General features: G+C 44.0%; 4 protein-coding genes across 4 annotated transcripts in view; 2 read left to right on the forward strand and 2 right to left on the reverse strand.

Annotated features, from left to right (window-relative positions):
- Positions 1-1,096: 1,096 nt before the first annotated feature.
- Positions 1,097-6,499, reverse strand: LOC129709874 (zinc finger CCHC domain-containing protein 17-like). The gene is made up of 6 exons (XM_055656509.1): positions 6,375-6,499; positions 3,279-3,439; positions 3,136-3,193; positions 2,735-2,835; positions 1,925-2,016; positions 1,097-1,322 (listed from the first exon to the last, which is right to left on the reverse strand). The coding sequence occupies exons 2-6, from the start codon at positions 3,318-3,320 to the stop codon at positions 1,112-1,114; spliced, it is 504 nt and encodes a 167-aa protein (XP_055512484.1). The 5' UTR covers positions 3,321-3,439; positions 6,375-6,499; the 3' UTR covers positions 1,097-1,111.
- Positions 6,500-6,700: 201 nt separating this feature from the next.
- LOC129709872 (U5 small nuclear ribonucleoprotein 40 kDa protein) lies at positions 6,701-23,519 on the forward strand. Its single transcript, XM_055656506.1, has 10 exons — positions 6,701-6,863; positions 12,732-12,861; positions 15,207-15,300; positions 15,897-16,062; positions 16,807-16,929; positions 19,745-19,865; positions 20,783-20,865; positions 21,694-21,755; positions 22,095-22,198; positions 23,153-23,519. The coding sequence occupies exons 1-10, from the start codon at positions 6,750-6,752 to the stop codon at positions 23,200-23,202; spliced, it is 1,047 nt and encodes a 348-aa protein (XP_055512481.1). The 5' UTR covers positions 6,701-6,749; the 3' UTR covers positions 23,203-23,519.
- A 2,173-nt stretch (positions 23,520-25,692) lies between these two features.
- Positions 25,693-55,116, reverse strand: LOC129709871 (high mobility group nucleosome-binding domain-containing protein 5-like). The gene is made up of 5 exons (XM_055656505.1): positions 54,746-55,116; positions 49,361-49,525; positions 41,214-41,564; positions 31,467-31,539; positions 25,693-26,575 (listed from the first exon to the last, which is right to left on the reverse strand). Exons 1-5 carry the CDS (start codon positions 55,001-55,003, stop codon positions 26,307-26,309), a joined length of 1,116 nt encoding a protein of 371 aa, XP_055512480.1. The 5' UTR covers positions 55,004-55,116; the 3' UTR covers positions 25,693-26,306.
- Positions 55,117-59,473: 4,357 nt separating this feature from the next.
- The window catches only part of LOC129709873 (sodium/potassium-transporting ATPase subunit beta-1-interacting protein 1), a 320,616-nt gene continuing 308,607 nt past the window's right edge, over positions 59,474-71,482 (forward strand). Inside the window, exon 1 of the mRNA XM_055656507.1 lies at positions 59,474-59,879. Within this exon, the coding sequence (XP_055512482.1) occupies positions 59,826-59,879 (54 nt within the window). The 5' untranslated portion in view covers positions 59,474-59,825. The remainder of the gene's footprint in view (positions 59,880-71,482) is intronic.

A 71,482-nucleotide genomic window follows, 5' to 3' on the forward strand; every position in this document is an offset into this window, starting at 1 on the left:
TGCCGCTGTTTCAAGGATTCTCAGACAACCTGCATGCAATCCATTTTGAAATTTAATTCAAAGGAAGTTATTATAAACGTTACTACTTTACTGCTCTTCCTTAAATTTATAGCCTCTTCCGTCTTGTGGCCTATAAAGAGATTGGTGGTGCTTCGAGAATTAATTTATGTTCCCCTAATTTTTATGTTCAAAGAAAGTGCTCCCTGGTTTTCTACTTGCATTAATACTTAAGCCAAATGATTCACTATCCTGGTGTTATCCTCTCCAGTGGGAGAGATAGATTAAACTGGAATTTTCGTTCAATAAGAGCCTGACCAATTCTCTGCAAGGTGTATTCACTGAAAAAAAAGTACTCAAATCCATTAACAGCATCATATACATATTTCACACACCCAGGCATTGTAGATCAAACTTAGAATGTGCTGCTGGCTGCATTTACACATCAATCAATGAAAATTTAGTTTAGTGATCCAGCGCGGAAACAGGCCCTTCGGCCCAGAGTCCACGCCGACCAGTGATCCCCGCACACGAACACTATCCTACCCACACTCGGGACAATTTACATCTATATGAAGCCAACTAACCTGTATGTCCTTGTGGAGTATGGGAGGAAACCAAATATCTCGGGGAAAACTTACAAACTCCATACAGACAAGCACCCGTAGTCAAGATTGAACCGGGTCTCTGGCGCTGTCAGGCAGAAACTCATAAGGTCATAAGTGATAGGAGCAGAATTAGGCCATTCGGCCCATCGTCTGTTCCGCCATTCAATTCTGGCTGATCTATCTCACCCTCCTAACCCCATTTTCCCGCCTTCTCCCCATAACCCCTGACACCCGTACTAATCAAGAAACTCTACCACTGAAATAATTTTGTAAATTACAAAGGAAAATTCAAACCAATTCCCAAACACACCCAAGCAAACTCAACTCCAGCTGCGTGTTCCTCTCACCTTCAGTCAGTGGAATCAAGCTGGATTTTGTTTGATGTGATCATTACAAAAATCAACTGTGCATCTACAAAATGCTTGCTCTCATAGATAGTTAGTTAATAGTCTCAAAAGGATAAATAAACTCATTTGTAACTCCGGAGTTTAAACATTCAAAGCAATTTACTGGTCTCTATTTAATTCTGCTAAAACTAACATCAGCTCCATTTTATCTGTATTTTTTTCAAAGAAACATTTGATTGAATATGAACAATAATGCATGTAATAAGTACCTTTACATCCACACTTTTTGCAAAGTGTGTTCAGTACAGCTTCAAGTGTTATCCTTTGCGTTGTGAAGTCCTTGAACGTGCGTTTTCTCCTCTCATCCTGACTGTAAACAGTCACAATTATTAATTTAATATCTATCATCTACAAATATTATGTTCCATTTTTGTGTGCGTTAAAGCATGACATTTCTTTCCCCATAAGGCAAATTACTTTTTTTGATAGACACAAAAAGCTGGAATAACTCAGCGGGACAGCATCTCTGGAGAGAAGGAATGGGAGACGTTTCGGATCCAGACCCTTCTTCAGACTGGTTAATGATAAGGGGAACGAGAGATATAGACGATGATGTGGAGAGATAAAGAACAATGAACAAAAAAAATGCAAAAATAGCAATGATGATAAAGGAAACAAGCTGTTGTAGGGTGAAAACGAGAAGCTAGTGCGACTTGGGTGGGGGAGGGATAGAGAGAGAGAGAGAGAGAGAGAGAGAGAGAGGGAGTGCTGGGGCTACCTGAAGTGAGAGAAATCAATATTCATACCACTGGGATAACACGAAAACACAAAGCATTGTGGAGAGAAGGATGACAGTGACGAGATAATGCTCAAATAGCCCTGAATGAAACAGAAGTACGTTTTGGAATAATTCAAATTCCCAGTGCGTGCTTTTTGAACAAATAAGTTAAATTCATTAACAGAAACACATACTCAAGAGCCACATTATTTGGATCGATGTCCATCCCAGATCCTTGATTAACACACTTCATTGAAAGAGAGATCTTGACTTTGCCATCCTTTACCTAAAATATAAGGTTGGTTTAAGTTGTTGTTTTACATTCACTGAAGCATAGAAATCTATCCTTGATCACGAGGTAAATGCATAATTTAGTAACAGATTGGCATTGGACACTTGCAAAAAAAAATAATTCTCTTGACTTCAATAGTGAACATTTAGCACAAACAATCAAAGACAAATTTCCATCCTTAGGTTTATTTGAAAAAATGCTCACTCTCACTGCCTCAGATGAACGCATTCTAGACTTTAAAACTTATCAACCACAGTAAATAAACCTATGAACAGGAAAGCAGCACCACGTAAAAAGTTATATGTATAGAATCACAGGCATGCAGTACAGTAACAGGCCGTTCGCTGAACCACATGCATACCGACCAGTTGCACATTTATGTCCTGTAGTTTTATTCAACCTCTGTTATAGAGAAGTATTTCCTGCAATCTACTCTAACTATACCCCTAATAATTTGTATATCTGAAACATGTCATATTAGAATGGGGTTAGGAGGGAGAGATAGATCAGCCATGATTGAATGGCGGAGTAGACTTGATGGGCCGAATGGCCTAATTCTACTCTTATCACTTATGGTCTATCACAATCTCCTTCGTTCCATGGAAATCATTTCAGATTACCAGATCTGCTTTAGTTTCCTTTTGAATATTTATCCTGCAGATTATCAGAGGAAAAGAGTTGAGATAAAATGCGTAGCAGAAGGATCTTGTACCTCTTTCCCAATTACTTTAACCCAGACCCTTTCTCCAACATCCACAATCTCAGATGGATTATCCACCCGTCCTGCTGACATTTGTGACTTGTGGACAAGACCTGTAAAAGAAAATAAGGATTAAGTACATTGACTGTAATTGTAATCCCCACAACCCCTGACCCATGTCCTGCCCTGTTTCGACATAGCACACCGCTCCCTTTCTAGTTCTGAGTTATGTAGTTGGGTTAGCCATCTTAAATTTGGTAAAAATATATAACTGGTAACATTTCACATTGCTGCTATTACTTAATTTGAAAATTAATGTTGCATTAAAGATTATATTCATTCAGAGAGAGGCAAAGATTTGTGTATCATTACAAGCATGCTGCCAATATACAAAACAGTAATAGATACTACACCTTGCCGTTTGCAACCAGGAATCTTAATAAATGCTCCATATTCCGTTACGGTTGCAACCTAAAGAAAAAGTTGACATTTTAATTTTAAACAGTTAATAGCAATTGAATTAAATGTGTGTATGTTTGAAGCAATTACAATGTACCTCGCCCTCGGAGATAGTGTATATTTCAGGTATGTCTTCCATCTTTATGCAACAGGTTGTCTGCTAAAAAAGGGATCTTGCAGAATTCTTCAGAAGGTAGTTATGGTATACATATATGCCAGAAATACTTTTTCTTTTCATTTTTCTCTCCACAAGAGGATCTAGATGAAGAAAAACATATGCAAGTAATACAAATATTTGCTCTCAGTATGTGATAATATGTTAATAAAGTCACATTCATCCACTTATGAGGAGGGAATGATTTTTTCATTCCAGCCTTGTCATTTCTCTCACTAGAAAATCAAATGATCCCTAAATTAAGCAAGTAAATTTATTGGCCAAGTATTCACATACAAGGAATTTGCCTTGGTGCTCCGCCTGCAAGTAACAACATGACTTACAGTGACAGTTACGAATGACTCAGAAAACACTAAGCATTAATAATAATAAGACATCAATGATAAAACACCATTGAACACCAACGTTTTTCCTTCCATTATTTATTATGTAAAAGAATATGTGTGTTATGATTGTGTTTATAATTGTGTTTGGTTGTTTTGTTGTTTGTCTTTTGCACAAAAGTCCGCGAGCATTGCCACTTTCATTTCACTGCACATCTCGTATGTGTATGTGACAAATAAACTTGACTTGACTTGATCAAGCATGTGAACCAACAAAATACCAGATCAAAGGGAGGCTACAGATTTTTGGCTGTTGAGTAGAGCAACTACTCGTGAATAAAAACTGATGCAGTAAGAACTGAGGCAGCTCTTATGCCGTAATTACTGTTACATTCCAGTGATTATTTGCTTTGCCAACATTTCACAAAACAAAACCTATTTTCTGGAATGACCATTCTATTTCTCTCTTCACGCCCTTGTCTAATATTAAACCTCCTCATGAAATATTCTTCATGAATTTGCCAGGCAACCTTAAATGTAAATAACATTTGTGGGATTCAAAACTTTATATGCATTCTTAATCAAAGCCTCTGACTGAAAACTAAATCTAGACTTTCCTTTTTAGTATATCATTATTGTCATTTTCCCGAGTACTCACATACCCAGAGGAAACAAAAAAACGTTGCTCAACCAGTGTCTTCAGTGTGCAGTAAAAAACAAAAATAGAAATAAAAATACATATATCATGAACATATTAAACACTCTACTCTTTACTAAACATCAACAGGCGTTCCGATCGGCAGCGGCACGACAGTGGCTCTGCTGCAGTGTGTCCAGGTTGGTGGTTGGTGCGCGATACTTTGGCAGGGAGCAAAGTCCGTTTATCAGTCTTATAGCCTGCGGGAAGAAGCTGAAGAGCATCCTGCTGGTTTTGCAGCTAATGCTCCTGTACCTCTTCCCAGATGGCAGGATGGAGAATATGTGATGCGATGGGTGGTAGGGGTCTTTGATGATGGAGATGGCTCTGCTGATACATCTCTTCCTGTATATGTCCAGCAGGAAAGGGAGTGAATAATCCTGCTGGCGGTCTTCACAATCCTGTCTAGTTGGTGCCGTTCGTACGACATGCAGCTCCGAACCAGGAAGTGATGCCGTAGGTTAATGTGCTCTCGATTGTCCCCCTATAAAAAGTTTGTAGGTGTGTAGGGGAGACCTGCTTTCCGTAGTGGGGAGACCTGCTTTGGGCATAGAATTGGTTGAGGTTCCCAAAACTCACACCAATTAAATATTTATTAGACAAATAAACATGGCCTACAATCATAATATGTCAATTTTACTTTTATGTTTCCATATTTCTCATAACATTAGAGGTCATTCAGCCATTCAAATCCATGCCAGACCTTACTGTAAACCCATTTTTGTGAGGAGAATTTGGCATCTTCCGATTCAGATATGATGAGAGTGCTCACCACAATAACACCTAAATTATTACACAGTTCTCGTGCAGTCCAATGTCCCTTTGTTCTTATTTTTCATATTCATGTTTGTTCATCCAACTGAACATCAGATTTGTGTATATTTAAGGCTGCAGTTACATTACTGGTCATGTTGCTAACACAACATTGTTACAGATATATCTCATCCTAATTGCTCAGTATCTCCTTCAGGAAGCCATCTCAATGCCCAACAATAGCTATTTAATCCACAAAATCTACTTCATTCATAAAATGTGCAAATATATGTATTGTATTCATTGTACCTACATATCACAATGCTGGGTACAATGTGTTAGGTTATATCAATGTTTTTCTCCAAATGTTCCCAACACTAAGTATTTTAACACAAGATTAGCCCCAAATTGTGCCTTTTCCGCACGGAGCCTTTGCATCAGCTGTACCCTGTATCTATGGGTATCAATGAGCTTAGCTCATAGTCCTGCACGTTGGATGTGTCAGTTAACAACATTTGACAGGGCGGAGCTCCTGGTACTGAGAGCAAACCAGTTATATGCAACCAAAATGAGCTCATCACCAAGGTGATATTCCTGACCCGACTCATTGTCTATCCATCCAGTGTCTTTTTCTTTGTAAGCCAGCATCTGCATTCCTTTTTCCTGCAGATATATTGCCGCCCACTGACCGCATTACTAGGGGAACTCAACAGAGTATCTGTGGATGGAAATAGATTGGTTGACGTTTCAGGACAAGACCGTGCTTCATCTCTTTACCCTCCACAGATTCTGCTCGATCTGCTGGGTCCCTCCAGCAGATTGTTGCTCCAGGCTCCAGCCTCTGCAGTTTCCTGTGTCACCAAAGTACAACAATAACTCCTCGCAGACGTCAATCACTAAAATACAAGCTGCATCTTATAGAGGCTGGGATCTAGAGCAACAATCTGCCGGAGACTCGGGGAGTTGGAAGCATTTGTGGAGGTTAAAAGGATGAAGTAGGATCTCGACCTGAAATGGCAACCAAATCTTATTTCCATCCACAGATACCCTATTGAGTAATGTGAGGCCACACGCAAACTGGAGGAACAACACCTCATATTTCGCTTGGGCAGCTTACAACCCAGCAGCATGAATATTGATGTATCTAACTTTAAGTAACCCTTGTATTCCCTCTCCATCCACATTCCAGCCTCTGCAGTCTCTTGTGACACCAAAGCACAACAATAGCTCCTCACGGATACTAACCACTAAACTATAAACTGCAGCATAACATCCAGCTACAATTACAAGGCAGCAACTTCACAAAACAAAACTAATTGAGAACAGACAGACAGAATTCACCCAGCGACCACCATCTTACCTCCGCTCCAAACACAACCAATGGGGAAGGGTCTTACTCAACGATACCGCTGCAAATGACGTCACGGCTGGCCAATCAGCGCGCAGATTTGAGAGCCCGCCCTCACAAGGGCTGTGAGTGACGGAGGATCGGACCAATCAGGCCGAGAGGTGAGGAGTGTTGACCCCCTCACCCCGGCGGCGGGCAATGAGGCGGCGCGTTGTTGGGAGGTGGGGGACAGGCCCTTGACGACGGGCTGTCGGAGCGGCGAAGACAAGGAGATGATCGACCAGAAGCGCAAGGCGCAGGAGATGGCGCTGGTGCAGGCCAAGCGCCCCCGCAACGACCTGCTGCCCCCGGTACAGGGGGGCCCGCAACAGGCCGTGCTGCAGGCGGTGAGTGAGTGAGAGAGCGAATGTGGGCGGCTCAGCTCAGCTCGGGCCCGGCGGCGGCGGCGGCCACGTTACTGCCGCTCTCCGAAGACAGACAGACACGAAATGCTGGAGTAACTTAACGAGACAGACAGCATCCGTCTTCACTCGAGCGCCTTCTTCAGGCTGCGCTCCTGAATTAGTTCGGAGACAGTTTCGTTTAGTTTAGTTTATTGTCACGGAGACGAGGAAACACTTTTTCTCACAGAGTTGTGAGTCCGTGGAATTCTCTGCCTCAGAGGTGGGCGCAGGTTCCCTGGATGCTTTCAAGAGAGAGCTAGATAGAGCTCTTAAAAACAGGGAGTCGGGGGTTATGGGGAGGAGGCAGGAACGGGGTACTGATTGGGGATGATCAGCCATGATCACATTGAATGGCTGGCTCGAAGGGCCGAATGGCCTACTCGTGCACCCATTGTCTATTGTCTACAGTGAAAAGCTTTAGTTGCGTGCTAACCAGACAGTGGAAATACAATACACGATTACAGTCAGTATACAGGTACACGAACGATTACAGTCAGTATACAGGTACACGATAAGAGAATGTGTAGAAAGGATCTGCAGATGCTGATTTACACCAAAGAAAGACACAAAAAGCTGGAGTAACTCAGCGGGACAGGCAGCATCTCTTAAGGGCATGAATAGGTGATGTTTCGGGTCGAGATCCTTCTTCATAGAATAACGTCCAGTGCAAGATAAAGCCAGTAATGTGCAATCAAAGATAGTCCCATGGTCTCCAATCAGGTGGACAGTAGTTCAGGACTGCACTCTAGTTCTGGTAGGATGGTTCAGTTGCCTGATCAGGGATCTCCCCCCTCTTGTCCGTCTCTCAGGTTAAGCAATACCGAGTTAACATCTTGTGTCGGAAGTAACTGCAGATGCTAATTTACACTGAAGATAGACACAAAATGCTGGAGTAACTCAGTGGGTCAGGCAGCATCTCTGGAGAAAAGGAATAGGTGATGTTTTGATTTAGGACCCTTCTTCAGACTGCAACATCTGTGACATCCTGTAACTGCATCTTATAACGTCTACCTTTACCTTTGGAGTCAAGAGTGTTTAATTCCAAGTCTGAAGAAGGATCTTGACCCGAAATGATCATATTGAAGGGTGGGGCTGTCTCAAAGGGCCAATGACCTACTCTTGCACCTATTTTTCTATGTTTCTAGAGATGCTGCCAGCCGCCGAGTTACTCCAGCACTTTGCGTCTTTGTATTTAATTGTCTTATGCACTACTATAGAGCTACTTGAAACAACATAATAGGCCTGTAACACCATAAACGTAGATAATATAAAATAATCAAGAATAGAATAAATGAATAGCCGCCAGTGTAACAAACAATTTCCTGGAGGAACTTGTGCTACCCAATTGTCAATCAAGCACTCCCTCACCTGTCTCCACGTATCACTTGCTGGGCTATGTCCTGTCCCCATCTCTCTTTTGCACCTTTCTTCCCTGTAGAGCAATCTGTCTGAAGAAGGGACCAACCTGAAAGTGGTCTGTCCATTCCCTCCACAGATGCTGCCTGACCTGCTGAGTTTCTCCATCACTTTGTGTTTTGCTCAAGATTCCAGTATCTGCAGTTGCCTAGTCATCACTTTGCTGCTGGAGGATCTGGGCGAGTTAACGCGGCTCGCATTGTAGCCGCTGGGGTCAGCACTTTTTTCAGGCTGCTGGCACTGACCGGATGTGCTTGGTCACTGTGGGGCTCCCTTCCTTCTCACCTGCTGCTGCTTCATCCTGTTGGCCCGCACTTTGTTTCTCCTCCATCTTCCCCGCAGTCGCCGACATCTTCCAAGGTGCAGTATTTAGGCGACTCCAGGGGAGAAGGAAGAGGAAGAGACAGTGAGGAGGAGGGGGCGAAAAGGCCGAGTGGACAGAGCAATGGGAGGAGGTGGTGGTGGAGACAAAGCGATGTCCAACAGGAAGTAGCCGCAGCTGGTGAGGTGGGAGGAAGCCCCACAGTGGCCAAGCACGCCCTGTCAGTGGCAGCAGTCTGAAGAAAGCACAGGTCTCAGGCGCTACAATGTCAGTCGCAATAATAGCGGCGTCAACCAATGTGTGGTGAGTGAAGAAGGGCTCGCTGGTGTAGGCCAGCGGTATCGGCTCCTAGTTTTAAGGTGAAATGACACAAAGTGCTGGAGTTACTCAGCAGACTGAATCAGTCTGAAGAAGTTCCGATGGCACCTATCCATGTTCTCCAGAGATGTGTCTGGCCTGCTGAGTTACTCCAGCACTTTGTGTCCTTTTGTATATTAATCATCATCTACAGTTCTTTGTTACAACTACATACAATGATTATATTGCACTTGGTTATAACAAATTAGGGGATAACGGATATCCTCTAAGGTTCTTTATAATGAGGGTTTACTGTATATTAAAACAAAACTCCCTCCAAATGACAAAAATTCAAATCGGTTTATCCAGGCAGTATTTCTAAATGCTAAGAAGTTCAACTACTCATGGCTCATGTAGCAAATTGTACAGTAACTGTGCCTAAAAAATGTTCCCTGTAATGCTGAGATCAGCAGAAATTGCTAGAATTGCATGCAATGTGAATCATGAACCAAAAATCATATTTTAAACAGATCTTGTATAAATATAGCCAGTGTTATTAAAAAATAAACTTTTTCCCTGCTTGTCTCAGTTATTGGCATTCTCATTCCAGTGAAACTAATGTTGTGAAGTTTGAGTTGAGGGAGGTAGTTGAGGCAGGTATTATCGCAACGTTTACAAAACATTTTGACAGGACAGATTTAAAGGGATATGGATCAAATGCAGGCAGGTGTTTAGTATAGATCGGACATGTTGGCTGGTGTTGGCAAGTTGGGCCGAAGGCCTATTTCAATGCTATAAGACTCTATGCTATGACCTGGGTTTGATCCTGACCTTGGGAGCTGGCGGTGTGGTGTTTGTACGGTCTCCCTCTGACCATTGAAGTTTTTTTGCGAGTGTTCCGGTTTCCTCCCACATTCAAATGTGCTGTGGATTTGTTGGTTAATTGGCCTCTGTAAGCTTACCCCTAGCATGTGGAGATTGGATGTGAAAGTGGAATAATAAAGAACTAATTTGAACAGGTGATCTGTGGTAAGTTTGGACTTGGTGGGCTGAAGGGCCTGTTTACATTCTCTACCTTTCAATCAAATAATGGCAGGATAATTTTTATTTGCTTTGCCTCGACAAATTTAACTTTTAGTTTATGCAAGGAATTATGGTCTCAATTAATGGTGATTGAAAAAGTGGATTTTATTGATTTGTATATTTTTCTGAAATTAAATGGATCAATAGAATGTGATTATAGGAGTAATTTTAATTGAAATGTGCCAATTGCAAAGGTTGCAATACTTGTTTTGCTGTGCAGAGCCTCCAGGGAGATTTGTCTCCTGCGGCTATTCTCCACAGGTATTTTCCCATGACCACGCTGTTTGTTAACCAGAGCAATTCTCTACAATATATAACCCTCCAACACGTTTGCCACCCCCAACAGGATCTCACTACTGGCCACATCTTCCCATCTCCTCCCCATTCTGCTTTCCGCAGAGACCTTTCCCTCCACAACTCCCTGGTCAACTCGTCTCTTCCCACCCAAACCCTCCCCAGATACTTTCCCCTGCAACCGCCTGTCCCTTTACCTCCCCCCTCGACTCCATCCAAGGACCCTGATCGTCTTTTCACCTGCACCTCCTCCAACCTCATCTGCTGTTCTAGGTGCCAACGTCTGTACATCTGTGAGACTAAAGGCTTGGCGATCGTTTTGCTGAACCTTACCCTACCTGATCTCCCGATTGCTCAGCACTTTAACTCCCTCCCCCATTCCCAATCTGACCTTTCTGTCCTGGGCATCCTCCATTGTCAGAGTGAGGCCCAGCACAAATTGGAGGAACAGCACCTCATATTTCACTTGGGTAGCTTACATAGAAACATAGAAAATAGGTGCAGGAGTAGGCCATTCGGTCCTTCGAGCCAGCAGCGCCATTCAATATGATCATGGCTGATCATTCAACTCGGTATCCTGTACCTGCCTTCTTTCCATACTCCCTGATACCTTTAGCCACAAGGGCTACATCTAACTCCCTCTTAAATATAGCCAATGAACTGGCCTCAACTATCTTCTGTGGCAGATAATTCCAGAGATTCACCACTCTCTGTGTGAAAAATGTTTTTCTCATCTCGGTCCTAAAAGATTTCCTCCTTATCCTTAAACTGTGATCCCTTGTTCTGGACTTCCCCAACAACCTTCCTGCATCTAGCCTGTCCAACCCCTTAAGAATTTTGTAAGTTTCTATAAGATTCCCCCTCAATCTTCTACACCCCAGCAGTATGAGCATTGACTTTTCGAACTTCAAATAGCCCTTGCTTTCCCTCTTTCTCCATCCCCTTCCCAGTTCTCCCACTGGTCATTCTATCTGACTACATTCTATCTCTGTCCCGCCCACTCCCCTGACATCAGTCTGAAGAAGTGTCTAGACCTGAAATGTCACCCTTTCCTTCTCTCCAGAGATGCTGCCTGTCCTGCTGAGTTACTCCAGCATTTTGTGTCTACCTAGAGCAAGGGTCCCCAACCTGGGTTAAATTTACCCCCAGGGTGTAAATTTGCTGATTCTGGATTTGTGCATATTTTTTCTCATTGACTGACTGTGTTTGGTTTTGGTATCATTAGTTGTTTATAAATAAGTGAAATAACATTGTGATGTGCTATTATCGTTGCCTGTGGTAAACGGGACGAAAAAGGTTGGGAACCCCTGACCTAGTGCAATTCACTAGTTCCAGTCATTAGCCCATGTCAAAAACAGAAACTGAATGAGGTTGTTTCTGTGCAGGACCCATTTTAGAATAGATTAAGTTGCAGCAAGGGGAAGTGGAGGGAACAGAGGGGACACCTGTGATAGACTCCATTCAAAATTGTCAAGGTAACAGCTGCTTCTAAAATTCAGCAGTTGGAGCAAAATGATAGAGCTAATTTGGTACAGCCACATCTGTTGGACAGTGGGGAAAAAATAGAAAAAACATTTACCTGAAATTGTTGAAATGAATAAGTTCCAAGCATTGTAACATGCCCATAGATAGATGAGATGTTGTTACTTGAGCTTTTTTTGGGCTTTGTTGGGCTCGGCCCGCATTAACCAACCTGATCTCCCGGTGGCTCAGCACTTCAATTCCCCCTCCCATTCCGAATCCGGCCTATCTGTCCTGGGCCTCCTCCATGGCCAGAGTGAGCACCACCGGAAATTGGAGGAGCAGCACCTTGTATTCCGCTTGGGCAGTTTGTACCCTAGTGGCATGAACATTGACTTCTCCAATTTCCGGTAGCCCTTGCTGTCTCCTCCCCTTCCCAGCTCTCCCTCAGCCCTCGGGCTCCTCCTCTTCCTTTCTCCTTTCTTCTCCATGCCTCCCCCCCCCCCCCCACCCTACATCAGTCTGAAGAAGGGTTTCGGCCCGAAACGTTGCCTATTTCCTTCGCTCCATAGATGCTCCTCACTCGCTGAGTTTCTCCAGCACATTTGTCTACCTTCGATTTTTCAGCATCTGCAGTTCCTTCTTAAAGCTTTTGTTGGGCTCTGTTGGGGCAATGTGGGAGGTTGAAGACCGAGGTTGTGGGAGTAGGGTGGAGAATTAAAGTCACAGTGACTGGGAGTTCGGGATATCCTTCACAGACTGAATGAAGGTATTCTGCCCATCATTAACCCTTTGAAACAGTTTAATTTGGAAATTTGTTGAGAAGTTTCCATTTTCCCATGGCCTATGAATAATGGGGGTCATGGTGATAGTAGTTACCCAGAAGCAGATAGAATTACTGATCATTTTGTCTTTTGATTTTCTTGCCAATCGTATAGGGACCCCCAAGAACCTCGAGTCTTCAAGCTCCCATAATGCTTTTAACGGGTCATGAGGGAGAAGTCTATTGTTGTAAATTTCACCCGAATGGATCAACACTGGCATCTGCAGGATTCGATCGACTCATATGTAAGTGAGAGCAATTATTTACTTGTATTTCTGTTTTTAACTGTTTTCTGTATTTGGTAGGTGTAACTGAGATTTACTTACGTTTGAAACTACAGGATTTATTGTTTCATTAATGGTGATGCATTTTTTTGTTCCACTGCATCAATTGTAACCAAAGTTTAAATACTGTACTTTGGTGTCATTAAATGGTGCAAGTACGAGGTCTTTGAATCCAAGGAACATTATCGTACCTTCATAATGGGTGAAATAATGCAAATGATGGTGGAACAAAGTGATGGGAGCTTTAGTGTGTGCATTGCTGAAAATTAGGCCCAAAAACTAACTGTTAATGGAATGTTGGCCACTCCCAATAAAATTGGAATTCAACTATAAGAAAAGGAGCCTAAAGGTTTCGAGCATCTTCATCTTAATCCACAGAGAATTGATCCACCAATTGCCACTATGATAACAGTATCCAATGTTATACATCTAGCAAATGGTTTTAAGAAATTCATAATTTTCTACTCGCATGTGGTTTAAATATACTCTAATCAAGATGCTTAAAATGATAATCGATTTGATAAGTGGTTACATAAAGATCTATACTCTCAAAGTAAATCAGAATTGCAAGATTTTAAAGTTAATGGGAAAGCATTTTTTCTGCAGAGAATGAGCAGAAATCTATGATATCCTCTCAAATAGTCATAAAGTCATGTAATAAGAGCAGAATTAGGCCATTTTGCCCATCATCTACTCCACCATTCAATCATGGCTGATCTATCTCTCCCTCCTAACCACATTCTCCTGCTTTCTCCTCAACCCCTGTTGATGGTATGTTTATTGATAGATGGGTAAATGGATTGAGGCATGAATTAGCCATGAACTAATATGTTGGCATGATATTTGTGAGGGGAAAATGTTCATCGTCTCGTGTGAATGTTAAAAGCACCCATCAGAGCAAATGTAGGGCTTTGCTTGTGGTTTTATGTATCTGGTGACATTGAGCTGTGTAACAAAATAATTTATTATTGGTTGTATGGTGACTAGTTTTAGCTGATAAATTGTGACTCGTATTAATGCTGGTTTGCGAACACCCTGAGCCTATTTGAAAACAAAACAGCAAATGGTCCGCATGGCAACATTTTAATCATTCCTTTTGAAACGCAAGGCAAATTTGAAGCATTTAAAATGATCTTCTGTCAGAAGTGTCAGATATATAATACATCCCTACACCCTGCGACGGTGGCTACCATCAGAGTAGGTAGCCGTAGCTAGCCGTTGATCAATTTGTTTGCAAAATCAAGAAACAGCTCACAACAAAGGCTAGGACCTCAACAATATCCTGGCTATGCTGTTGCAGATTCAGAACCAGCTTTGCCACTTGCCAAAACACTGCCATCTACTCCACAAATGTGGAGATGTTTTTAATTGGTGGTGCACGATAGTGGTACTTGGGGGGGGGGAGGGTATTTCTGGGGGTCATCCGGTGAGGTGGGTAGAATTGAGGAATAAGGAGTGGGCGATCACAGATGGAATTTTACAATTGACCCTTTTATCAGTGGAAGTTACAGGAGGAAATATGCAGGGAAATTGCACACAGCTGCAAGAATAGTGAGGTGATTGAGAACTGTGGGATATTTTGGCTGCAGATCTATGAAGGAATACGGTAAAGCATAATGTTTAGGAAAGAATTGCAGATACTGGGAAAATCGAACGTAGACAAAAATGCTGGAAAAAGTCAGCGGGTGAGGCAGCATCTATGGAGAGAATGAATAGGTGACGCTTCGGGTCGAAACTGAAGTCTGAGTCTGAAGATGTGTCTTGACCAGAAACGTCACCTAATCCTTCGCTCCATAGATGCTGCCTCACCCGCTGACTTTCTCCAGCATTTCTGTCTACAGTAAAGCAAAAGGCCATTTGGTCTAATGGCATCATGCAGATGTTTTGACCCTGTGAACTTCCAAGCATTTTTTTTCCCTCTGAGAATGCTGCTCGACTGAATTATTTTTCTGCTAGTTTCTATTGAAGTTTGTAGTATGTTTGATGAATTATCTTGCTTTAGATTTATGCTGTCTGCTGGTGGCTGAAACCTTCTGTAAAAGGCAGTGTGCTGGAGGAACTAATTGGGTCAGGTAGCATCTGTGGAGGGAATGGACTGAATTCCAATCAGTCTGAAGAAAGGTCCTAAATCTATCCTTGTCCTCCACAGATGCTGCCTGACCCTCTATGTTCGTCCAGCATTTTGTGTTTCGCTCAAGATTCCAGCATCTGCAATTTTTTCTGTGACAAAAAGCTTGTGTTGTTTTGGAAAGTTCACAAAGGCCAAGTAGCTTGAACCTTCATATATTGTCTCTTGCTCCTTTTAGTATTTTGGAATGTATATGGCGACTGCGATAATTATGCTACATTGAAAGGTCACAGTGGAGCAGTGATGGAATTGCATTATAACACAGATGGCAGGTACTATAATATTATACTTGTCATAGTTCTGAGGCCTGGTTTATTTATTGATTAAAACTGTTCTTTATCAACATGTATTGTAGTCTAATTTTCCGGTCCAGTGAAACTGTTCATTCAGAGCTGCAGCAACTTGTAAAGAGATTGATTCAAAATCTTCAAATCTGCTCATTTTTATTTCACCACGAAACAAAAGCACCATTCAATAAGTTTGCCTCGCCCTATCCTTACTTTGGTGATTTCACCATCTCATGAATCTCAAAATTATGGAACTACTTCGCTACCTTCTCTTTTTTCGTATGGTTTAAAATTTGGTGTCAAACTACTTTAATTTATTATGGTCATCGATCACAGAAACGGGCTCACCGAGTCCGTGTTGACCATCAGGCAATCATTTTCACTGATCCTATGCTGATTCCTTTTTATTTTTGCTCAACGCAAGGCATTGAGCAGGAATTGCAAATGAACCAAAAAATCTCATAAATTAACTAAATTTCATCAAGTAAAATAAAGTGCACATCTATTAATAAAATTATATACTTTCCCACCTTCTGTTGGCCTACTGTTCATCGATTTATTTTGATTTGTTTTATTCTCAGCATGCTTTTTTCAGCATCAACAGACAAAACTGTAGCAGTGTGGGACAGTGAAACGGGTGAAAGAATAAAGAGACTGAAAGGTCACACATCCTTCGTGAATTCGTGCTATCCAGCCAGACGGGGGCCACAGTTGGTGTGTACAGGAAGCGACGATGGGACAGTGAAGGTGACTGCAATTTAACATCAGATTTCCTGATCCTCCGGTTTACTGAAACTAGTAAAAGCTAGAAGAATTTGTTCACCAGTTCAAAAGGACTGAAAGATACTAGCACAAAAGAAGTATAATCTACATTTATGTCTGAATATTTGAGCCCTGCTGATGATTGGAGTTTATCTAATTAACACAAGTTGGACAGGCTGTATACGTCCCAGATTTTTGTCTTGGGACTTCTGATTTTGCATATTTTAATTATAAATGCAGTTCCATGTTATCATTAACTCAAGTGAAAGGATGAAGGTGCAAGGGGTTTGCTGTAATTTCCACTTCCGATGGTTGTTGATTTATTCCTTGTTAGGAAGTGTGAATTGGGTAAGAATGAGATCTGTGTGGATATCGTGCCTTATCCCATTGACAGCCAGAGTCTGGTTTTGTACATCAGGAATTGCCATTTGAACAAGCAGCAGAAGATTATTGACAACAAATGAACTGTATTCTTAAAAATGTTAACTATCCAAAAAAAAAAGAAAAATATGAAAGATATATTGTCTGGACTACATACTTGCAAGCTGTAATTGCTAAAATTTGTGAAAGGTGATGTTAAAGGAAGATTATTTCTTTAATGGCAAATTGTTTTGCATTCTGAAGGACTTTCTCTTTTGCCCTTTACAGTTTATCCTTTACCTTGCTTACTACTTTTGTAATCCAAAATATATGGCAACGGCTAAATTGTATTTATTTTTCTGAACCCAGCTATGGGACATTCGGAAGAAGGCTGCAATCCATACGTTTCAAAACACGTACCAAGTGCTAGCAGCGACATTTAATGACACAAGCGATCAGATTATCTCTGGTGGTATTGATAACGACATTAAGGTAAGATGCACTTTGAAGTGAATAATTTATTTGCAGGAATATAACACTGAAATCATAATAAAAAAGTATTTAAAAAAAGCAAAAGCTGATTTATTTTTTCCAGAATTTCTTAGCTTCTGCTCTTTTTCATATTGTGACCTGGTATTTCCACCATTTTCATTTTTGATTGCACACTGATGTGGTTTGATTTTGTGTTTAATAATCAGGTTTCTATAGCAATAGGTCAAATGATTTGGAACCCACAAAATATTTTGTGCACCTGAAATTTTGTTGATGCTGCAGACTATTCTCCAAAGAGTATCAGTTTAGTTCCATTTCTAACTAGCTGAATAATCTTCCAACATTCAGCTTCACACATACCATAGTGGTATTATCAAGACCTGTTGTGCGGCTTTTGATGCTCTCTGGTAGAAAACCCATGGGTGTTTTCGTGAAAGGCTCTTGTTCTAGTGAATTGTTTATTCCTCAAAGAAAATTTCCGATACCTCATCTCAATGCCCATGGTATTTTAATAGAATATTATGCTGTATTGTAGGCCACAGCTAATTCTTAACCTGTTGTTGTCCAACTCTTTTTTTCAGTGGGGGTTAGCTGGAGGGCGCTCGGATGGGAAGATTGGTGAACTTTATCTGGGTTAGCTAGTGTCTTGAATTTTTGTGTTTCATTCGGTTTCATATTTTAAGAATATTCAAGAATTCAAGAGAGTTTATTGTTATGTGTCCCAGATAGGACAATGACATTCTTGCTTGTTTTTTTTTGAAATTTTGAAGTTCGTAGATTTAGACCCAGCAACTCTGAAGAAATGACAATATATTTACGTCAGAATGTTGTGCAACTTGGTGGAGAATCTGGAGATGGTATTGATTCCATGTCCCTGAAGCCATTGTTCTAGTTGGTAGGAATGGCAGGTTTGGAAGGTGATCTTGGAGTTGTAAGGACAAGTAACTGCATGCATTTAGTAGATTATACATCCTCTGGCAGTGGAGGGAGTGGATTTTATTGGTGTGCGCAGGATCACATACACAGAGCCTGCCTCATCCAGGATAGTTTTGAGATTGAGTGCGGCAGGAGATCCACGCCCCCCTTGCATTGATTTGTGTTTGCAGATGATTGGATATTTGGGTGTGAGGATGCAAGTCACTTGCTCTTGCCTCTGGTCTTTCCTTGTGCTGGTTCAGTTTCGGGGATTGTTTGGCTAAATGTGTGGCCAGTCTGGAGCAAGATTGTCGGTCCTTCAGCCAGTATATTGACTGGTCCCATGGCCCGTGCTGTATTCAATGCATTAGCTATTTGTTAATGTCATGTGGCGTGAATGGAATTGACCAAAGACTGGCTTCTCTGATGGTGATGTTAGGAGGAAGCCAATATGGATCATGCACCAAGGACTTTTGACCTAACATGGTCGCAAATGCTTCCACTGTATTTTTGACCACATGTCAATGGAGCTGCTGCCTCCAGGTAATTGTTTTTGTCCACTATTCGTAATGAAACATGGTAGGATTTAATTTGATGCTTGTAAGATTACTTGGTTTTGCCTATTGCACTCTGCTTTTATTGTTTAGCATGCATGTAGTTCTATATTGCCACTTCAGATTTGCACCTCAATTTTACTTTGCAGCTTGCCCTTCACAATCTTAATTGAACCATGGTTAATGTTCTTGGCCGAATGATTATGGCTGAGAGCGAGATATGCTGGGCCATATTGTGGTGCTGTACATTGCTGCTGTTCATGGTTAACAGCACCCCACAGAGTCCAGCTTTGAGCTACTGTATCTTTTCAGATTGTATTGGAGAGCTTCCAGAAGTCACTATCATCTGCAGACTAAATCTGATATTCTTTAGAATATAGTCAGTGGCAGTGCTGCCTATTCACTCCTAGTGATTGACAAAATACCCGCTCCAAATTGTTAAACAACATCCTGTGTATATTTAGTGGCAAGATTGAACTCTATATGCCCCTTCTCATTGCACTGTCTGCTGTCAAGATATCAACGCCGCAATCCATGAAATGTCCAACATGCACTCCATACCAATTGGAATGGGAGAACATTGATGGAAGGGGAAAAAAATTACCGTATCATGAAGAAGGGTCTCGACCCAAAACTTCACCCATACCTTCTCTCCAGAGATGCTGCCCGTACCGTTGAGGTACTCCAGCATTTTGTGTCTACCTTCGATTTAAACTAGCATGTGCAGTTCTTTCCTACAAACCGTATCATGCACGTGTTTCTGAACATAGTTTATTCTCTAGTTTGGGATCTTGCACATTTGGATTCGAAGGGCAAGTGCAAAGATTGTCATCTTGCCTTTTCTATCTTCATTTTGTTTACCCATCGCCGAAGCTGTTAAAGGGAAATAAGTAAAATGTGAAACTATCGCAGAAGTGGTTTTTGGATTTGAACATCTTAAGAGGATCACGATCGAATCTATTTTATATGGAATGCTGTGTGTATCCATTGTACATTGAATAAAACTCTTGGAAAAACAAGTCGGAACCCTTGCCAAAAATAAGAAACCTAGACATGAATTGATCATATTGATTAACTTATCACAACTCAATATGTTGATCTCAAAATTATTTTTGGGAAAAGCTACACTGCATTTGTACGAAGATTTCCATATTCTGATACATGATGCAGAATCCAGAGTATAAATGCAAAATGCGTGCGATTTTAAAACTCATGGCATTGTTTGCTTTGCTGTAAACACCAGAAATAAAAGAAAATCTGCTATTGTAGATTTTGAGACTTTCTTAAATATTGCAAGGATCGATTATCTACCGATTTCAATTTAAATTACCTACTTTTCAATTTAGGTTTGGGACCTCCGACAAAACAAATTAATCTATACCATGCGTGGTCATACAGACTCGGTGACTGGCTTGGCACTAAGTGGTGATGGCTCTTATCTTCTTTCTAATTCTATGGACAATACAGGTAAGAAAATGTACCTTTCAAAAGAAGAAGAATTAGCTGTTTGATTCAGTAACCTTGGAGTATGAAGTCATGAGTTGATAAACAATCCTGTGACTTTTTGGCAATCTTGTATGAAAGGTTGCTGTTTGCATAGTTTTCAATAGGTTATCACATCCAGTTGATGTCTCAAAATAACTTTTACGGAACCATTGAATTGTGCCTCTTTTTTAAGGAGGCAACTTTGCTTTGGCTGAAAATTTGCTCATGAGATCCCACAAATGGCAAGTCATTGAATGTTACAGCCCATATGGCAGGCATTGTGTCTGCCAGTTCCTTGTCTAAACTATTTGGCTCAACTTTTCTTCCCCATTTCTCATTCACGTTCCAGCTTCACTACATTTTGTATATTACTGATGAACTTGCTTTCGCAATGCTTTAAGACGCAGCTTTCCTCAAATTATTTAGGTTATAAACTGACATCTTGGAATAGTACTGAAATCTAGAATCGCCTCCGTCCCAGTGAAAATGACACATTCATTTGGTCAAATATCATCTGCTTAATGTTTGCCCACTGAATGTGTGCTAACAGTGGCCAATCAGTTGCAAATAACTAACTGCTTGGATCAGAAAATTGGTGACCTTGCAGAATATGAAACTTTGGGAACATTATGCCATTATATATTTCCATTCTGTTTGTGGTACAACCACACCTCTGCACAAATTGCCATAGTTCCCAAAATGGGGGAAGGAGAACAAAGTGAAGCTGCCTTGTGTTTAGTTTTTACCTTGTTGGTGTTGTACTATGGTAAATGAATGGAGATTGAAGCGAGCCAAACAATAAACTCTGCCTGGAATCTTTATTGCTTATGCTGCATTTTTATTAAAAATTACTTTTGAATAAAGCAAAAGTTGATTGCAAACTATGATTTGATTTACAGTGCGAGTCTGGGATGTGAGACCATTCGCTCCAAAAGAGAGATGTGTAAAAATATTCCAAGGCAATGTGCACAACTTTGAAAAGGTATGTGTCTTTATTTTTCAATTATCTGCGTTAGCATTGTCAATCAAAAATAACATAATGGCACTACTGTACTTTGAGAATATGAAGCAGGAATTGCATCTATTTTGGAATTTGTAACACGATGATTGGATTTATTTTCGCTGAGAACGGAAAACTAAATTAAAACAACACTGTAGCGCAGCGATCGAGTTGCTGCCTTACAGTGCAATGTCTTACATATTTCCGGGTTTGATCCTGACTACGGGTGCTTGTCTGCACAGAGTTTGTACATTCTCCCCATGACCTGCCTGGCTTTCTCCGAGAGCTCCAGTTTCCTCCCACTCTCCAAAGACAGGTTTGTAGGCTAATTGGCTTGGTGAAAATTGTAAATTGTCCCTAGTGTATGTACGATAGTGTTAGTGTGTGGGGATCGCTGGTCGGGACTGATTCATTGGGCCAAAGGGTTACTAATAAACTAAACTAAACCAACGGTTTTAATTATTTGAAGAAGAAGGGTTTCTGCCCGAAACGTCAAATATTTCCTTCGCTCCATAGATGCTGCTGCACCCGCTGAGTTTCTCCAGCGTTTTTGTGTACTTTTGATTATTATTATTCTGATTTTCATTATCATAGCTGGTTACATTCGAAGCTTAATGATTTCTGATTTGATAATATAAACAAGTGCTGTAGATCATGGAGTGTTTTGTTGTATAATTTTAATATTTGGAATCAGTTGCTCTGTGAATTATTGGTCAACTGAGGAGTAAACATTTAGTTTGCAAGTCAGAATACGTCTGTTTTTAAATGAATGCTTTTATGCCAAATATGACAACATGCAATCTCTTTTAGAACCTCTTGAGATGTTCATGGTCAACTGATGGAAGCAAAATAGCAGCTGGATCTGCAGACAGGTAAATATTAATTCTTATCAGACTTTGGGCTGTATGTATTATCTTTAAATCTATAATTTCCCTGATAACTGAACTGTGTTTTGAATATCCTTGTAATTTCAGGAATAAAGAGTGATGGAAATCATTTAAATTTCATTTGTGAAGTAATAGGAAATTTTAATTAAATTCACTGCAACAATATTTTGCTTAACAGTGCGCAACAGCTTATAGTGAAAGTCTGCAGGTTCTAAAATTCTGACTGAATTAAATAATCTTTGTAAATTAAAGCTGTTGAAAATGTGGGGGGGAAAAAAGATTATTAAACCCATCGGCGGTGAATGTTGACATTATTTCTTTTAGGTTTGTGTATGTCTGGGATACAACATCACGAAGAATTCTGTATAAGTTACCAGGACATGCAGGCTCAGTGAATGAGGTGGCATTTCATCCTGAAGAACCGATCAGTAAGTGTTGTATTATTGGGGTGCTTTCAGAGAGGTTAAACAAAGATTCTAAGATGTCTTCTGTCGGCGCTGAAATGGAGTGGGCGTTCGTATCCTGGCTTCTGCTGCTGATTGTTTGATGGCTTCTTGGTTCTATGGTTCAATGGTTCTTTATTGTCACGTATGCACTGCACAGTGAAATTATTTTTGCATAACATCACACATTTATGAGTTGCCATAATTTGGCGCGATTTACAGAAGTCCAAAGTCCAGTGCACAAGCTCGAAGTATTGGAGCGGGTCCCGACCCAGGTAAGCCCCAGGCTGCTGTGGGGCCTCCTCCGTCACCCTCGACCATCTTGGCACGCGATCCAACGTCCCTCTCCTCGCCCGGCTGCCTCTGTGTCCCGGGGGCGCCTCCTTCAGCTGACCTTGGATGCGCTGGAAGCATTACCTCGATCCCTCCTGACCCCTAACCTACTTCTACTCTGAAACACTTGCTGTAATTCATTGACTGTAAAGCACTTTAAAATATATCAATATCACAGATGTTAGTTAAAATCTTTCTCCCTTTTACTATATATGCAAAAGATTCCTTACTGATTTGGTGTTGCTCAAGCCCATTTTCATTGAATCGCAAACTGTTTAGAAAACTTTAAAATCCTTGAAAAAGCTACATATATTCTAAGGTGATTTGAGAAAATAATGAATAATCTGTAATGTAATAAACTTTATGAGCGTGTAATTTCAATCTGTTTGATGGTTTGCCAGAAACATTTATTTTGGTCGGCTTGCTGCTGTGATCGCAAGGTTTATTGAAGCACCCCTATTAATGTTACTTTATTTAATGCAGTGCAGCTTTTGTTGCATCCAAATAATGGTAGATAAAACAATACTTCAGAACCACTGCAAAGCAGTTTTATAATTTGAGTGGTTGTTGCATTGACAGATGTATATATTTTTTTTATTCTTTCAGTTCTATCTGCATCGAGTGATAAAAGACTCTACCTTGGAGAGATTCAGTAAAGAGGAACAGCCTGTGCAGAGGAACCCCTCCTGACTTTATTTGGTTACTGCCCAGAAACCGTTTGATTCCCAGGGAGAATGTAATGGCAAGTTTAAAAAGATGTATGTATATACACACATGACTTGTTTCATGACAAGCCAAATGAGGCTGGCGGTTCATGCATTCAGCAATGTGAATGCAAACTCATTGTTTCAGAATCTGAATCTACACAGTTTCTGTACTTGGAAATTCTGGCTTGGGTTTCAGTTTCATAATATGACTGTATAGTCCTTTTTATATTGAGGAAAAAATAAATTGACATTTCTTTTGCTTAAAACTTTGACTGGAAGTTGGTGTGAATAGTGAACGATTTATGAAAATGTCCTTCGTTTTTAATAATTAAATAGAATAAGCATCACTAATACTAGAGTAGCTATTTTAGTTTATATTTTTCAACACTTAACTGATTACTAGTTTAAGACTAATTGTTGAATATAATTTCCTTTTGAAAGAAGTCTTGATTTTACACTTGTACATTTAATTTATTCTAATTTAAGATATGGATGCATTGGTTTATTATTCTCACATACGCCAGTTGAAGAACTTTATTTCTGTGTAATCCAGTCAAGTCATATTATACTTGTAGTGTTCAAGAAGGAACTGCAGATGCTGGAAAATCAAAGGTAGACAAAAGTGCTGGAGAAACTCAGCGGGTACGGCAGCATCAATGGAGCGAAGGAAATAGGCAACGTTTCGGGCCGAAACCCTTTGCTCCTTGTGCATGAGTAGAATCGGGCCGTGCACAAGTTCAACATTGTGCAAAGAGAAAAATACCAGAGTGTAGAATATAGCATTATCGTGTTGGAGTTACAGAGAAAGTGAAGATTAAAATAAAATGTGCAAGGCTCGAAATGAGGAAGGTTGGAAGACCAGGACCATACCCAACCTTACATGAGGATCATTCAGTAATCCGATCACATTGGGGAAGAAGCTGTTCCTGAATCTGGTGAGTCTGAAGAAGGGTTTTGGCCCGAAATGCTGCCTATTTCCTTCGCTCCATAGATGCTGCCGCAACCGCTGATTTTCTCCAGCAATTTTGTCTACCCTGAATCTGGTGGTATTTGCTTTCAAGCTTTTGCATCTTATACGCAACAGGAGGTGGGAGAAGAGGGACTGGCTGGTCAGAAAATTGTCTTTGATTATTTTTGGTGCTTTCCCAAGGTAGTGTGAAGTGTAGATTCAGTCGATTGGGGTGGAAACTAGCTTGTGTGAGGAACTGGACTACAACCACAGCTCTCTTCAATTTCCTGCAGCTTTGGGCAGAGCTGTTGCCGACCCAAGCAGTGATGCATCCCATTAGGATGCTTTATTCTGCAGAGGTTGGTAATTGTTGGAGACTTGCCGAACTCCCTTGGTGTTTGAGGAAGTAGAGGCATTGGTGTGCTTTCTTGACCGTGGCTTCAATATGGTTGGCCCAGAACAAATTGTTGGTGATATTTACGCATGGAAACTTGAAGCTCTCAACCATCTCACTTTGATGCTATTGATGCTGTCCTCACTTCCTGAAGTCAATAACTTCTTTGTCTCGCTGGCATTGAGGGAGAGGTTGCTGCCTCTTTCTTCCTTGTACCCAGTGTCGTCATTGTTTGAGATCCGGCCCACTATAGTGATATCCTCTGCAATCTCATAAATGGAGTTAAGTAGAGTTGGCCGCACAGTCATGAGTGTAGAACAAAGGTAGTAAACGGCTGAGAACGCATGTTTGTGGAGCACCAATGCTGAGAATTATCACGGAGGATGTTATCTTGCCTATCCTCACCAATTGTGTGGTCTTTGGGTCAGGAAGCGGATCAAAGTTGCAGTGAGGGGTGCAAGGGATGAGTTTGGATGGGATTATGGTGTTCAACGCATAGTTATGGACAATAAATTGTAGTGTGACGTCGGCCTGGCTGGAGCCAGCTAATCCATCCCATAGCCGACTTCCACGGCCGGCTTTACGGGCCAGTATCCCCCCCCCCCCCCCCCCAAAAAGGCCGTGACCTCAGTAGGTCCAGCAAAACGGTTCATACGGCAATGCTCTGGAACCAATGGAGCCGGAAAATCAGTGGTGGACCTATACTTAACTTCAGAGGTACAACAATGCAGCTAATTCATAACTGGTCATTAAGGTGCCGGCTGGCAGCTTGAATTTAAAGCAAGAATAAAAGCCCTGTCCCACTGTGCGAGTTCATTCAAGAGCTCTCCCGAGTTAAAAAGTAATCAAACTTGTGGTAAGCACGTAGAATGAAAATAGCGGGTACTTCGGAGCTCGGGGACGTCTCTTAGCGGCTCGTAACACTAACGGCAGGTACTCGGGAAAAGCGGTAAGCTCGGGAAGACTCAAGAAGATTTTTCAACATGTAGAAAAATGTCCACGAGAGCCCTGAGTACCTACAAGCGGCCATTACCGTAAATCTCCGAGTTCAGATCAGGGCAAAACTCGGGAAGAACTCTTGAATGAACTCGTACAGTGGGACAGGGCTATAAAATGGATGCCGTGTAGAATCTAACATGACAAAGGCACATTGAGCACAATTAGTGCTGCAAAGCCTTTCTCGGTCAATGCAATGATTTTCAAAAGCAGTGATGGACGAGTTGAACAAGCGAACAATGTGCCATATCATACCTTTCTACCCTCTGGCTCAAACTCTTTTCTAACTCTGCCTGGTGCACTCTATTAAACATAGAAAATAAGTACAGTAATGCCCCTGTCCCACTTAGGAAAACTGAACGGAAACCTCTGGAGACTTTGTGCCCCACCCAAGGTTTCTGTGTGGTTCTCGGAGGTTGCAGGTGGTTGCCGGAGGTTGCAGGTAGGGAGACTGACAAAAACCTCCGGGAACCGCACGGAAACCTTGGGTGGAGCGCAAAGTCGCCAGAGGTTTCCGTTTCCTAAGTGGGACAGGGGCATAAAGAGGCCATTTGGCCCTTTGAGCCAGCACTAAAGACTAAAGTAAGGAGTCAAGCATGATGTAAAACTAAATCAAATGCAAAAGGTTTTATTACTTGCCATAACATACTGTGTATGAGCACAAAACTTTCAGGTGGCAATTAAACATGTTATTGTTTTGGAAAGATGAATCGGTTACGGGAACTTTGTTAGCAATATACGAATGAATAAAATTATGGTGGCCCCCAACAGTGCAAACAGTGCAACGGTGATGCAGCTGACTAAACCAACAGTGACAATCAGCTCATCCACGTCAACGTCACTGAATGTGACACCCTTTTGTACATGCAAGCACCTGCCGCCTAACAGTAGAACGGCAATGACGAGTGTTAAATGAGCCACCAGTACGATAAGCACATCATGTTCCTGGTAGAAAGGAAACTTGGGCTGGGCTGTGTGGAACTCTGCAAAACAAAATAAGAGAAGGGGTGTCACGATTTATGCGGATCGTGCCAGGACTGGAGGGTCTGAGCTATCGGGAGAGGTTGAGTAGGCTGGGACACTATTCCCTGGAGTGCAGGAGGATGAGGGGGTGATCTTGTAGAGATGTGTAAAATCATGAGAGGAATAGATCGGGTAGATACACAGAGGAGGTGAATCGAGGACCAGAGGACACAGATTTACGGTTAAGGGGAAGGGGGAAAGGAATAGGAATCTGAGGAATAATATTTACACACAAAGGATGGTGCGTGTATGGAAAAAGCTGCCAGATAAGATAGTTGAGGCTGGGACTATCCCATTGTTTAAGAAACAGTTAGACAAGGTACATGGATAGGATAGGACAGGTTTGGAGGGATATGGACCAAACACAGACAGGTACATAGATACATAAAAATATAGGTGCAGGAGTAGGCCATTCTGCCCTTCGAGCCTGCACGGCCATCCAATGTGATCATGGCTGATCATCCACAATCAGTACCCTGTTCCGGCCTTCTACCCATATCCCTTGATCCCACTAGCCCTAAGAGCTCTATCTAACTTTCTTTTGAATGCATCCAGTGAATCTGCCTCCACTACCTTCTGAGGCAGAGAATTCCACGAATACACAACTTACTGGGTGAAAAATGTTTTTCCTCATCTCCATTCTAAATGAGCTACCCCTTATTCTTAAACTGTGGTCCCTGGTCCTGGACTCCACCAACATCGGGAACATGTTTCCTGCATCTAGCAAGTCCAATCCCATAATAATGTTATATATTTCTATAAGAACCCCTCTCATTCTTCTAAATTCCTAGACCCTAAATTCCAGGGACTAGTGTAGCTGGGACATGTTGGCCGGTATGGGCGTTGGGTCGAAGGGCCTGTTTCCACCCTGTAACTCTATGTAATTTAGCCAAACACAGCAATTAGCTTTCAAATCTTAAGTATGCAGCTGAATGGGACCTTTATTTGAAATACTTTGCCTGAATGGAATTGCAGTAGTTAATGCTTAGCATGCAGCTTCACAAGCTAGAATTTCACTGAGTGATTAGTAACCTTTAATTTACATTCAATTATGTTGATTGAAAGAAGATAACCTTTGTTCTACTCTGAGGAGTTTTAATCTTCGTTTGAATTGTATGTCTAAACAAATTTGCTATTAAAACTAAGAGTCTTGTTTGTGATTGAGCATTAAGAAAAGAATGTTCAACTTTCTTGATTGGTAAGGATGTTTCTGGATTCGTCAGGGTGTCAAACGTTTAGACTGAGCTGTCCTCCGCTTACGGCCCTCAACAACAACAACAACTGGCTACAGCGCCTGGAGGGCGTTACATAACCTCTCCTGCCTCAAACGCAAGAAGAAGAAGGTTACAGGGAGAAGACAGAAGAATGGGGTTGTTGGGGGAAAAAATAGATTGGCCATGTTCGAATGGTGGAATAGACTCGTTGGGCCGGATTGCCAAATTCTGCTTCTATGACTTATGGTCTGGAACTTCTCACTGAATATGTAAGAATTTGTGACAACTGTCACCACAATAGTTTAATGCACCCTCTGCTGAATGAAACGGACTGAACATACAACAATACAGTAGAAAGAAGGAACTACAAATGGCGTTTTACAAACCAAGACACAATGCTGGAGTAATTCTGCGGGCCAGGGAGAATATGGAGAGGTGATGTTTTTGGTCAGGACCCTTCTTCAGACTCATGGGGGGGGGGGGGGAGCGATGGGTGGAAAAACAGGACAAAGATACAAGATACATTTATTTGTCACATGCACCAATTGGTACAGTGAAATGTGTTGTCACCATACAGCCATATGAATAATAAAGAGCACAGAACACGATCGACTTTAACACCGACATCCCCACACAGCGGCATTCAAAATCTCCCACAAACCTGGCAAGAAACAGGTTGATGGAGGTGGGGAGGGTTTTTTGATAGGACGATGGTTGGGCAAAGGATGGAGATGAAAAGAGACAAGGTGTGAGACAAAAGGATTGAAGAGTTGTGAATTGTGAAGCTAGAGGAAGGAATGGAGGTGGAGGGGAGAAATAGGTGGAGGCCCAGGTGAGGCCCAGTGGAAGTGGGTGGAGGTTACATGGGAGAAGGGAGGGTTATGTAGTTACCTAAAATTGAAGAATTCAATGTTCATACCATTGGGTTGTAGCCTACCCAACAATACAACCCTCAGGGCCACAACTTCCATGCTGTACATGATGCCAAGTTAAACTAATCCTCTTTGCCTGCATGTGATCCACATCCCTCAATTGCATATCCATGTGCCTATCTAAAATCCTCCTAAACACTACTATCATATCTGCATCCATCAGCACCCCTGGAAGCCCAGTCTAGGCCCCCCCCCCCCCCCCCTTTATATAAAAACAAACATGGCCCGCACATCTCCTTTAATCTTTGCCCCTTCCACCTTTAAAACTATGCTCTAGTGGTTGACATTTCCATTGTGTGTGTGGGGGAGGATGGAAGGTTCTAACTGTCTACCCTATCAATGCCTCTCATAATTTTATAAATTCCTCTATTAGGTCCTGTTTACGGCCCCCTCCTTCCTCAGCCTCTCATACCCAAGAGAAAACACTAAAAGAGACTACATGCAATCTCTGGCAAAATAAAATGTCCACCTGGTGCTTGGGTGTTTCCACTCGGTAGTGACTTCTCTCCTGTCATCCTCTTCCTTTGGTTCTGAATTATGCACCCACTCCCCAAATGCATCGGGCCTTTGACTAAATGGTTATCTATCTACTATATTGCAGTGAGCTATTCATTCTCATCACTCTGTCTTTGAGATTTGATGCTGTGGCCGGGGTGGGAGATTGCAACCTTCACGTGGTCCGCCCTGTTTTGACTAATGCAATCAACCCGACGTGCACAATCAAATAGAACAAGTTGTCCTACAACTTTAGGCTGTCCACTCCATACACCACCAGAAGAAGAAGATGCTGCAGCCCATTTGGCTTCATACTTTTTTGTTGCTGGAATTGCTTACATGTGTAAATTATTTCTCTATATTCACACCACTGAGCAATTTAATAAATATTCAATGCCATGAGTGCCTAGTACTGTATTTATTGAAGAAGGCAGACCCAGCCTCCTGAAACTTTCCTCTATTCTGGTTGATAGATTTATTCTGCATTTTCTCCGTAATATTTCGATGGTGTTTCATGCCAATCCAAATTCAACATGCACACTCCTCTGGCTGCTCTGATCAAAGCTCCATATGAATTTAACATTACGGCCCTGTTTTTTTGTATTCTATTGTTCTGGAAAGGTACTGTAAAGAAAGTAATTAACTGCAAACAGTTATATATGTAGGAAGGAACTGCAGATGTTGGTTTACGCCGAAGATAGGCAGAAAAAGATGGAGTAACACAGTGGGTCAGGCAGCATTTCCAGAGAAAAGGAATAGGAGACATTTCTTCTTCAGGCTGTCAGTGGAGAGGGAAACTAGAGGTTTGAAAGGAGTTAGGTTGGGTAAGGGGGAGGTGCAGCGAGACCTGGGTGTCCTTGTACACCAGTCACTGAAAGTTTGCGTGCAGGTACAGCAGGCAGTGAAGAAAGCTAATAGAATGTTGGCCTTCATAACAAGAGGATTTCAGTATAGGAGTAAAGAGGTTCTTCTGCAGTTGTATAGGACTATGGTAAGACCACATCTGGAGTATTGTGTACCGTTTTGGTCTCCTAATTTGAGGAAGGACATCCTTGTGATTGAGGCAGTGCAGTGTAGGTTCACGAGATTGATCACTGGGATGGTGGGACTGTCATATGAGGAAAGACTGAAAAGACTAGGCTTTTATTCACTGGTGTTTAGAAGGATGAGGGGGATCTTATAGAAACATAAAATTATAAAAGGACTGGACAAGCTAGATGCAGGAAAAATGTTCCCAATGTTGGGCGAGTCCAGAACCAGGGGCCGCAGTCTTAGAATAAAGAGGAGGCCATTTAAGACTGAGGTGAGAAAAAAAAATTTCATCCAGAGAGCTGTTAATTTATGGAATTCCCTGCCACAGAGGGCAGTGGAGGCCAAGTCACTGGATGGATTTAAGAGAGAGTTAGATAGAGCTCTACGGGCTAATGGAGTCGAGGGATATGGGGAGAAGGCAGGCACGGATTATTGATTGGGGACGATCAGCCATGATCACAATGAATGGCGGTGCTGGATCGAAGGGCCGAATGGCCTCCTCCTACACCTATTTTCTATGTGTTGGTTCTGATTTGTTCTGTACCGTTTCATACTTCTAATTTCCCTCTCGCATGACTCTCAGTCTGAAGAACGGTCTCGACCCAAAACGGCACCTCTTCCTTTTCTCCAGAGATGCTGCTGGACCCACTGAGTTGCTCCAGCATTTTGTGTGTCTGCCTTCGGTGTAAACCAGCATCTGCAGTCCCCCCCCCCCCCCCCAACACACAATGAGTTTTAAGTGTTGGGAGTAGTAATTACATGAGATGTTAAAAAAAATCAATGTGTTCAAATTGAATAAACAGATGTTTCTTTGCGACTGGTGAGTTTAGAGGTTGAAGCATGCCTGAAGGAAATTGTAAACAGTCCCTTTTCAGGTATTCATCGATATGTTTTACATATCTGAGGTCTGCTGCATAGTATGCTGTTTCGTGCTTGGGTCATAACCACATTAAGGGAATTAAGTGCTTTCTGAGTGTCAAATTACCATGAGCAGCGCACGAGATGCAAATTGCATCTGTACAAATAACATGAATAACATTATCCATTTCATTTTTCACCGGTATGTTTTTGTTCAGATATTCCGCCAGCCTAAGCACTTTATTTTTGCAGAAACCAGTCGAAATATTGTCAGAGTTTCCATGGGAATAAAAGCTTTTGTATATATTTGTGTGTGTTACCTGTCTCTGTTGGAGCAGATTCATCTATTGCAGCCATGTCTTCAGGTTCCCCCAGACTGGTGACTTCACTGACCTAAAATACACACAGATTTGTCCATGATTGGAAGCCATTGAGAAGAAGTTAAGTTGGAGTAGGTTTCATAGGTTTGTGCTCAGTCACACACAACGGAAACAGGCCCTTCAGTCCAACTCGTCCGTGCAAACCAGGGGGTTTTATCATTGAAGGTAGACACAAAATGCTGGAGTAGCTCAGCGGGTGAGGGAGTATCTATGGAGAAAAGGAATTGGCGATGTTTCGGATCGAATATTCCTTCTCTGCATAGATGCTGCCTCACCCGCTGCGTCCAGCATTTTGTGTCTACTTTCGATTTTACCAGCATTTGCAGTTCTTTCTTAAACGGTTTTATAATTGAGCTAGATAGACACAAAATGCTGGAGTAACTCAGCAGGACAGGTAGCATGGCTGGATAGAAGGAGTGGGTGATGTTTCGGGTTGAGACCCAGGTCTGAAGAAGTGTCTCAACCGAAAACATCCCATTCCTTCTCTCCGGAGATGCTGCCTGTCCCGCTGAGTTACTCCAGCGTTTTGTGTCTATGGTGTAAACCAGCATCTGCAGTTCTTTCCTACATGCGTATAATTGAGCAAGTTCCATTTGCCCCATACCCCTCCAACCTTTTCTTATCCAAGTATCTGTCTAAATATTTTTAAAATATCACCATCGCACCTACCCCTCCAAGCTACTTTCGGCAGCTCTTACTATTTACACACCATATTCTGTGTAAAGTAATTGCTCTTCTCGGCTTGGAATGTGTTGGTGTGGGAGCACACGCCAACATTTAATGCAAGATCATTGCAGGTACTCAATACTGCAAAAGATAACATTGACAAAGGACAAAGGACGTTTATTGTCACATACACCATTTGGTGCGGTGAAATTTGAGTTGTCATTGCAGCACACCAATAAAATAAACACAACATTATAGAATTTAACGGTAAACATAAAAACATCCCCCCACAGCGAGATCAACGTTTCCCACTGTGAGGGAAGGCAGCAAAGTTCAGTCAACCTCCTGTATGTTCACCCGTAGTTGGGGCCTATTGAGGCCTCCACAGTTGCCGCTACGGTAGCCCGATGATTCAGGCACTCTCGTCGGGTTGATGGAATTCCGGCGTAGGAAGAACGTGCTCAGCGGCTCGGAGTTCCGGAACGGCCGCTTGCATTTCAGGAAATTGCATTGGGTAGAGTGATTACGAGGTGTGAAAGGGCTTGAAAGCAAAGGTCATCGGGAGTAATGTTTGTTTGTAAAATCGTCATTACGGTTGGCAGCAAGTTGTACGACAATCGACGACAGGCTACGACACAGTTGACGTCAAGCTGCGACAATCTGGTTCAGCCGACGTCAAAATTTCCAGGTCCTCAACAGTGACAACATACGACAGCGTCTACGAAATCTGAGGACGACAGGTTGCCGTATGATGACGCAGGTCGAGGTCATGACCTTGCGTCAGCGTGCGACAGAGCGCACGACACGATAAGACACGCAGGTGTCGAGGAAAGATTTTGAACATTCCAAAACCCAGCGGCAGCAAGGAGACACCGCGCTTCATTACGTGCGTCACGCCGCAACAACTTCTTTCCAGGCTGTCGCCAAAAATGTCGCCCAAGTGGGACAGGCCCTTAAAAGTAGACGGACACAAAAAGCTGGAGTATCTCAGCGGGACAGGCAGCATCTCTGGAGAGAAGGAATGGGTGACGCTTTGGGTCAAGGCACTTCTTCAGACCACCGTCTCCAGAGATGGTGTCTGTCCCGTTGAGTTACTCCAGGTTACTGTGTCTATCTTCGGTTTAAACCAGCATCTGCAGTTACTTCCTACACATAGATTTTATGTATCCGATTTTATACAATGTTTCTCTATTACATTGAACGAGACGGTTTCCCCGATTTAGCTGTGGCCCGAGCGATAGTCATGAATCCTAGATGTTAATTTGCTTCTACACAATAAAAATTTCATATAGAAATAATGGTCCTATATGAAGTTCTCTCACTCGTGACAAAATATTTTAATACAGCATCCATAAAAGTGATGCAAGAGTGCAGAGATGGGTCTTTACTTTCCACCTGTCTGAGTCTGAATTTCCACATATTCATAAATCATAGGAGCAGAATTAGGCCATTCGGCCCATCGAGTCTACTCTGCTATTCGATCATGGCTGATCTTTCTTTCCTTCTTAACCCCATTCTCCTGCCTTTTCCCCATTATCCTCAACACCCTTATTAATAAGAATCTTGTCAATCTCCGCCTTAAAAATTACCCACATAATATTAGCAGCTCTTGCACTTTTATTTGTTAATATCTCAAGAATTGTGGCAATATTATTAAGCTGGAATTCATTCCCCTTCACAACACCAAGTCATTCAATATCACAAAATGAGTCCTATGTTTTTATCTGTTTGATCTCAGTTGAAAAGGCTATAATTACAATTACAAAGTTTACAGTTTAGTTTATTGTCACTGTTCCTGAATCTGGAGGTGTGCGTTTTAACACTTCTGTACCTTTTGCCTGATGGGAGATTGGAGAAGAAGGAGTGACCAGGGTGCGACTTGTCCTTGAGTATGTTGTTGAGGCAGCGTGAGATGTCAATGGAAGGGAGCTTTATGTCGAAACCCTTCTTCAGACTGATGTGAGGGTTGGGGTTCCCCCTCACATCAGTCTGAAGAAGGGTTTCGGCTGAGTTTCTCCAGGACTGAGTTTCTCCATTTTTGTCTACCTTCGATTTTCCAGCATCTGTAGTTCCTTCTTAAACAAAAGTTTGTTTGTGTGATGGTATGGGCTGTGTCCACAATTTGCTACTGAAGGGAGTCCTTCCAAAGATGTGGTCGTACTAAGTCCTTCCAAAGATGCCTGGCTTACCTACTCATCTAAAACTACAAGATCCGTCTTCAATCCTGCTTGGATTTTAAAAAGGACAAGCACTCATGACTAATCTTAGGATAAACTGGGGAGAAAAAAAGATGTTCTCTTTTAAAAAAAAGAATGCACTGCAGTAAGTCAGCGGCTCAGACAGCATCTCTAGGTAACATGAATACCCACAAAGGTATTCGCTGACCTGCTGAGTTACTCCAGGACATTTAGCTGTTTTTTTGCAAACCAGCATCTGCTGTTCCTTGAGTCTCCTCTCAACACTTAACAAGGGATGCAAATTGACAACTTATAAGGAACTCTTGATGTTACATTGAGCGCATGCGTAAAGCCATCCACATTTAGCTAAAAATCTACCTTGCTGTAATCTGATGAAGAAAGTTCTCCTAACCATTGTGTCCTAAGCAGAGATCACAAAAGTCTGAAGAAGGGTTTTGGCCCGAAACGTTGCCTATTTCCTTCGCTCCATGGATGCTGCCGCACCCGCTGAGTTTCTCCAGTACTTTGATCTACCTTTGATTTTCCAGCATCTGCAGTTTCTTCTTGAACATCATAAACTAGAATGTATAGAGGTGAAGTGGAAAAGATTTAATAGGAATCTGAGGAGTAGCCTTTCCGTACAAAGGATGGTGTATGTATGGAACAAGTTGCCAGAGGAAGTAGTTGAGGCAGGGACATGTTTAAGAAAGTTAGACAAGTACATGGATAGGACAGGTTTGGAATGATTATGGGCCAAACACATGCAGGTGGGACTAATGCAGTTGGGACCTGTTGGCTAGTGTGGGCAAGTTGGGCCAAAGGACCCGTTTCCAAGCTGTATCACTCTATGATGCTATGACTCTAAATCTTTAGCACTTGTACACATCTTACTGCCTATTTCTTCCAATTCCACATGAAGATTATCTTCTATGATGCCACTGAGTATTGCTCCCAACAGAAGCTATAATTATATACATAATTCTCAGAATCCTGAAGATTGACTGGAACCACTCATGAATCATACATTTATTATTGCTTCGTGTCGGCAGTATAATATATATGAACTCACCCATTGTTATTTTAATGCAGTAATTGTCATTGAAAAGAAGCAACGTTTAACAATCTGTTGATGAAGACAATGGTTTATGAACTGGAATATAATAATTCCACATAATGGAAACAGTTGTTTGACAGCATTGATCTTGTGCAGAGCAGCCAATTCACTCTGTGAGAAGTGTGTATGAAGGAACTGCAGATGCTGTTTACACCGAAGATCGACAAAATGCTGGAGAAACTCAACGGGACGGGCCGCATCTCTGGAAAGAAGAAATGGGTGACGTTTCGGGTCGAGCCTAAAGAAGAGTCTCATAGAAACATAGAAAATAGGGGCAGGAGTAGGCCATTCGGCCCTTCGAGCCTGCACCGCCATTCAATATGATCATGGCTGATCATTCAACTCAGTATCCCATCCCTGCCTTCTCTCCATACCCCCTGATCCCTTTAGCCACAAGGGCCACATCTAACTCCCTCTTAAATATAGCCAATGAACTGGCCTCAACTACCTTCTGTGGCAGAGAATTCCACAGATTCACCACTGTGAAAAATGTTTTTCTCATCTCGGTCCTAAAAGATTTCCCCCTTATCCTTAAACTGTGACCCCTTGTTCTGGACTTCCCCAATACCGGGAACAATCTTCCTGCATCTAGCTTGTCCAACCCCTTAAGAATTTTGTAAGTTTCTATAAGATCCCCCCCCCCCCCCCCCCCCCCCAGTCTTTCTTCATATGAAAGTCCTGCCAACCCAGGAATCAGTCTGGTGAACCTTCTCTGTACTCCCTCTATGGCAAGAATGTCTTTCCTCAGATTGGGAGACCAAAACTGTAGGCAATACTCCAGGTGTGGTCTCACCAAGACCCTGTACAACTGCAGTAGAACCTCCCTGCTCTTATACTCAAATCCTTTTGCCATGAATGCTAACATACCATTTGCTTTCTTCACTGCCTGCTGCACCTGCATTCCTACTTTCAATGACTGGTGTACCATAACACCCAGGTCTCGTTGCATCTCCCCTTTTCCTAATCAGCCACCATTCAGATAACAGTCTACTTTCCTGTTTTTGCCACCAAAGTGGATAACCTCACATTTATCCACATTATACTGCATCTGCCATGCATTTGCCCACTCACCCAACCTATCCAAGTCACCTTGCAGCCTCCTAGCATCCTCCTCACAGCTAACACTGCCTCCCAGCTTAGTGTCCTTCGCCTCGACTCCAAACCTCACCCATTCCTTCTCCCCAAAAATGCGATCTAGCTAGCGCATGTGTATTATTCAGGATGCGGTTTGGGCATTCTGATAAGAGATGCTGGAATGTATGGAGGCTTTCTTCTGGTCTCTGGATAATAATGAATTTCATATGGAGTTAAATGAACGACATAGTTATTACCATCTCATACACAGACAGCACCCGCAACCGGGATCGAACCCGGGTCTCCGGCACTGCATTCGCTGTAAGGCTGCAACTTACTGCTGCGCCACCGTGACTGCCCCCATCAGCAGATATTGTGAAGGATAAACCAAATCTTGTTTGTAGGTTTTAAGATGTGTCTGGATGGAGAAGAGATGGGCAGAGAGGGAGTAATTTGGGGAGGAAATTCTAGAGCTTGAGGCTGTGGCCGCTGAAGACATGAGCTTCTAAGTTAATATGTTACAGTAAAACATGGCCTCATCTTTGCGTACTGCTCCATACATACTAACCAATTGACACCGTTTTCAACCAAATGAAAAACTATCTTCAAAAGCCAATCCTTAAAAACTATAAACTAGTGAGGTTAATTAAAATATCAAAATACAGAGGGACATATCAATAAGTTTTTTAAAATTCCACATGAAGCGAATAATTAAAACTGGAAATTGCAAGCCAGATATCTTCGTAAGAAAAACTTAAATAAATTGATATATTAATAATGTTTAATATTTAAAAACACTGGCCTATGACTATTACTGCATGAAATTGACTGATTAATCTTTACTATTTTTTATCAAACATTTAATATGCATAATCTTTTTATAAAAATTAGTGAGAATTATTTGCTACCCTGTGGCTATCTTATGACTAATTGAAAAGAAGCAGAATGCTATACACAATAAATGCGAGGACATTTTCAGATCAATTTCCCTCAAATTGCTTAAGTATCTTATATTCATTTGATTTACAAATGCATTTAATCAAGAAAGACCAGTTAGGTTTCATGTCTCATTTTTACTGAATACCAAAAAAGACTATTAATGGTTCTGTGAAAAATAATTGCATTGTTATTGTATGGTAATTGTTTGTTTAATACTTTTTCTAACTTGGAAGCCAAGAGATAAATCTACTTAGTAAATATTTAGTTTCAATGAAACACTTTGCAAAGAGCCGTTATTGAGGTTTATAGATAAATCTGAAGCAAACAAAAACAGTGTTGATGTATAGATGATGTATGTGCATTAAGTGTGGCACTGAAGCAGATTGTGAATTAGAGAAGGGAACATCCATTTAATTCTATGGCATTCCAACAGTAGGTGCCAGATATAGGGAGAGATATAGGGAATTCTACTAAATAAACAGGAGATTCAATTTAATTGGGAAGCAGACCCTTCGGCCCAACTCCCCCACACCAGCCAACATGTCCCATCTACACTAGTCCCACCTGCCCACATTTAGTCCATAACCCTCCAAACCTGTCCTATCCATGTACCTGGCTAACTGGATCTTAAATGTTGAGATAATCCCTGCCTCAACTACCTCCCTGGCAGCTCGTTCCATACACCCACCACCCTCTGCGTGAAAAGGTTACCTGTCAGATACTTATTAAGTCTTTTCCCCTTCACCTTCAGGTCCTCTGGTCCTTGATTCCCCTACTAACCATATAACCATATAACAATTACAGCACGGAAACAGGCCATCTCGGCCCTACAAGTCCGTGCCGAACAATTATTTTCCCTTAGTCCCACCTGCCTGCACTCATACCATAACCCTCCATTCCCTTCTCATCCATATGCCTATCCAATTTATTTTAAAATGATACCAACGAACCTGCCTCCACCACTTCCACTGGAAGCTCATTCCACACCGCTACCACTCTCTGAGTAAAGAAGTTCCCCCTCATGTTACCCCTAAACTTCTGTCCCTTAATTCTGAAGTCATGTCCTCTTGTTTGAATCTTCCCTATTCTCAAAGGGAAAAGCTTGTCCACATCAACTCTGTCTATCCCTTTCATCGTTTTAAAGACCTCTGTCAAGTCCCCCCTTAACCTTCTGCGCTCCAGAGAATAAAGACCTAACTTATTCAACCTTTCTCTGTAATTTGGCAAGAGACACTGTGCATCTACCCGATATTCCTCTCATGATTTTACACATGATTTTCTATTGATGGGTAAACTATAAAGATCAAGAAAATGAGATATCTTGCTTGGGTAACTAAACCTTAAAATGCAGTTTGCATCAGAGAGATAAAGAGCTAATATTGTCTGTGCAGATCTGAAACACTGCAAACATTTTGATCATCCATGTGGCAGCTTGTTTGATCGTCCCTGACAGAAACACCAGAACGCAGCAGGAACTATGAAAGACTCTTTCAATTAATTTCTAAAGAGAAAAGTTGAAAGAACTTGGGAGATAAAACCCCATTGATTTTCCACCCTGTGATTCCTCCTTTCATAGGATATGAAAACATGTTTACCGTCCATTTTGTTTCTGAGTTGCTCCCAATAATCACCTTGAGGCCGACTCGCACCGTGTGGAACTTCAAAACCACAGGGTGGAATAGTTGAGATAGACACAAAATGTTGGAGTAACTCAGCAGGTTAAGCAGCAGCAACCATGGAGTCGGAGCCCTTCAGGCTGATTGTATGGGGATGGGTAAGAAAGCTGGGAGAGAGGAGGGGCAGGATAGAGCATGGCCGGTAATAGCTCACCAGAACAGGGTGGCACGGTGGCGCAGCAGTACAGTTGCTGCATTACAGTGCCAGAGACCCGGGTTCAATCCCAACTACGGGTGCTTGTCTGTACAGAGTTTGTCCAATCTCCCCCTGACCTGCGTGGGTTTTCTCCGAGATCTTCGGTTTCCTCCCACATTCCAAAGACGTACAAGTCTGTAGGCTAATTGGCTTGGTATAAGTGTAAATTGTCCCTCTTGTGTGTGTAGGATAGCGTTGATGTGCGCTGCGGACTCGGTGGGCCAAAGGGCCTGTTTCCCGCGCAGTGTCCCTTAACTAAAAAACTAAATATTCAATATTCTGTACAATAATTAAACAATAGTTTCCCACTTTTTTGACATTCTATTCCATCCTGAACATTTCTTCAGCAAATATTGGGATGAATTAATCCAAACAGTCCTACTGTTATACCATACCTACATGCAGAGACGGAAACCGCTTTCAAAACATGGAGGGGACCGAGGGTCGGGGGGGGACACTATTTCTTGCCCGCCACGTGCGCATGTGCACAGATGCGAGGCATCGGAAGCTTCAGCCGTGCGCCCTGAATTAGATTTAAAGTTTGTAACGTGAGGGGGACCGTCCCCCACCTGTGAAAACATGGAGGGGACAGGGACACGCCCCCCCCCCCCCCCCTGGCTCCCCCGGGTTTTCCGCCAATGCCTACATGAAATGTATTCAACATGAATTTTAGTATCATTTATTGATGTTGAATCCATCTTCTGCTGCTGATGTTCAGCAATATATTCATATTCTTTAAAGTATACAGCTCAGGATGTAAAGAACTGGTTTGTTATTGAACCAGAAGGTGCGGCTTTAGGGTGAGAGGGGCAAAGTTGGAAGGACATGTGTGGGGCAATAGTTTTCACACTTATCCAAGGCTCAGGTTTGTTAATTTTTTTTTTCATTACAATGGAGATTTAATCTGTCAATAATAGCAGTGGGCCAGCCGCTTAACCACTGTGTCACCCTGACAGATACGAGCGACCTGCATCATCTTCTCCCTACGATGCTAACACTGTTTATGATCAGCTAAAAATTAATGTAGAAGCAAGGAACTGCAGATGCTGGTTTACCAATAAAAGACAAGAAAGCGCTGGAGTGACTCAGCGGGCCAGGCAGCATCTCTGGAGAGAAGGAAGGATGACGTTTCGGGTTGAGACCCTTCCTCATACTGAGAGTCAGGGGAGGGGGAGATGAGAGATATGGAAGAGTAAGGTGTGAAAATGACAGATCAAAGCAGACGATGATCAAAGAAATGAAGAATCGTTCATCGGACGCTGAGGGGAAGGTGACAACGAGGTACACAAACGGTAAAATTAATCAGGAGACCAGTGAAACTGGTCAGGGAACTAGGGAGGGGGAGGGATGGAGGGAGAGGGAAAGCAAGAGTTACCTGAAGTTAGAGATATCAATATTCATACCGCTGGGTTGTAAACTGCCCTAGAGAGATTTGAGGTGCTGTGCCTCCAATTTGCGCTGGGGCTCACTCTAACAGTGGGGGAGGCCCAGGACAGAAAGGTCAGTGTGGGTAGGAAGGAACTGCAGATGCTGGTTTAACACAAAGATAGACACAAAATGCTCCGGAGTAACTCAGCGGGACAGGCAGCAACTCTGGAGAGAAGGAATGGGTGACGTTTCGGGTCCGAAACGTCACCCATTCCTTCTCTCCAGAGATGCTGCCTGTCCCGCTGAGTGAGTGACTCCAGCATTTTGTGCCTGTCAGTGTGGGGATAGGAGGGGGAGATAAAGTGTATGGCAGCTGGGAGATCGCGTAGGCCTAGGCGGACTGAGCGGAGGTGTTCCGCGAAATGATCGGGTGACATTTAACACAGGATAAAATATATTAGAATGAGAGGTACTCACAGATGTCTCGTCTTCCTCTTCCTCGCCCTCTTCCTTTCCCTCTTCCTCGCCCTCTTCCTTTCCCTCTTCCTCGCCCTCTTCCTTTCCCTCTTCCTCGCCCTCTTCCTCGCCCTCTTCCTTTCCCTCTTCCTCGCCCTCTTCCTTTCCCTCTTCCTCGCCCTCTTCCTCTCCCTCTTCCTCGCCCTCTTCCTTTCGCTCTTCCTCGCCCTCTTCCTTTCCCTCTTCCTCTCCCTCTTCCTTTCCCTCTTCCTCTTCCACTTGCACCACTGGCTTTGGTTCCTTGAACACTGCATCCTTTGCAGGGCACGTTTGTAAAGACTCACGTGATAGTTCAGTATTTATGAGCATCTCCTACACAAAAAGAACAAGAAAGATCGGATCACTTAGAGGAAGACAAAGTTCCTTTGAAGTCAGCAAACTTCGAATCGAATTGTTTTTCTAAAGTTCAAGTCAAAAGTCAAGTTTATTCGTCACATACACATACGAGATGTGCAGTGAAATGAAATTAAAAGTTCTCCTCAGTTGCGGAGATACAGAGCACGGAAGCGGGCCCTTCGGTCTACTGAGTCCGCGCGGAAAATCGATCACCCCGTACTCTCGCACTATCCTACACACTGGGGACCACTTACAACTTTGCCGATGCCAATTAACCTACAAACCCACACGTCTTTGGAGTGGGGGAGGAAACCAAGGCACCCGGGAAAACCAAAGCTGTCACAGGGAGAACGTGCAAACTCCGCACAGACAGCACTCAAGGTTAGGGTTGAACCCGGATCTCTGGCGCTTTGAGGCAGCAACTCTACCGCTGTGCCGCCCTCAGCCTTATGCTGAATGTTTTGCTTCAAGGATCTTTCCCCTGGGAAAATTATAAATTCATCAGTCAGCGAAATTCATCGGGTATACAACTCGTGTGTATTCCAATCATTTTTATACTGGTGTTCCTCTGCTCAGTAGATACGTACCAACGGTATATGAGAGGGATAGTAAGTAAGTAAGTAAGTGAGTATGTTTATTGGCCAAGTATTCACATACAAGGAATTTGTCGCGGTGCTCCGCTCACAAGTAACAACGTCTAAATAGATAGGATAGACAGTCAGAACCCTTTCCCAGGGTGGCGCTATGTCCCACACAAGAGGGCATCACTATAAGATGAATGGGGGAAGTTTAATGGAGATGTGCGGGCAAGTTTTTGTTTTACACAGAGAGTGGTTGGGGCCTGGAATACATTGCTAGGTGGCTGTAGAGGCAAGTGATAGTGGCATTTGAGAGGCCTTTCGGTAGGCACATGGAAGTGCAGTGAATATGGATGTGGAGAGGATGTTTCCACTAGTGGGAGAATCTGAGACTAGAGGTCATAGCCTCAGAATTAAAACGTTCTTTTAGTAAGAGATATTTATCTAGTCAGAGGGTGGTGAATCTGTGGGATTCTTTCCCACAGAAGGCTGTGGAGGCCAGGTCAGTGGATATTTTTAAAGCAGGGAGAGATAGATTCTTGAATAGTACAGGTGTCAGAGGTTATGGGGAGAAGGCAGGGGAATGGTGTTCAGATGGAGAGATAGATCAGCCATGATTGAATGGGGAAGTAGACTTGATGGGCGAAATTCTGCTCCCATCACGAACGACCCTATGACCTTATGAATAGACGGATATGGATCGTGTGCAGGAGCATGAGATCAGTTTAATTCGGCATCATGTTTGGCACAAACATTGTGGGCCGAAATTCCTGTGATGTACTGTTCCATTCTCTAAGATGCACGCAAAGTACCAGAACACTTGTGCCTTGAAGCTGTTCTGTCATTCACTGGGACGTTTTTTAATCTGATATTAGCTTCAGATATACTGTTCTCTCATGAGCGTTACACCCCAATGCAAATTGCTATTTCTGTCTTGTCATAAAAGCTCAGTTACTGCTGCGAATTTAATTTAATATTCAGCCTCGGAATTCGTTAGGATTATTTAAATTATTTTTGCTTAATTAAGATTCCCTCCCTTCACCCCCGCCAATAATATGCCGATCACGGTTCCTGAAAGTGGCACCAGAACCCGTACCGTCAAAGTGAGATGCAATTCAAGAAGCAAAGTTGAATTTGTCACATTTCACAGAGTCCGACTTGCCCCATGTTGGTTCAATTGGATGAATGAGAAATTCTGCGTCCAAGTGCAGCAATGTTTTTGAAGATTTATTAAAATGATGCTCGCTCCGAGTCTAGGTGAACCACATTTAAGAATCACTAGACCAAGTGCGGACCCGTTGGGTCTGCTCCCCCAACGCAGCCGTTCCCTACCCGTAGCTCCCACGGGAGATATGGTCCTCCAACTCAAGCGGCTCAGGAATCAGCAGTGCGGCTGTTTTTAAATGGCGTCTTTGAGGCGAGATGCGGGCGCCAGCAGCTGTTATGGTCGCTGGCCAGCAGGAGTCGCCAAAATGAGTGAGGGGGGGGGGAGACGGATTTTATTTAAAAAGTGTACATAAACACGACAAAATTTAATGAGGAGTGGATACATGGAATGAAAAGTGAATTCTCTGTTGAAATGGAAAAATCAGGGCGTTTCTGGTTCGGGTGTTGGCGTAGCAACGAATCAAAGGCTGGCAGCCACAAGTCAGGCAGAAACACACACAGCCAGCCGGCAACCACACAGTTTTATATATATAAAATATAGAAGATAGATAGAAGATAGATAGGTAGACAAAAAATGCTGGAGAAACTCAGCGGGTGAGGCAGCATCTATGGAGAGAAGGAATAGGCGACATTTCGGGTCAAGACCCTTCTTCAGAATCACAAAATTAAGAGTCATAGAGGGATACAGCATGGAAACAGGCCCTTCGGCCCAACTTGTCCACGCCAGCCAACGTGCTAGGAGACGTTATTGAAGTTTATAGATAAATCTGAAGCAGAAAAGTGGTAAGTTGATGTATAGGTGATGTATAAGTGCATTAAGTGTGGCACTGAAGCAGATTGTGCATTAGAGAAGGGAACATCCAATTAATCCTATGGCATAATGACAGTAGGTGCCAGATTTAGGGAGAGATATAGGAAATTCTACTAAATTAACAGGAGAGTCAATTTGATTGGGAATTGGCATCTATGAGAGTCACAGAGTGATACAGCGTGGAAACAGGCCCTTTGGCCCACTCCGGCCAACATGTCCCACCTACAATAGTCCCACCTGCCGGCGCTTGGTCCATATCCCTCCAAACCTCTCCTATCAACTCAAGTATCCTTTATTGTCATTCAGACTTTTCAGTCTGAATGAAATTTTGTGCCTTGCAGTCATAACATAGAATCAAAATAACAAAACACACAATAAACACAGATTTAACATCCATGTACCTGTGGCGCCTTCACGCCCACGTTGGTTTTGCATACAGCCCGTCACCACTGGCGACTCACCAGCAGCCTCACGAGAAGGCCCAGCCACAAGCAAAGATCACAAGAGCTCAATAACAACTCCACGGTCAGATGCACTAATTGGCCTTATCTACACATGGGTTATGATTGGTGAGAATGTAGGTAAAAGGGGCTTCTGGAATAAACGTGGCACAAGGAGTCTGGCTCAGCTGAAGGGCCCGCCCCACTTTCACGACTTAATTCGCGACCTTTTTTACTCGTGGACAATTTTCATCAGGCTAGAAAAACGCCCCGACCTACTTGATGCCACGAGTACCTACGACTAGCATCACGACCTATCTACGACCTCGTGCCGACCATGCTGCGAGTACGAGTCAAGGGCAAACTCGGCAGAGGTCGTGAATTAGGTCGTGAAAGTGGAACAGGCCCTTAAGTGTCGTTTGTTCTTTGCTTTTTCTGTCGTGGGATTCAGTAGATCCTACAAACCTGTCTAATTGTTTTCTTAAACGTTGGGATAGTCCCTGCCTCCACTACTGTACCTCCTCTGGCAGCTTATTCCATACACCCACCATCCTCTGTGTGAGAAAGTTACCCCTCATATTCCTTTTCCTATTTGGTATTCTTTGTGCCACAGGACTTGCGGAAGCACCTTATCTGTGGGGATTGGAAGCGGTTTCTGACTTTAAGGGAACTGCCCAGCATATTCCACTGTTAAATTCAAAGTACCCATTGTTTTTCTGGGCGTCCATTCCTACCACATCATCGCCAAGTCCCTCATTCCTAAATCACCAAACTTCCATTCCCCTCTCCCAACTCTAGACATCTAATTGCCTGCCCAGCTGATTTCCCTATTCCCCAGGCTTTAATCTACTCATAATTCAGCCAGTCAGGCAGCATCTCTAGTGAACACGGACAGACAGCACCTCTGGAAAACATGGAAAGGTGGCACCTCTGGAGAACGTGAGAGGAATAGATCGGGTAGATGCACAGTGTGTAGGAAAGAACTCAAACTCAACTCAGCACTTCAAATCCCCCTCCCATTCCCAATCCGACCTTTCTGTCCTGGGTCTCCTACATTGCCATGGTGAGCAACAGCACCTCATATTCCGCTTGGGGAGTCTGCATCCTGCGGACATGAACATTGAATTCTCCCAATTTTGTAAGCCTTTGCTGTCTCCTCCCCTTCCTCAGCCCTCGGGCTCCTCCTCCTCCTTTTTCCTTCCTTCTCCCCGCCTCCCCCTATCAGTCTGAAGAAGGGTTTCGGCCCGAAACGTTACCTATTTCCTTCACTCCATAGATGCTGCTGCACCCGCTGAGTTTCTCCAGCATTTTTGTCTACCATGTAGGAAAGAACTGCTGGTTTAAATCGAAGGTAGGCATAAAATGCTGGAGTAACTCAGCGGGACAGGCAGCATCTCTGGAGTGAAGGAATGGGTGACGTTTCTGGTCGAGACCCTTCTTCACAGAGTCTCTTGCCCAGAGTAGGTGAATCAAGGACCAGATGACATAGGTTTAAGGTGAAGGGGAAAAGATTTAATAGGAATCTGAGGGATAACCTTTTTCACACAAAGGGTGATGGGTGTATGGAACAAACTGTCAGGGGAGGTAGCTGAGGCTGGGACTATCACAACATTTAAGGACCAGTTAGACAGGTACATGGATAGTACAGGTTTAGAGGGATATGGACCAAGTGCGGGCAGGTGGGGCTAGTGTAGCTGGGACATGTTGGATGGTATGGGCAAGTTGGGCCGAAGGGCTTGTTTCCATTTTGTATCACTCTATAACATACTGCGGTCTGGAGGAGGGTCGTGAACCAAAACATCACTTATCCACGCTCTCCGGAGATGCTGCCTGACCTGCTGACTTACTCCAGCACATGTTGTCCTTTTGCGGAGTTGTTAAATATCGTGTTTAAAAACTTGGCATCAGGTCCAGCACAGACATTGCAGGCCGAAGGGTTTGTCCCTGTGATGTTTTAAACATAAATAAGCTGCACTTCCATGAACCAAGGACTTTACTGGCATTATAAACACTCTCCTGTTCAAGAAGTTTCTCCTGAATTCCCTTTGGATTTATCTCATATTTATGAGCCGTACTCAATGAACTGAAAACAAAAACAACTTGCAGTGAGACAGAGGATAATTATCTCCCAATGTCCTAAAGCAGAACACGAACAATGAATTACTTTTTGAAGTGCAAACTAGTGTCGTGTAGGTAGCAGAGGCACATATGAGAGTGGCATTTTAGAGGCTTTTAGATGGGCGCATGGGTATGCAGAGAATGAAGGGATATGGATTGTGCAGGTGGAGGGGGATTCGTTTAGCTTGGCATCATGTTTAGTTTAGTTCAGAGATACAGCACGGAAACAGGCCCTTCGGCCCCACTGACTCTGTGCCTACCAGCAATCCCCGCACACTAACACTATCCTACACACACACACACACACTAGGGACAATTTACAATTATACCAAGCCAATTTGTCTACAAACCTGTACGTCTTTGGAGTGTGGGAGGATAACCGGAGCTCCCGGAGAAACCCACGCAGGTCACGGGGAGTAGGTACGAACTCCGTGCGGACAAGCGCCCACGGTCAGGATGGAAATTTGGGTCCCTGGAGCTGTAAAGGGCCTGTCCCACTGTACGAGGTAATTCGAGAGTTCTCCCGAGTTTCCCCCGATTCGAACTCGGAGAATTACGGTAATAGCCGCTCGTAGATACTCGGGGCTCTCGTGGACATTTTTCAACACGTTGAAAAAACTTCACGAGCTTACCGCGTTTCCCGAGTACCTGCCGTTAGCGTCACGAGCCGCTAAGAGACGTCCCGAGCTCCGACGTACCCGCTACGTACATTCTACGTACTCCATATAACCATATAACAATTACAGCACGGAAACAGGCCATCTCGGCCCTACACGCCCGTGCCGAACAAATGTTTTTTCCCCTTAGTCCCACCTGCCTGCACTCATACCATAACCCTCCATTCCCTTCTCATCCATATGCCTATCCAATTTATTTTTAAATTACCCCCACGAGTTTGATTTTTTTAAAACTCGGGAGAGCTCTTGGGTAAACTCGTACAGTGGGACAGGCCCTTAAGGCAGCAACTTGACCATTGCGCCACCGTGCCACAGTCTATAGCACAGTCATTATGGGCCGAAGGGCCTGTTTCGTTGGCGTACTTTTATATACGATGTGAATGCCGCAAGCAATGTTTGGCGGAGCAAGATCGAACGTGAGGAATTGTAGGAATGAGCGAACAAGTTATTTTTGGCAACACTAGTTGAAAGAGGATTGCGCTTGGAAGAACAGTGAAAATTCAGTCTAAATCTACAAATAAAACACAAAAATAGTTGGAACAACTAATGGACAAAATAATCACATCGCTGCATCTGGATTCACTTTGGCTTGAGGATTCTTCAGTAAAACAGCTGCTGAGGGAGACCAGGCAATTTGATCATTTTTGTTTCAATATAGCGTGAAAAAGCAATAGAAAGAAAAGCACTTCAGTCAAATTGCCAATTACTAGCTTCCTAATAAGTGTATGTAAGTAACTTATTAAAGAACAAATGAGAAACTCAAAATAATTATTTAATCTAAACACAAAGATTGTCAACAGAACACTGGAAATTTGCATTTTTATGGGGCAAACATGTTTTAAACTGACAGAGCGTAACTGAAATAAAAATCCCAGTGGGATCCCTTACATCCGTAGGAGATCAGAATGGCATAATATCTTGTAGGAAAGGCAATGATTTTAACAGTGCAACAAACCCTCCACCAAGTGTCACTATCTGCTCAGGTTCTCTACCTGCCCCCAGTGTTGCGAAGGATGGGCCTGGCGCAGATGCCACGCAGCGTGCCAGTCAGCTGGACATTGCTGCACCATCTGTCGTTCGTGGCAAGGTTCTTCCGGACCAACACCTTTGACCACAAGTCCATCAGGCGGTGGTCAGCATGGAACGTCCTGCAGGCACTGCAGGGAAATGACTCCATGGATCTTGTGGCATGGTTCCCAGAGCAGACTGCACAAAGTGTCAGCCTGGATACTGTCTCAAGTAGAGGCAACGGGGATTAACAATAAGCGGGCGGCATGGTGGCGCAGCGGTAGAGCTACTGCCTTACAGCGCCAGAGACCCGGGTTCGATCCTGACTACGGGCGCTGTCTGTACGGAGTTTGTACGTTCTCCCCGTGACCTGTATGGGTTTTCTCTGAGATCTTCGGTTTCCTCCCACACTCCAAAGACGTACAGATTTAGCTTGGAAAATGTAAAAATTGTCCCTAGTGGGTGATAGTGTTAATGTGCGGGGATCGCAGGTTGGTGCGGACCCGGCGGGCCGAATGGCCTGTTTCCGCGCTGGCCCCTTCGGCCCACCGAGTCCGCACCGACCCACGATCCCCGCACATTAACACAGTCCTACACACAATAGGGACAATTCACACACACACCGAGCCACGTAACCTGTACATCTTTGGAAGGAAACTGAAGATCTTGGAGACAAGCCATGCGGTCACGGGGAGAACGTACAAACTCCGTGCAGACAGCACCCATGGTCGGGGTCGAACCCGGGTCTCCGGCGCTGCAAGGCAGCAACTCTATCGCAACATCACCACGGCCAGCCCTCTCTCGGTGACTCAATCCTCACTACCTGACCTCAAATCCCTTCGCTACCTCTCAGCAAGATAAAAGCACATTGAAGGAAGAACGTGGCAAAGAGCGAGGGGCAGAATGGAGAAACCACAACACAGGAACACACGGCCAAGAAACAATTGCAAACGCTTTAAATTTGCATACTCACATCCTCGTCTTCAATCTCTTCAATAATCCAAAATCGAATTATTTTAATGGTTTGCACAACTGACAGTCTTGTTTCTATGATGGTTAATCCGGTCTCCATGATGGCCAAGGCAGTCTCCATGCATTGCTCCCGATCTGGTTCTGTTCTGGGTTCTTCTTGCTTTACCTTGAAATAGGGAAGAGTTGAAAAATGTAATTAAAGCCCTCAGAAGAATATCGGACTGTAAGTGTCCATGACTCAGCTGAAGGAAGATTATGTATCGGAGAGTTGGTGTTAATATTGGGTCAGGCCATTTCATTATCTTGAGGTCCAGATGGAAATGTTACTGGATTATTTTACATTAAGATTCAGAAACTTTAAATAATCTTATATACTTCTATCAAGTCTCCCCTCAACCTCCGACGTGATATCAAGGTGATATTATTGTGAGGTCTTATCTCACCTCATAGATGGGCAAAAGATCCCAAGATGGCAAGAATAAGACAACTCTCGTAATGTCTTCGCCAAATTCTCAACCATCGCTCCCATAATCAAATTACGTAGCAACTTGCAAGGAATATATCCCATTCAATCAGAGCACTTGTCTAGCTGGTCCATTCAATGCTAATTTATCTTACCCTTGCTCGTGGAACTTTCTCGTTTGCTCCATAATTAACTGTACATTTTGTCCATGGACCAGTATCTTTAAATCATGATTATAGAGCAGGGAACACCTTCAGCTAACTACGCCTGTGCCGAGTCTTTGAAGAAGCTATCCAGCTAATCCCTCTCAATGGTCTCCTCCCCACAACCCTGACCTTTAAGAAAGGTTGTTGGATATGAAGCACTTTTGTGGTTCTCAAAGGCACAGTGTAAATGGTAATTCTTCCTTTCTTCAGCTGAATGAAACTCTTATTTCTTAAATATCAGTTTTGGGCAAATAATATGACATTATTGTCCGGTGTAGGTCCCTATTTAATGCGCCATTGCACTTTGTGGGAACTCATTGATTTGAACATGTGCAATCCTTCAATAAACACAGAGTGCTGGAGAAACTCAGCGGGTGCAGCAGCATCTATGGAGCGAAGGAAATAGGCAACGTTTCGGGCCGAAACCCTTCGGGAAGGAAATAGGTAACGTTTCAGCCCGAAACGTTGCCTATTTCCTTAAGGTTTTCGTCCCGAAACGTTGCCCATTTCCTTAAGGGTTTCGTCCCGAAACGTTGCCTATTTCCTTCGCTCCATAGATGCTGCTGCACCCGCTGAGTTTCTCCATGTACCTGGCTGACTGCTTCTTAAACGACGGGATAGCCCCTGCCTCAACTACCCCCTCTGGCAGCTCCCCCAAACACCCACCACCCTTTGTGTGAAAATGTCACCCCCTCAGATTCTCCCCTCCTCTCCTCTGACTCACACAGTCGGAAGAATGCCCTCCACCCGAAACGTCACCCATCCCTTTCCCCCAAAGATGACCTGCTGAGTTACTCCAGCATTTAGTGTCTATCATTGGTGTAAACCAGCACCTGTAGTTTCTTCCAACACACAAAAACAAAGATCTTTTGTGACTATCCCCAATGATAGTCCCCTTCTTCAGACTTTCTGCTGACTGGTTAGCATGCAACAAAAGCTTTTCACTGTACCTCGGTACACGTGACAATAATCTAAACAGTTCAACAGGATAGGTGATGTTTCATGTCGAGACTCTTCTTCAAACTGTTAGTTGTAGGAAGGTAAAAACTGGTGAAGAGGTGGATGGGGGGAGGGGGGGGGGGGGGGGGGGGGACAAAACCTGCCAAGTGATAGATACAGGTGAGGGAGGTTTAATTTAGATTTCGCACTTTTTCTCTCCTTATCTGACACCATCCTATTCCCATTTCATCTCAGAGTCTTACAACATGGAAACAGGCCCTTTGGCCCAACTTGCCCCCACCGACCAACATGCCCCATCGACACTAGTCCCAACTGCCTACATTTGGCATCCTATCCCTCTAAACTTATTCTATACATCTACCTGTCCAAACATTTTTTATTTAACGTTGTGATAGTACCTGGCTCAACTTCCTCCTCTGGCAGCTCGTTCCATATACCTACAACTTTTTTATGTGCAAAGAACTGTTGTCCCTCAAGTTCTTGTTAAATCTTTCCCCTCTCACTGTCAAACTCTCCAGCCTTTGTCCACCCATCTGCCAAACAAACCTCATTCAGCTGTATCCTCCCATCACTTGCCTGGCTTTGCCCTGCTCCCACTTCTCTTTACCAGCATTTCATCCCTCCTACTAGAATCAGGCTGAAGTAACGTCCTGGTCAAATCATCATCTATTCATATCCTCCAGAATGCTGCCTGACCCAGCAAATAACTCCAGCCATTTGCGTATCATTCAAGTTTCCAGCATCTATGTCTCCATATAAAAACCTTGCCTTTGCATAAAAATACTTATAAAAAGATAGATATTTCTCACTATGTGCATTGCCACTTCACAAGTCCATAGGTGCATAAGTGATAAGAGCAGAATTAGGTAATTTGGCTCATCGAGTCTACTCCGCCATTCGTTCATGGCTGATCTATCTCTCCCTCCTAACCCCATTCTCCTGCCTTCTCCCCATAATCCGTGACACCCGTGCTAATCAAGAAATTCCCCGAATATCTGAAAATACAACACGAATCATGTGGCTCTGAACTTCACCACAGGCCAATACAATCCCATTGCAAATCTAGCTTGAATGTTGCATTGTTACTTCATTAGACTCCACCAAATTCAATTCTATTGATTGATCGATCTCCTTGGCACTTCATACTCACCCCATATCCAACTGCCTCGGTAGATGGCTGTCCATGGCTAAACTAATGAGCAGAATCAGAATGGCTGATGAACTGCTGGAGCCAAACCATCATTTTGAGTAACTACATGTATTGGATTGATAGTCAGAGGGAGCAGTTTAATTGGGACTTTTAAACGAAGACAAAGTCTCAGGTGACATCTGATTTGCTATAAATAAAATAACTGCTTTAATTGTAGTTGGATCATTGTAGGTCAGACAACAGCAGCTCAATGAAGTTCTTTTCCAACCACTTTCTGGATTCTTATAGTCATACGTGGAGACAGTTCCTTCAGTCCAACTTGCCCACACCGACCAACATGTCCCATCTACACTAATCCCACCTGCCTGTGTATGGCCCATATCCCTCTAAACCTGTCCTATCCGTGTACCTGTCCAATTGTTTCTCAAACATGGGAATAGTCCCTGCTTCAACTTCCTCCTCTGGCAGCACGCAGAGAGTTGTGCGTTCAGTCGAACGCACTATGGGAACTATATTCGCCCCCCCCTGCAGGAACTGTACATCAGAAAGTGCAAATCCAGAGCCAACAAGGTCATGGGGGACCCCTTCCACCCCAGCAACGGACTGTTCCAGCTGCTACGGTCAGGCAAACGCCTCCGTTGCCATGCTGTGAAAACGGAGAGGATGAGAAGGAGTTTCTTCCCAGAGGCCATTAGGGCTGTAAACTCCTCATCCACCAGGGTCTTATGCCCCTGTCCCACTTAGGAAACCTGAACGGAAACCTCTGGAGACTTTGCGCCCCACCCAAGGTTTCCGTGCGGTTCCTGGAGGTTGCAGGTGGTTGCCGGAGGTTTCAGGTAGTGGAAGCAGGTAGGGAGACTGACAAAAACCTCCGGGATACGCACGGAAACCTTGGGTGGGGCCCAAAGTCTCCAGAGGTTTCCGTTCCAGTCTCCTAAGTGGGACAGCCCCATAAGTGTCTTTTTAAAATTGCTTTTTTTCCTTTTTTTTCCCCTCCCACAAATATGTAATATGTGATTCTGTTCCATTCTGTTTTGTAGGTTTTTTTTCGCACAAATCCCCAAGCATCGCCACTTTTCATTTCACTGCACATCTCGTATGCGTATGCAACGAATAAACGTGACTTGACACCCACCACCCTTGTGTGAAAAAGTTACCCCTCAGATACCTATTAAACCTTTCCTCCTTCACCTTAAACCTACGTCCTCTGGTCCTCGATTCCCCAACTCCTGTCGGCATTGTGCTTCAGTTTGGCAATAGAACGAGATAATGAAGGTGATTTTGCCCGTTTAAGAAGGAACTGCAGATGCTGGAAAATCAAAGGTAGACAAAAATGCTGATGAAACTCAGCGGGTGCAGCAGCATCTATGGAGCGAAGGAAATAGGCAACGTTTCGTCCCGAAACGTTGCCTATTTCCTTCGCTCCATAGATGCTGCTGCACCCGCTGAGTTTCTCCAGCATTTTTGTCTACCTGCGATTTTGTCCGAGATGCCAAGTTGATGTTGAGGAATCTATTGCACCGATTTGAAGAAGAGTAAAAGGTGAGACAGTGTCGTTTGTTCAAATTGTCCCAAGGACCATATTTCTAACAACAAACCAGTTGTTTGTGATACCTGATACCAACCTCAAACATAGAACAGAACAGCGCAGGAAAAGGTCCTTCAGCCCGCAAAGACGTGATTCACTCCACATTTACGACTCAGAAACCTTCTCCCAAACTCAAGGCGACAGGCGAGTAGAACTCCTGTTTTCATAAGGTCATAAGGAATAGTAGAATTTGCCATTCGGTCCATGTCTACGCCATTCAATCCTGGCTGATCTATCTCTCCCTCCTAACTCTCTTCTGCAGTTGTACAGGGCTCTGGTGAGACCACATTTGGAGTATTGTGTACAGTTCTGGTCTCCTAATTTGAGGAAGGACATCCTTGTGATTGAGGCAGTGCAGCGTAGGTTCACGAGATTGATCCCTGGGATGGCGGGACTGTCATATGAGGAAAGATTGAAAAGACTAGGCTTGTATTTACTGGAGTTTAGAAGGATGAGGGGGATTCTTATAGAAACATATAAAATTATAAAAGGACTGGACAAGCTAGATGCAGGAAAACTGTTCCAAATGTTGGGCCAGTCCAGAACCAGGGGCCACAGTCTTAGAATAAAGGGGAGGTAATTTAAGACTGAGATGAGAACAAAACATTTTCACCCAGAGAGTTGTGAATTTATGGAATTCCCTGCCACAGAGGGCAGTGGAGGCCAAATCACTGGATGGATTTAAGAGAGAGTTAGGTAGAGCTCTAGGGGCTAGTGGAATCAAGGGATATGGGGAGAAGGCAGACACGGGTTATTGATTGGGGACGATCAGCCATGATCACAATGAATGGCGGTGCAGGCTCGAAGGGCCGAATGGCCTCCTCCTGCACATGTTTTCTATGTTTCTATGTAACCCATTCTCCTGCCTTCTCCCCATAACCTCTGACGCCCGTACCAATGAAGAATCTATCTATCTCCGCCTTAAAAATATCCACTGAATACACTTTCCCTAAATCGAAATGTCGAACATTTAAAATGGTTGGACCTCTTTGACAACTTACTTGTTACTTGCTACTTACTTCTACGTGGACTTCTAGGGCTTGTTTAGCGGGCAACAGCGCGGTGAACGGGCGGTGGAGGGTGAACGGAGGAGGACTGGCGATCTCTAGACTGACATCCATGGACACGGCTCCGTTTCTAACGGGCTGGTGGATGGAGCCCAGCAAACACTTGGGCATCGAGTTGCTCCGCGGCCCATTGGGGAACAGGTCGTGATACAGCACGTTGAGCGAGAAACTAGCAGTGACCACAAATACAATCCCGCACCATAAAGACATTGGAGGATGGGTGGACCTTCGATCAAGTCCGCTCGGCCGGCGGGGCCATTCTTTCTTTCCTTCTTTCTCTTTTCTCTCGTCTGCCTTTTTTCTTCAGACGCTTAATTCGGACTGAAAGCTTCTTGCCCAGAGTCACATGTTGGAGTTCTGGAACCTCGTGACAAAGGGAGAGAACTCACGGTGGAATGTTCTTACAACGAGGCCTCTGAAGCTGCAGGAACCAAGCCATGGTGAGCTGGGTGGTGTCTTAACCCTGCCATAGAAAACATAGAAAAACATAGAAAATAGGTGCAGGAGTAGAGTAGACCATTCGGCCCTTCGAGCCTACACCGCCATTCGATATGATCATGGCTGATCATCCAACTCAGTATCCTGTACCTGCCTTCTCTCCATACCCCCTGATCCCTTTAGCCACAAGGGCCACATCTAACTCCCTCTTAAATATAGCCAATAAACTGGCCTCAACTACCTTCTGTAGCAGAGAATTCCACAGATTCATCTGTGTGTGTAATTTTTTTTTCTCATCTCGGTCCTAAAATACTTCCCCCTTATCCTTTCACTGTGACCCCGTGTTCTGGACTTCCTCAACATCGGGAACAATCTTCCTGCATCTAGCCTGTCCGACACCTTAATTTTTTTGAAAGTTTCTATAAGATCCCCCCCCCTCAATCTTCTAAATTCGAGCGAGTCCAAGCCGAGTCTATCCTGTCTTTCATCATATGAAAGTCCTGCCATCCCAGGAATCAGTCTGGTGAACCTTCTCTGTACTCCCTCTATGGCAAGAATTGTCTGAGAGACTCCATCGCTAACCCCTCTTTAAAAAAATCTAACTGGCAAGGAGCAAATTAACGTCCTGAAGGATGAACAGTTCACAGTACATGGACAGGATAGCCTTAGAGGGAACATGGGCCAAATGCAGGCAGGTGGGACTTTTGTAGGTGGGGCATGTTGGCTGGTGTATGGAACGAGCTGCCAGAGGTGGTAGTTGAGGCAGGTACTATTGCAACGGGGTCGGTGTGTGTGTTGGGCCTGTTTCCACGCTGTAAGACTCTAGACGTTGGTGACAGTATATGGCCGTGTCACTCACCTCCACATAACACAGAATGAATGGCGCAGAAGATACTGTACGTAGAGGGTTATGGGGAGAAGGCAGGAGAATGGGGTTGAGAGGGAAAGATAGATCAGCCATGATTGAATGGCGAAGTAGACTCGATGGGCCTGACGGCCCAATTCTGCTGCGACAATTTATGAAGATACAAGGAACTGCAGATGCTAGTTTATACAAAAAAAATCACGAAGTGCTGGAGTAACTCAACATTAAAGTTGGAAATGAAGGCACAAAATACCGGAGTAACTCGGCGGGTCAAAGTCCATCTCTAGAGGCGAGACACAAAGTGTTGGAGCAACTCAGCGGGCCAGGTAGCATCATAGAAACATAGAACATCACTGGATTAAAAACAATGGGTGTCGTTTCAGATCAGGACCTTTCTTCGGACTCCAGAGATGCGACCCGTCTCGCTGAGTCACTCCAGCACTTTGTATCTATCTTTGACATAAACCAGCACCTGCAGTTCCTTCTGCAAGCATGCCACTTGGGGAACATGGATAGGCGGCGTTTCGGGTCGGGACCCTTCTTCAGACAGTTGTAAATATTCGAGAGAGAGTTTTCTGATCCGAGGGATCGAACTGAACATTTTGTTTAAGGAGGAACTGCAGATGCTGGAAAACCGAAGGATGACAAAAGTGCTGGAGAAACTCAGCGGGTGCAGCAGCATCTATGGAGAGAAAGAAATAGGCAACGTTTCGGGTCGAAACCCTTCTTCAGACTCTTCAACTGAACATCTTGCCTAGTTCCCCTCCCCTCCTGAGATTTTACACTCTTTTAGTTTTCAGGATTCTGCCATCTGTTGCACTTAGATATTTTTATTGCTGGTGTTTAAACGCGGAGGAAGTAAAAATGAGCGGATTATCAGCATAATAGGGACGCCTTTATCCTTGCAATGACACTTGTTAAAGTTTATTGCCGTCCTCTTCCCCAGCGCTTTGTACAGGAAACACTCGCATTGAAAGCGCTCGCTAGATGTCAGCAGTTACTGTAGCGGGAATCCGCCAGGAATCTGACGGCGCCCCCAACATGTATTGCTAAAGAGCTATACATGTTCTCCTCCTCCCTCCTTCATCTGCTATTGCTAAAGAGCTACTGTTTCCCCACCACTGTTGCAAATTTAAATCTGCCCAGAAAGATGGCCACAGTTGTGGTTGAATTAAGTGCCCGTCCCGTCCCAATGCAGGAAGGTGAAGGGTAACACAAGTACCGTTGACAAACGAACATGGGTGTGGATCAGGCCGGACCACAAAGCGGGATGGGGCGGAATAAGTGTGAATGAATGAGTATTGGAATTGTAGAGAGGAAAGTCTAAATGGAACAGAGATGCTGGAGGTCGAGGTGAAACGAACACAGGCTTTAGCGCCGGCCACACATAACTCGTGTAACTAGGCAAGTACAATTAGGTTCAGGTTTTGGTGAAAAGCTTCGCTTTGCATGAAGCATTACAGGTGCAGACCTCACCAACATTCCCGCCGGTTACCTGGTCCCCACAACCCCTCTTAATGGGCACATACAACGCATAAGTCACTGCGTCTTAGTCTGGAGAAAAGGAATTTCGGGTCGAGACCCTTCTTCAGGCTGAGAGGCAGGGGAGAGGGAAAGTAGAGGTATGGGGAAAAGTACAGAACAAGCCAGAGCCGGCACTGATGACCAAGGAGAGGTGGAGTCCACAATGGCGACTGGTTATATCACCAGTCGGTGGTGGACACACATGCTGGAGAAACTTTAAGCGGGCGAGGCAGCATCTATAGAGCGACGGAATAGGTGACGTTTCGGGTCGAGTCACCACCTGGGACCAAAGATACAGGTCTAGTGTCTTTGACTGGGACACCCAGGGACAAAGGAGAGTGGTTCACATTGGCTGGACCTCCCCTCCCCACCATCCCCGCCTCGCATTAGGTAATTACAACACATGTTATTGGTACATACAACACATGTTATTGGTACATACAACGCATGTTACTCGTACATACAACGCATGTTACTCGTACATACAACGCATGTTATTGGTACATACAACGCATGTTACTGGGCACATACAACGCATGTTATTGGTACATACAACGCATGTTACTAGGCACATACAACGCATGTTACTCGTACATGCAACGCATGTTATTGGTACATACAACGCATGTTACTGGGCACATACAACGCATGTTATTGGTACATACAACGCATGTTACTGGGCACATACAACGTATGTTACTGGGTACATACAACGCGTGTTAGTGGGCACATACAACGCGTGTTACTGGGCACATACAACGCATGTTACTCGTACATACAACGCATGTTATTGGTACATGCAACCCATGTTATTGGTACATACACCGCACGTTACTAGGCACATATATCGCATGTTATTGGGCACATACAACGCATGTTACTGGTACACATACAACGCGCGTTACTGGGTACATACAACGCATGTTGCTGACCACATACAGCCCCCATTACTGTCACATACAAAGCCCGTTACCATCATATATATATATAAGGGTAGTCACTGGACACACACACAAAGCCCGTGGCGGCAGCGAGCGGGTAATGGGGAGAGCGGACAGACACACACACTCGTGTAAGAGACCTAACACCACACACCTAACGGAACCCAAATGTTTCCGTTCAGGTTTCCTAAGTGGGACATGGGCTTTATTTAGAGACCACTCGCGGTTGTGGACCCACCGCACCCCCAGCCACGTGGTTTGATCTAGTGACTGCAGAGCCGCTGTCGCTGGTGTTTGAGCGGCGGCAGCAGGAGCAGCAGTTCACAGAATCCGTGCATTCACACACCCGCTCGCAACCCGACCGCCGGGGTAACGCTGCGGGTCAAACAGTGCACGCCGGGCTTGGACGGGGGAGAGGGGGGGAGATTGAGGAGGGGAGAGAGGAGGGGAGAGAGTAAAGGGAGAGAGTGAAGGGAGAGAAAGAGGGAGGAGAGAAAGAGGGGAGAGATTGAGGAGGGAAGGGAGGAGGGGAGAGAGAGTAAAGGGAGAGAGGGGAGTGAGAGAGGGAAGGGAGAGAGAAAGAGGGAGGAGAGAAAGAGGGGAGAGATTGAGGAGGGAAGGGAGGAGGGGAGAGAGTAAAGGGAGAGAGGGGAGTGAGAGAGTGAAGGGAGAGAAAGAGGGAGGAGAGAAAGAGGGGGGAGAGTAAAGGGAGAGAGAGAGGGGAGAGAGAGAGAGGGGAGAGAAAGAGGGAAGAGAGAGAGGGTGGAGAGAAAGAGGGGAGAGATTGAGGAGGGGAGAGTGAAGGGAGAGAGAAAGAGGGCAGAGAGAGGGAAGGGAGAGATTGAGGAGGAGAGAGAGGGAAGGGAGAGAGGGGAGAGGGAAGATAAGATACGATAGGAGAGAGAGAGAGAGAGAGAGGGGGGAAGGAAGGAAGAAAAGAAAATAGAAAGGAGACAGACAGAGCGAGATGGGCAGCAGAGAGTGAGTGAGTCTCCTATCTCTCCACGGGGAAGGTGCGGCGCTGCTTGTGGCGGTGATGACCCGTTCACCCCGGCGGTGGGCGGCAGACGAGGACTGAGCGAGGTTTTGCCTGGAGTGTGTGTGTGTGTGTGTGGAGAACGTGTGAACGGCTCGCTGGAGTATGCTGGCCAGAGGCGGGAGCGCTGGGCGTGAGTGAAGAAGAGGAGAGGAGAGGAGAGCCTCGGTACTTTCCACTGAATACCCAGTTGGTTCATCGCCGCTGAAACTGGACCGGGCTCAGACCATGGGGCGGTGCAACGGGCGGTGCACTCTGATCATTCTCTGCACTCTGCAGCTGGTAAGTTGTATGTGTGTGTATATATATATATATATATATATATATGTGTGTGTGTGTGGTGGTGGGGTGGTTTTCCTTCATTCCCCCACCCCACTTTCTAATTTAGTACCAAGTTGATTTGCCCCAGTTTTTTTTGTGGGGGGGGGGGGGGGGTGGGGGTGGGGTGAGTGGGGGGAGAGGAACAACCGCGGTGGGTATCGGCTTATTGTCCCACGGGCAAGAACCCGGTTATTTCCAGGGACATTTCAGACCCCGGGTGGTGTTATGTCCTCTCCGCTCAATCCCATCTCTCGGTTAGCCCGTGACTGTTATTCTCCATTGTGTTTAAGAAGGAACTGCAAGATGCTGGAAAATCGAAGGTAGACAAAAGTGCTGGAGAAACTCAGCCGGTGCAGCAGCATCTATGGAGCGGAGGAAATAGGCAACGTTTCGGGCCGAAACCCTAGGGTTTCGGCCCGAAACGTTGTCTATTTCCTTAAGGGTCTCGTCCAGAAACGTTGTCTATTTCCTTAAGGGTTTCGGCCCGAAACGTTGCCTATTTCCTTAAGGGTCTCGTCCAGAAACGTTGCCTATTTCCTTCGCTCCATAGACGCTGCTGCACCCGCTGAGTTTTCTCCAGCACTTTTGTCTACCTATCATTTCCCATTATCTAAACAAGACTGTCTGTGTGTGTGTTTTGATTTTAAAAAGAGCAATATGTTGTGGCTTGTGGTTTGTGTGGCTGTACTCTTGTACAAATAAGTGCCAGTTGCCGGTGTTCCTGGGGCGTGGAAAGACCAGTAAATTGTGACATTTCCACGCGACTGTGTCCACGCTACTCCAGTTCTCATCTCACAGCTGCCGCCAGCTAGCGGCCTCCTTTCATTACTAGGGGAATATATGAATGCGTCCGAACCTAAGGCTCGAGGTTTAGCACTTTCACAATTGCAGAATGTGCGCGTTTCTTGTGCAAAAAGGCGGTCGAAACTCTTTTTCTCTCTCCCTCTCTCCCTCTCTCTCCCTCTCTCTCCCTCTCTCCCTCTCTCCCTCTCTCCCTCTCTCCCTCCATACAGATTTTGTTTCATTATTGTATGTACATTTTATACAGGGTCGGCGTTTTATTTTACATTGCTGTGCAGCCGTGACAGTGTCTCGTGTTAAACGATTCGAGCCGCTCTTGATACCGTAACCGCACAGCGGGTGTTGGAACACAGTCATGTGAGAGACATTCTCTAGACAGAATGTAACTCGGACATGCTTACAGGTTGCAAGAATGAACACACGTTCGTTTACCTTGGAGATCTGTGAACTGGAGAACAAGTATTTAATGGGTTTAACTCAAATCCACCAGGTTCAGGACGTGCCCAACACTGATACCATTAATCTCCAGAATGCCAATCAACGATAGTTTACTCCAAGCTGCTGATGGCAATAGGTGAACGTAAAATAATACAACTGCAATGCATTTTAATATCTGAATTACTCGGGTTTGAATATTTTGACCTATTGCTTAAATGTAGACGAACTATTTAACGATTAATAAGCGATTTGGTGTCTAGTTTTGAAATTCTTGTTGTGGAATTCTCTGCCACAGAATTCACTGGATGTTTTCAAGATTAGATTTAGCTCTTGGGGCTAACGAAATCAATGGATTTTGGGTGGGGGTGGGGGGGGGGGGGACCGGTACTGATTTTGGATGATCAGCCATGATCATATTGAATGCTGGTGCTGGCTCGATGGGCTGAATGGCCCACTCCTGCACCTATTTTCTATGTTTCATAAGTGATAGGAGCAGAATTAGGCCATTCGGCCCATCAAATCTACACCGTCATTCAATCATGGCTGATCTATCTTTCCCTCTCAAGAGTCAAGAGAGAGTCAGGTGTGTTTTATTGTCCTATGTCCCAGATCGAACAATGAAATTCTTCCAACCCCATTCTCCTGCCTTCTACTGACTAGTTGTGCCTCTCTACTCCTCCCTGTGTCTGTCATCTTCTCTGACCTCTACATCCCTCAAGAGTTATCTTCCCACACAATCTGCTTTCCACTGTCCTCTCCCTTTCTATCCCCCCCCCCCCCCCCCCCCCCCCCTCTCAGACAGCTCCTCCAAAGCTGACTCTGGTTCAAGGTTTTAGTTGTGCTGTCTTTGTTTCTCCTTTTGCATTTATTTCCCTGTCAAATGTTGTTGGTGATTTTGAAGGCAAGTGCGGGTTTGTTGTGGATATTACTTGGGAGTGTGCCTGAATCTTTTGTTATCCTTTTGAACAACCTCTTTGTTTTGCCACATCCTACAGGCTGGTCAATGTATAGTCACAGAACAGTTGTGGGGAATAGATCGGTTAGATACACAGAGTCTTCTGCCCAGAGTCGAGGAATCAACAGCCAGAGGACATGGGTTAAAGGGGAGGGGAGGGGAGGGGGGGAGGAGGAGGGAGGGGGAGGGAGGGGGAGGGGGGAGGGGGGGGGAGGGGGGGGGGAGGGGGGGGGGGAGGGGGGGGGGGTGGGGGGGGGGGTGGGGGGGGGGGGGGGGGAGGGGGGGGGGAGGGGGGGGGGGAGGGGGGGGGGGGGGGGGGGGGGGGGGGAGGAGGTGAGACTAGTGCAGATGGGACAATGTACAAGTTGGGCTGAAGGGCCTGTTTCCATGGTGCGTGACTCTCTGACTCAAAGTGATATTTCTGCGATGAAGTAAAATTGTAAGGGCAATTATGAATTGGGGGGGGGGGGGGGGAGTCTCTGCAGTTCTGTGCAGATGTCAAAAATAATTTGTGTCTGATTATTGCATTTTTAATGGGGAAATTGTTTTGAAAGAAATGTAGTCAGAGCTTTGTGGATTCATCAAAAACTGGTCTCTTTGTGGTCACATGGCTCTGGCGGTTGCTGGCAAATCGTGGTGATTACCAGAGGGACCAAATCCCCTCTGAATGTTCGATAATTGTGTGCAGAGGTTCAAAGTGTTTTTGGGATAAAAATGGACTTGTAATATTTCTCGAGTAAGTCACAAGAAAGGAAACATTAATTTCTCTCCTTTGCACATTTTTCATAATATCATGAGCCTGGCATTCCCCGGGTGGAAGTGTCAAAGACTAGAGGGCACAGCTTTAAAGCGAGAGTCAACATTTAAAAGAGATCCATGTCCTTTGATCAGCACATCAAGGGTTAAAGAACCAACTGGTTCCAATGCAAGTGAATCAGATAAGGAAGGTGTAACAAACTTAGAACTCTAGAACCAAAGGAAATTCCGTAAATAAATGTTGGAAACTGAAGATCAAGTCAGACTTTGAAAAGGAAAAGTTTGTTTTGTCCTTAAATCTTATGAGAAGCATCAAATTTCCTGGCATGCTAAGCCGTACCTTTCTAGGCTTGTAATTCTTGTTGTGGAATTCTCTGCCACAGAATTCACTGGATGTTTTCAAGATTAGATTTAGCTCTTGGGGCTAACGAAATCAAGAGATTTTGGGGGGGAAAAACCGGAACAGGGGGGTACTGATTTTGGATGATCAGCCATGATCATATTGAATGGCAGTGCAGGCTCGAAGGGCCGAATGGCCTACTCCTGCACCTATTCTCTATGTTTCTATGAATCTGAGGGGTAACTCTATTCACACAAAGGGTGGTGGGCGTATGGAACGAGCTGCCATAGGAGGTAGTTGAGGCTGGGACGATCCCAACGTTTAAGAAGCAGTTGGACAGGTACATGGATAGGACGGGTTTGAAGGGTTATGGCCAAGCACAGGCAGGTGGGACTAGTGTAGCTGGGACATGTTGGGCTGAAGGGTCTGTTTCCACACTGTATCACTCTATGACTATGATCTCTACAAAGAGATGTGAAAAGCTGGGGAGTCTTCCCCCCCCCCCCCCCCCCCTCCCCCTCCCCCTCCCCCTTAAATCTGTTCAGGCAGTGGGTCAGCTTAGCTGTATACACAAGGGAAGGAATTAGAGAATGTGAAATCAATGCAAACCGATCTTAATGGATGGCGGAACAGAACTTGGAGCTGAGCAACAAAGGACTGCAGATGCTGGAGAGGGTTTACCCGAGTGACCTACTCCCGTTGCAATGTTTGTTTCTTCAGCTCATCTCCTCTACCTTTCCATCACGGTTCATTAGAGCCGTCGGTTGCATTGATTTGGTTTTCTGGAAATTTGAGCAGCTTGTTTTGCTTTTCGCTGCGCTGGAGCTGCCTCTCGTTACAGCGGAAAAAAAAACCCATTCATGCTTCCCAAATCCCTTTTCAGTCGCAGGCTGGTGAGCTGGTACCGAGATGTTTTTACCATTATTACCACAAGTCATTCTTGTCCAGCATTATCCACTGAACTAATGAAAACATTTCATCGGGATGTATCGGGGGTTTTGGAAAAAACCCAACAACCCCCACACAATCAAGAATCCCCGAAACGTTGCCCATTTCCTTCGCTCCATAGATGCTGCTGCACCCGCTGAGTTTCTCCAGCATTTTTGTGTACCCACAATAAAGATGTGGATTATGGAGATGTCGGAGACCTTACATTTGGAAAAAATTCGATTTGTCTTAATTGGCAAACCAGAATTATTTTCTAGAATATGGTCTCCATTTATAGATTATTTGGAGGGGTAGATTGGAGGGGCACGGAGGCCGGACTTAAACCTGAACCCAGGACTAGATGAATAGTTGTGTTCCGTGACCTACTGACCTATCGCCTAAGTTGTATTATTGATAGTTTATCCTATTTTTCTAATTTCTTTCTTTCTTTATTTTTCCTATCTATAAATATAAATAAATAATTAGAGGCAATGTTAATATGTAACAGATAAAGGAGGATCTCAGCTACTTTAGTAACTGGTTCCCTGGAAACCTGGATATTTAATATGTAACTGTTAAACAAAGTCTGTATTGGTTTGGACTATGATATGCAGATGCCTCTAATAAAAATGTATCGGGGGGTGGATCACAGCATGGTTTGGGAACAGCTTCATCCAAGACCACCACGGGAAATTGCAGACAATTGTGGATGCAGCCCAGACCATCACACCGACCAACCAACCAGCCTCCCTTTACTCAATTTACGCCTCAGCAAGGCCACCTGCATAATCAAGGCCGAATCGCACCCTGGCCGCTCCCTCTTCTCCCCTGTCCCAACAGCCGAGAGGTACAGAAGTGTGAAAACGCTCACCTCTATATACAGAGACAGTTTCTTCCCAGCTGTTATCGGGCATCTGAACCATCCTACCAACAACTGGGGAGCGATCATTCTTCTTCTTCTTGCGTATGGCGTGCACAGCCTAAAGTTGTAAGACAACTTGTTCTATTTGATCTTCAGTTGTGCACGTCGAGTTGATTGCATTAGTCGAAACAGGACGGACCACGTGAAGGTTGCAATCTCCCACCTCTGGTAGTAATCCTGAGCTACTGTCTACCTCATTGGAGACCTTTGTACTATTTTTGACTTTACCTTGCATTAAACATAATCATGTATTGTCTTTCCACTGACTGGTTAGCATGCAACAGAAGCTTTTCACTGTACCTCAGTACATGTGACAATAAACTAAACTCAGAAACAGTGGAGTAAATGAAACATTGAATTGAATATTGCACCACTCCAGAACAAGGGGTCATAGTTTAAGGATAAGGGGGAAATCTTTTAGGACCGAGATGAGGAAAACTTTTTTCACACAGAGAGTGGTGAATCTCTGGAATTCTCTGCCGCAGAAGGTAGTTGAGGCCAGTTCATTGGCTATATTTAAGAGGGAGTTAGATGTGGCCCTTGTGGCTAAAGGGATCAGGGGGTATGGAGAGAAGGCAGGTACAGGATACTGAGTTGGATGATCAGCCATGATCATATTGAATGGTGGTGCAGGCTCGAAGGGCCGAATGGCCTACTCCTGCACCTAATTTCTATGTGATGTTACTAAGGGCAAGTGAGATGGAGGTACACACAAATGCTGGAGAAACTCAGCGGGTGCAGCAGCATCTATGGAGCGAAGGAAATCACGTGAGATTGAGAACTGGTACTGTTTTCTAGTACAGTTCTTCATTAACTACTGTGGCAAGCTGAGCAGTCTGCATCATGTATAAATTCATGCAATTTGAAAAGTGATTTGCTTAATGAGTGTGTGCCATTAATTTGTACCATAATTGTAGCGATTTTGGGTAAACACATGTCGAAATATCATTGACTTTAATTTAATTTAATTGAGATTGTTCTGAGATCTTATAATGGGAGTGGAATATGTGGGGGACCCTTGACTTCCAAATCTCTTGCGCTACGATGTTTATTAACTGTATTCACGACCAGATCAGAGTAGTTTATTGTCCATGTACACTAGGATGCCATGGGATTGCCAGTTCACGTGAATCTCGCAACATCAACAGTGTTGCTGTGATGATAAAAATACACCGGGGGGTGCTAAACAGTGGAATGGTGTGAGATTTTTTTTTTTTTTTTACACAATAGTGTAGGCCATTCCGCCCTTCAAGCCAGCACCGCCATTCAATGTGATCATGGCTGATCATCCCCAAGCATTCCCCCACTCCTGCCTTCTCCCCATTACCCCTGACTCCGCTATCTTTAAGAGCCCTCTCTAGCTCTCTCTTGAAAGTATCCATAGAACCAGCCTCCGCTGCCCTCTGAGGCAGAGAATTCCATAGACTCACAACTCTCTGGGTGGAAAAAGTGTTTCCTCGTCTCCGTTCTATATGGCTTACTCCTTATTTTTAAACTGTGGCCCCTGATTCTGTACTCCCCCAACATTGGGAACATGTTTCCTGCCTCTAGAACGCTTAACAATCTTACATGTTTTAATAAGATATCCTCTCATCCTTCTAAACTCCAGCATATGACAGTCCCGCCATATGTGGAGCAAAAAATATATACTCCTTGGAACGCAGGAGGATGAAGGCTGATCTTACAGAGGTGTATAAAACCATGAGAGGAATAGATTGAGTAGATGCACAGAGTCTCTGGCCCAGAGTTGGGGAATCGCAAACCAGAGGACATAGGTTTAAGGTGAGGGGGAAAAGATTTAATAAGAAACTGAGGGGTAAAGTTTTCACATAAAGGGTGGTGGATGTATGGAATGAGCTGCCAGAGGGGGTAGCAGAGGCAGGGACAATCGCAATGTTTAATAAGCATTTGGACAGGTGCATGGATAGGACAGATTTAGAGGGTTATGGGCCAAATACAGGTAGGTTGGACTAATGTAGATGGGACATGTTGGCCGGTGTGGGCAAGTTGGGCCGAAGGGCCTGTTCCTTCTATGACTCTATAACATTGGAATAACGAAATAAGGTGGAGCTAAGACTAAGAGCGGTTGGCAGAATCTCTGGCAATGGGTTGTGAAAGGGATGAGTTGGGTGGCAGTGGAGAATGAATGAGTAAGTTTATTGTCCAAGTATTCACATACAAGGAATTTGCCTTGGTGCTCCGCCCGCAAGTGACAACATGACATAGTGACAGTTAGGAATGACACATAAAACATTAAACATTAATAATAAAACATTAATAATAAAACATTATTGATTAAGAAGCTGTTCTTAAGCCTGGATGTCCAAACGTACAAGCTATTGTATCTTATCCCTATTTCATGGCTATGCTTTATTCCACTCTTTGGCAGTGGTTTTTGAGAGTTTTTCTCCTTAATTGGCCTCGACGATCTTGGATCTTTACCACACTCTGGAAACTGATCACATTCTCCAAGCAGTTTGTTCATTGCATCATAGGGCAAGTGTTGGAATTCTTTCAAACGTGACCTTGAAGCATGTGTAGGTGGAAATTTCAAAGAAATCCCCACGAGACTCTTGGATGAGAAACATTAAGTTCACCTTCTCAACCAACATTTGCAAAATTGAATTAATTAGTCATTTTGACTCATTATTGTTTGTGGGATAATAATGTATTCCAAATACCAGGATTAACAGCTCTACAATAAGTAATTCATCAGCTTTGTAACCTTCTGAGAATGCAGAAGACACTTTATAAATGAATATTTATTAACTCAGTTGAGGTCCCTTAAACTTAGAACTCGGATTCAGATTCACATTCATATTTATTGTCGCATGCTCCAATTACGGTACAGTAATATTTGAGTTACCATGCAACCATACAATTAAAAGAACACACCACAATTAAAAGAATGATAGAACTTAACATATACATCAAGGCAATAAAGTTCAGTCAGTCTTCCTCCTTTTGTTCACCTGTGTTCCTCCTTAATCCCCTCGGGCAAGAGATACAGAAACGTTCAAAATTCATTCCTCCAGATTCAGGGACAGTTTCTTCCTCCTCCTTCTTCTTTTGTGTGGCGTGCACAGCCTAAAGTTGTTGGACAACTTGTTCTATTTTATCTTCCGTTTGTGCACGTCGAGTTGATTGCATTAGTCGAAACTGGGCGGACCACGTGAAGGTTGCAATCTTCCACCCCACAGTTTCTTCCCAGTTGTTATCAGGCAACTGAACCACCCTATCGCCAACTAGAGAGCGGTCTGACCTAACTCATTGGAAACTATTGGACTATCTTTAATCGGACTTTACTGGAGTTTATCTTGCACCAAACGTTATTAACTAAATTAGTTATTAATTATTAGTTATTATTCATTATTGGTTAGTTATTTACTAAATTTAGTTATCAATAACTAAACGTCATTCCCTTTATCTTGTATATGTACACTGTGGACAGATTGATTGTAATCATGCATAGTTTTTCCACTGACTGGATAGCCTGCAACAAAAAAAGCATTTCACTTCACAAGTACTTCGATACGGGTGACAATAAACGAAATGAAACGCAAAAATATTTAAAAGAATTTTCACTGGAAAAATCATCAAATGCCATGAAATAATCCTGTGTCTTATATCCCCTTCTGTTGCGGGATGCACGTGCCTTGAGCAAGATTAATTGATGCAATCTTGATTTCAGTTTCTTGCGGTAAGATGCTAAGAATCTTAAGAAGATCCTTGCAGTCACTTGGCTTTCATTGTATCTGCCTGGTAACAGTTACAAGGCAGTATCTTCACACAAAGTACATCAAAATGTTTCTGATATTGTAGAATATAACTCATCTTGTCATTTCTTTACAGACGTGAAATGATGGGTCCAATTAAGGATGGTTAATTTCCAATGGTTTAGGATCCGTTTCTTTTATAATTGCTCTGACTATAACACTGTGCATTCATCCCATGGCCAGCACAGCATTAAGGTGGAAAAGTTACATTCGCTCTTATGATTTTGCGGCACACAAGCTTGATCCATTCCTTCCTCTCCCAGGGATACAGGTCAAAAATAATGTCATGTCAAAGGGACTTGGAAAGCTGTTTCTGACATGCAACAAACTCAGTTGACTGCCTTGTTCTCCACCAATTCCTGCTTCAACTATTTCAGAGATACAGAAGATTTGCTGTGTATTTTAGCTACCCAAGGTGATTTTTTTTCCCTTCTCTTTCCACTGCTTGAGTGATGCCAGCCCTAGTCAGTATCAAAAATCTTATAGCGAGAGGGATCTTTGGTCACTACTCACTCCACTCTGGAGTCGAGAGCAAGACCAATTAAGTTTTCTCGGAGGGAATCTTTATTTCAGTCGAAGCAAATAACTACTGCGGGGGCCGACTTTCCGAATCACTTGGCTGAAATCTTTCCATGCTCGGAGACCAGTCAGACCCCAGTTGCAGTATCAATTAATGGCGGTGGGAGTCTATGAACTGTGATGCCTCTGCCACACACGGATAGCACTGACGCTGCCTGTTTGATGGGAGCCTGGAGTTAGTTCCACGCTCTGTGTTTCTGTCCCCTCATAAGTGAACAATGCTTCAAATCTACAAAGGGTTTGCATTGTGTGAGCTATCGCAATGACTACGGAATGGAGCGACACGGTCACCTCAGTTTTTGCAATTAAGGGAGCTGAAGAATTCACCATTTAAGCAAAGGCGGATAGATATCCGCAGACACAAGAACTTGCAGATGCTGGAATCTGAAGCGAAACATAGAAAAATAAGAAATTTGTGCAGTAGTGGACCATTCAGTCCTTCGAGCCAGCACCGCCATTCAATATAATCATGGCTGATCATCCAAATTCCTTCAACAGACTGGATAGACTCGGTTTGTACTCGCTAGAATTTAGAAGATACGAGGGGGGATCTTATAGAAACTTTCAAAACTCTTAAGGGGTTGGACAGGCTAGATGCAGGAAGATTGTTCCCGATGTTGGGGAAGTCCAGAACAAGGGTTACAGTTTAAGGATAAGGGGGAAATCTTTTAGGACTGAGATGAGGAAAACATTTTTCACACAGAGAGTGGTGAATCTCTGGAATTCTCCGCCACAGAGGGTAGTTGAGGCCAGTTCAATGGCTATATTTAAGAGGGAGTTAGATGTGGCCCTTGTGGCTAAAGAGATCAGGGGGTATGGAGAGAAGGCAGGTACAGGATACCGAGTTGGATGATCAGCCATGATCATATCGAATGGCGGTGCAGGCTCGAAGGGCCGAATGGCCTACTCCTGCACCTATTTTCTATATTTCTAAATTCTGTACCCCATTCCAGCTTTCTCCCCATATCCCTTGATTCCGTCAGGTTTAAGAGCTGGAGAAGACACACGGGGCTGGAGGAACTCAGCAGGTCAGGCAGCATCTGTGGAGGAAATTGACAGGCAGCCTTTCAGGTTGGGACCCCTTTTTCAGCTATTTGTTCTGAAATCGATTATGGGGTAATACGATTGTCCATATTTCAAAAAATTCTGAGATTAGGGTTGGCACGGTGGCGCAGAGGTAGAGTTGCTGCCTTGCAGTGCCAGAGCCTGACTTTGACCCTGACTACGGTGCTGTCTGTGAGGAGTTTGCACATTCTCCCTGTGATCGTGTGGGTTTTCTCCGGGTATTCCAGTTGCCGCCCACATCCCAAAGATGTGCAGGTTTGTAGGTTAATTGGCTTCTGTAAATTGTCCCTGGTGCGTAGGGACAGAATAGTGATTGTTAGTCGACGTGGACTCAGTGGGCTGAAGAATTTGTTTCCACGCTGTATCTCTAAACTAAACTCTTTAATTTCACATTAATGAGGTAGGTCCACTCTCCAAAACTGATGCAACGACACTCCTTTTTGAGTCCGACCAGTGATCCCCACACATTAACACTATCCTAAACACACTGGGGATAATTAACACTTATACTAAGCATACATAGAAACATAGAAAATAGGTGCAGGATTAGGCCATTCGGCCCTTCGAGCCTTCACTGCCATTCTATATGATCATGGCTAATCATCCAAAATCAGTACCCCAAGCCAAATACAAATCCAAGCCAATTAACCTACAAACCTGTACGTCTTTGGAGTGTGGGAGGAAACCGAAGATCGCGGAGAAAGCCCACGCTGTCACAGGGAGAACGAACAAACTCCGTACAGACAGCGCCCGTAGTCAGGATCGAACCCGTGTCTCTGGCGCTGCAAGTGGTGGAAGGCAGCAACTCTACCGCTGCGCCACCGTGGACTACCAATGTGGACTACTATTTATTGAGCTGGAGCTGAATGCAGCTCCAACTATGCTTGAGGAGCTGGACAGCATCCTGGGCAAGGCAGGTCACTTGATGTTGCCCCGTCCAGTGTTCATTCCCTGCTCTTCCAGCACAAGAGGGACAAATAAAGGAGTGATGATATGGGCCGCGAG

This window comes from Leucoraja erinacea, chromosome 26 (genome assembly GCF_028641065.1).
Source record: "Leucoraja erinacea ecotype New England chromosome 26, Leri_hhj_1, whole genome shotgun sequence".
In the NCBI taxonomy this organism is placed as follows: Eukaryota; Metazoa; Chordata; class Chondrichthyes; order Rajiformes; family Rajidae; genus Leucoraja; species Leucoraja erinaceus.

Bases quoted from the DNA above. Each gene is read 5' to 3' on its own strand.
- LOC129709874 (XM_055656509.1), bottom strand. From the start codon at position 3,320: ATGGAAGACATACCTGAAATATACACTATCTCCGAGGGCGAG. The intron at 3,194-3,278 runs GTACATTGTAAT...CTTTTTCTTTAG, and splicing joins ACACTATCTCCGAGGGCGAG to GTTGCAACCGTAACGGAATA. The intron at 1,323-1,924 runs GTATGTGTTTCT...GACTGTTTACAG, and splicing joins CCAAATAATGTGGCTCTTGA to TCAGGATGAGAGGAGAAAAC.
- LOC129709872 (XM_055656506.1), top strand. From the start codon at position 6,750: ATGATCGACCAGAAGCGCAAGGCGCAGGAGATGGCGCTGGTGCAGGCC. The intron at 21,756-22,094 runs GTAAATATTAAT...TATTTCTTTTAG, and splicing joins GCAGCTGGATCTGCAGACAG to GTTTGTGTATGTCTGGGATA. The intron at 22,199-23,152 runs GTAAGTGTTGTA...TTATTCTTTCAG, and splicing joins TCATCCTGAAGAACCGATCA to TTCTATCTGCATCGAGTGAT.
- LOC129709871 (XM_055656505.1), bottom strand. From the start codon at position 55,003: ATGTCTTTATGGTGCGGGATTGTATTTGTGGTCACTGCTAGTTTCTCG. The intron at 49,526-54,745 runs GTAAGTAGCAAG...CCCTATTTCAAG, and splicing joins CCCTAGAAGTCCACGTAGAA to GTAAAGCAAGAAGAACCCAG. The intron at 26,576-31,466 runs GTAACACACACA...TTTGTTTTGCAG, and splicing joins ATCTGCTCCAACAGAGACAG to AGTTCCACACAGCCCAGCCC.